Source organism: Pezoporus wallicus, unplaced genomic scaffold, assembly GCF_028554395.1.
Source record: "Pezoporus wallicus isolate ANWC-B61680 ecotype Strahan unplaced genomic scaffold, APGP_CSIRO_Pwel_v1 contig_4012, whole genome shotgun sequence".
Taxonomy (NCBI): Eukaryota; Metazoa; Chordata; class Aves; order Psittaciformes; family Psittacidae; genus Pezoporus; species Pezoporus wallicus.
The window spans coordinates 3,148,935-3,219,333 of NW_026637828.1; the positions used below are offsets into that span (position 1 = coordinate 3,148,935).

At 47.7% G+C, this 70,399-nt stretch overlaps 2 protein-coding genes across 7 annotated transcripts; both read left to right on the forward strand.

Moving 5' to 3' along the window:
- The first annotated feature begins 13,286 nt into the window (after positions 1–13,286).
- On the forward strand, positions 13,287–36,223 carry TBC1D24 (TBC1 domain family member 24). 6 transcript variants are annotated; one of them, XM_057408034.1, is made up of 9 exons: positions 13,287–13,406; positions 20,284–20,526; positions 21,246–21,419; positions 22,541–23,573; positions 30,194–30,352; positions 31,304–31,367; positions 33,444–33,539; positions 34,127–34,361; positions 35,350–36,223. In XM_057408034.1, the coding sequence occupies exons 4-9, from the start codon at positions 22,615–22,617 to the stop codon at positions 35,502–35,504; spliced, it is 1,668 nt and encodes a 555-aa protein (XP_057264017.1). In that variant the 5' UTR covers positions 13,287–13,406; positions 20,284–20,526; positions 21,246–21,419; positions 22,541–22,614; the 3' UTR covers positions 35,505–36,223. The 6 variants fall into 6 exon arrangements, with proteins under 6 accessions (XP_057264017.1, XP_057264015.1, XP_057264018.1 ...); XM_057408032.1 differs by lacking the exon at positions 21,246–21,419 and having other exon boundaries at positions 20,284–20,535; XM_057408035.1 differs by lacking the exon at positions 21,246–21,419.
- Positions 36,224–57,236: 21,013 nt separating this feature from the next.
- ATP6V0C (ATPase H+ transporting V0 subunit c) lies at positions 57,237–69,172 on the forward strand. Its single transcript, XM_057408038.1, has 3 exons — positions 57,237–57,445; positions 66,972–67,155; positions 68,342–69,172. The coding sequence occupies exons 1-3, from the start codon at positions 57,370–57,372 to the stop codon at positions 68,544–68,546; spliced, it is 465 nt and encodes a 154-aa protein (XP_057264021.1). The 5' UTR covers positions 57,237–57,369; the 3' UTR covers positions 68,547–69,172.
- The last annotated feature ends 1,227 nt before the right edge of the window (positions 69,173–70,399 follow it).

Sequence of the window (70,399 nt, forward strand, 5' to 3'; positions counted from 1 at the left end):
GTATATTTTCTAAGGACAAGGCTTTACGTCTGCCTGGGGCACTAGTCTCTCAACCTGGTCTGACATCCGTGGGCAGGGGCACTAAGCCTACCTGCACATAGCGCTGTTGTCAGAAGGCAGAGGAAGCTTTTGGGCTGTGCAGTATTTTACAAGGGTGGAACTGCCTTCCCCTTTGCAGCCTTCACCCTCCCCACCACCCTGCAGGACTCTAAGTGGGCCATAAATGTTTTCAGCATGTCACTTTATCAAGCATATGCCATAAATTACAGTCCTGTGCCGATAATAAGTCAGGTAATAGCACCACTTTTTTGTCCTGCCAACTGCACAAAAGGTGGCAGAGGGAAGGGAGGGAGGCGGGGGAAGACACCTATTAGCACGAGGCTGGATTTTACATGCAATGGAAAGTGTTTGTTCAGCTGGAAGTGAGACCGGTTCTTAACCCAAGAGCACACACTAATGAAAACAGTGTGCAGCGGTGTGAGGGGCAGCAGCACAGAGCAGTGATTCATGCTCTGGCACAGGTGCGAGGACCAGGCCTGGCTCAGAGCACCCACAGAGCCTGCTTTTGCTCTGGCTCCATCTCACACCTTTTGGAATCACTAGTTGCAGGTTCTGCTTTGCCCTAGGGGAGACACAGACAGGTCCGAGAGTGCCCAGTGCCATGGGTTTGGTGCAAAGCACTCGACAGGATGAGCAAGGGACCTGCCCTGGCCATTTGGCTGGCACAGGGTCAGACCCAGAGGCCCCCTGGGCATGACACCCTCTTCTAATCCTTCACCCAGGTGGGCTCAGCCTGTTCTCAAGTCTTCAGAAAGCAAATCCATCTGAACGCAACCTGGTTTTGTACTTGTAAGCTCTGCTGTGAACTCTGCAGGCCCCTCACCCACTCCATCCCACTGTGCTAATTGCACCCAAGACCCAGAGCCAGCTGCCCAGGCAGAGGCACAATGCTATGAAGGACATCAATGTCTGAAAAAAAACAGATCCTGCTTTGACTGGTGAAAAACAGTAAGTCCCCTAAGAAGATGCAGCACTGTGTTTGGGCTGCTGCAGAGGAAAATAGGGGAAAAGAAGGGACCAAGACAACATCAAAGACAGCACAGGGCATAAATCAAGCAGCATATTGTTATACATACATACATACATACATACATACGTCTGTAGTGTGTGACTCACCGATGGTCCCTGGAGTACACCTGCACTTGAGAATAAACCAAACTCTTCCAAGATCAGCCTCTCAGGAAAAGCCCTGGGAAAATAATCCATTCCCTAAGACCCTGCAGGTCACCAGACAGGACTCCATGGGTGGAGGCAAACTGCCATGTGCAAGATCCCTCTGCAATGAGCTCTTTCTTCACCCAGTGAGGAGCTGCCAAGAGTGCACCAAAGCTGCCCACCAGCCAGAAGGATCTCTGTGGACCTGACCCTACTGGGTATCTAATGTGACAGCAAAACCTGCAGCCAAAGCTGGGTGATAACTGGCATTCATCATACACTGGAGCACCTGATGCAACATACTGAGAGTGAACTACACTCTCAGCACACAGCTATGTCCTGGTCCCCTCATGGTGAAGGGAAATTAAAGTCATCCAGAAGGGAGGATGCTAATTCCCTCTTAACAAATCACTTGTCCATGCCAAGAGGGTCACACAGTCCTACAAGCCAACCCTTCCCACAGTGTTCATGGTACAACAAGATGACAGCCAGCCTCTAGAAGGCAGGAGATACCAGAGCTGGAGAGAGGAAAAGCTGGCTGCAACCTATCCAACCCAACAGATAACACAGGGTATGCAGAGCACTTCTTGGAGTCCCAGGGAAACACATGGCTGCCTTCACAGTAGTGTTCTTTTTAGTGTCATCCAGCGGCACTCTCCCAGTTTTGGCACTTTTGGCTTTAGCCTCACCCTCACTGCCAGAAGGAACACAAGCAGCTCATCCAGCAGGGCAGATGCAGGTCTGGCTGCTGCAGGTGGAAGAGAAGGTGATTCACAACACTGGGCAAACCTTCCATTAAGATACTGGCACGGGATAAGGAAACGATTTACTTAATTATCCCACGGTAATTCCCGGTTTTACCCACAGGAGGTCACACTTTGCCAGGCTTACCAGTTTCCCATATAAGCAACCCTGTACAAACAAGCACAAAAGTGGACCAGCAAAGCCAGAGTTTCACTAGCTCAGGTTTTGGCCTAAGTCCCTTGCATGCATCTGGCATTCTCTACCGGTCCTCCAGCCATACTCCTGCCCACCTTAGGAGTGCTATCCACCTTTCCAAGGATGTTGGACACCCATATGGACAGCTTTTCTCTGGGATAGCCCATTCCACCCACTCAGCCATTCCTCACTCTCTTTCCTTTTCTTGCTTTCATGTCCTTTCCCAATCCAGCTTTCCAGTTCCTCCACTGCCCCTGCCAAAAAGACTCCACTACATCCAGTGCCTGGACCATGACTCTGCCTGGTTCTGTAAGAAAATGAGGTACATAATTGCATGCACTGGAGAAATTTCTGTTGCAATACACTTTAGGGAAATGAATGGTTATGTGGAATAGCATCGCCACACAAAGAAATCAGTATGACTTCACTCGTTATTAGTCTTCAGAGAATAGAGAGAAGCCTAAAACACAAACCTATAGGAAACAGGCTTCACCAAACACTGTACTTGTGGACCTACCTACTTCATGTCACATGAAAGTTCTCCAAAACTCAGGGAAGTTGTTGATTTGCAGCCCTAAAAAGGGATATCTTTTATTTATCCCTAGAAAGCTCCTGCAGGCATATTGCCCTCAGTGCCCAGGGGGTCATGAGGTCTTCCTCTTTATTTGATCGGCTGCAGAGTTTAGTACTTAGAGCCTTGGAGCGACTTGGCTCATGTAAAGCAGCCAGCAATGAACACCCTTCTCAGGAACAAAACTAGAGGCATTCAGTCATGTTTCCCATCAGCCATCAACCAGCTAGTTAAACATGGTTTTCATGCCCTCTCTCACCTCACACACGTTGCAACAGCCTGAATCCAGGCTAGTGAAGATTATTCACAGAGCTGTCTCTCCAAAGTTTTAAAACAGCACACAACATCCACTCTGGCATCATCTTCCACTTTTTCAACCTCTGCTAGCTAACAGGCTCCTGTCTTCTTTTACCCTGCCATCACACAGGGTCCCCTCCTGCATTGATCATCCCTCTGTGCAAGGCTGTGCTTCCTTGAACTCTATCCCCTACAGCACCTGGGTTACAGAGTGGTAAAATCATCAGGTAGTACAGAGACTTGGGTGGCAAGAGTGTCACCATTATATACCTAAAATATCCCTTGATAGCACACTGCTGAGCATCAGTACAGAGGTTTGGAGAAAGCCTTCAATTATTTCTACTTTCTGAACACTGAGGACAGCTCTTTAGCTAAACAGTAATGTTCAGTTCAAATCATGGTTCACATTTCAGCAGAGAAATTCCTGAAGTCCAAACTCCCTGTGTGCGGTCTTGATTTCTGAAGCCTGCCAGTCCTCAGCTTTGTGAACACCTTCTCTTTGCTGCAGGCTCCCTGAAGAAACATGGGAATATCAGCACTGCTTTACCTCAGAGGGGCACCATGAGCCCAAATATACAGAGGACACACATACAACAGTGAAGAGATGCTATCAATACTGAAGGCAGATGGAAGCTTTTCATCCTCCTACAAAACCTTTTCAAATACTGCCCACACTTAACCCTGTTCCCACACCTCTTCATCTACTTTCATCCTCTTCTAAACATGCTTTTGTTGCTAGCTCAAGTTCAGTTAGCATACGGAACATAATCCTTCCCATGTGTCTATGTACTCTCTAGGACCCTACAGAACCAAACACAAGTGAAAGCAAAATAACGCATTACATCTCCAAATACATTTGGATAAACAAATTATTCCTCAGCACAGTTTCTGGAAATGGCTTTGTCCTGTGCATCTGCGACATGAGTTCATTGCTCTTCACGGAAGTACCAGCCAGTCACAGGGAAGCCTTGGAGAAAGCACATATTAATACAGGCTTCATAGAATCATAGACTGGTTTAGGCTGGAAGGGACCTTAAAGCTCATCCAGTTCCAGCCCCCTGCCATGCACAGGGACACCTTCCACTAGACCAGGTTGCTCCAAGCCCCATCCAACCTGGCCTTGAACACTGCCAGGGATGGGGCAGCCACAGCTTCTCTGGGCAACCTGTGCCAGCGCCTCAGCACTCTCACAGGGAAGAGCTTCTGCCTAAGAGCTCATCTCAGTCTTCCCTCTGTCAGGTTAAAGCCATTCCCCTTTGTCCTGTCTCTACAGGCCCTTGTCCAAAGCCCCTCTCCAGGTTTCTTGTAGCCCCTTTAGGCAATGGGAGCTGCTCTAAGGTCTCCCCTTAAGGAGCCTTCTCTTCTCCAGGCTGAACCAGCCCAGCTCTCTAAGCCTGGCTCCAGAGCAGAGCTGCTTCAGCCCTCACAGCATCTCCATGGCCTCCTCTGCTTAGCTCTTCTGAAACACCACGAGTGTAGCCAGTCTTTGGAACAGTGGACTGGCCCCCCTGCCTCCTGCAGCACCAGCCTTCATCAAGAGACAGGGTACCCAGCCCAGCCACACCAATGCCCACAACCCTGCTCACCATTTGTCCCTGGCACAATGGATGCCGTGTCTACCTTCCTTCTGGCCCCTGCCCAGTAACTGTAAGATAAATATGAAAAAAAACCTCAAGACCCTGTTTAAAATCCAGCTGCAATGGCTACAACTCCTCTTTGTGCTTTATGTTTTATGTTTCATTACCATGTCTTCTACTTTCCTTGTGGTCCTTTGTGGTTTCTTTTAGATTGTAAACCTTCCGGGAAAAGGATTTGTTATCTTGTTTGGCAAAAGTTTGCATTACCAAGCTGAGTACATTTACACCCCCATATAAAAGATTAGTACTTTATTGGACACTTAAGCATTCCTAGTTAATAATCTTTAATCTGGCAGTTATTTATCCAGCCATAAAGAGAAGGCCGCTGCCAAGTCAAGTCAAATAAACACTATGGAAGTCCTTCATCTTTGAAACGAACCCATTTGTCTCCTAGCCATTTCAAGCCTTCAAAAAAAAACAAAAAAAAAACAAACAAAAAAAACCAACAAAACCGCCACATTGTTACTATGCACAAAACTATTAGGATCTTAAAATATTCTTAAAGCAACAACTGCACAATGGATTTCATAGAATCATAGCATGGTTTGGGTTGGAAGGGACTTTAAAGCTCATCCAGTTGCAACCCCCTGCCATGCACAGGGACACCTTACACTAGACCAGGTTGCTCCAAGCCCTGTCCAACCTGGCCTTGAACACTGCCAGGGATGGGGCAGCCACAGCTTCTCTGGGCAACCTGTGCCAGCGCCTCAGCACTCTCACAGGGAAGAGCTTCTGCCTAAGAGCTCATCTCAATCTCCTTTCTGTCAGTTTTGTTCTCTTTTTCACTTTGATTTCCACCTGAAGCTCTGCAGGGTCAGTGAACAGTGCAGCCTCCAGCACAGACTCACAAGCCTGAGTCCTCCTCACCCAGCACAGATGCATCCCACAGCCCTGCTGCTCATAGCACAGCACCATCCATCCACTGCCTGTCACCTCCCACCCCCTCAACACAGTCCCATATCACCCCCCACAATCACCCTTCACAGCCCGTTACCTCTCACTGCTTCTAATCCCTTACTTCCCATCACCCCTCACCCTACTGACCCTTCAAAGCCCCCCATCATGATCACTCTTGAGAGCCACTCATCATTGTCTTTCACACTACACACTCCCCAATCCCTTACACCCCCTCACTATCCTCCCTCACCACTCAACCCGTTAAAGCACACCCGACATTCCTCACAATCCCCATCACCTTCCATAGCCACTCATGCCACCACTGACATCACTCCTCATGTCACTCCCCGTGTCACCCCTCATACCCTGTCACCACTCATGTTACCCGCATATCACCCCTCACAGCCCCCCCATGTGACCCCTGACCGCCGCACGCCCCCCCACCCGCTCTCCCTCAACATCGGGACACAGCACACGTGCCCGCACCACCCTGCAGAACGCATGCGCGCAGCCGTCCCGCCGCCGTGGCCTGTGCGCATGCGCGCAGCTCCCGCTCGCCCCCTCCCCGCTTCCCCTCTGCCAGCTCCTGACGGCGGCCGCGGTGCTGAGGTGGCCCTGGTAAGGGCGGGACGTGGCGGGTGGGCTTCCGCTGGCATCGGGACACGGTTAGGGAAGGGGAGAGAGGAATTGGTAACAGGGACCTCGGAGGCGCCTTGGGCAGGACCGGAGGGGGCCTTTCCCCGGCCCCTGCCATGGTCAGGCCACCTACGCGGGCGCCGCGCTCGGCCTCTCTTGGTGTAGGGCCGCGGGTCGCCGCCTGTTCTGCGAGGTGGGAGCTGTTGGGGAGGGGCGGGACGCGGGCCTGAGGCACTGTTCCGAGGGCAGCGGCGGCAGCCCTTGGCGCTGTCCACTCTCCTTGGGCCAGTGTCGCCCGGGCTCTCCACCTTGGGTTGTGCAGTTCGAGGAGATCCGGAGAAGCGTTTGATCAGCTCGTGGCGTGGCTGCAGCTCATGATGCTGCTGCTGCAAAATAGGTCAAGACCCGGGTGAGCCACCAGCGGGTCCTGCGGGTGCTGGTGAGGCTGCCGAGACGCACAGCTACGCTTTGTCAGATGGTCCCTGTTAAAGGAGCGTTTTTTTTTTCTTCACATAAGAGCTCTCGAAACGCAGCACCTGTGTTCTGCAGCTTCTTCCTCGAGAATGGTTTGGGTTGGAAGGGACCTTAAGGCTCATCCAGTTCCAGCCCCCTGCCAAGGGCAGGGACACCTTCCACTAGACCAGGTTGCTCCGACCCCCATCCAGCCTGGCCTTGAACACTGCCAAGGATGGGGCAGCCACAGCTTCTCTGGGCACCCTGTGCCAGTGCCTCAGCACCCTCACAGGGAAGAACTTCTGCCTAAGAGCTCATCTCAGTCTCCCCTCTGTCAGGTTAAAGCCGTTCCCCCTTATCCGATCTCTACAGGCCCTTGTCCAAAGCCCCTCTCCAGGTTTCCTGTAGCCCCTTTGGGCACTGGAAGCTGCTCTAAGGTCTCCCCTTAAGGAGCCTTCTCTTCTCCAGGCTGAACCAGCCCAGCTCTCTCAGCCTGGCTCCAGAGCAGAGCTGTTCCAGCCCTCGTGGCCTCTGGACTTGCTCCAACAGCTCCACGTCCTTCTTGTGTTGTTGCCGCAGAGCTGGATGCAGGACTGCCGGGGGGTCTCCCCAGAGTGCAGCAGAGGGGGAGAATCCCCTCCCTCAACCTGCTGCTCACGCTCTGGGGATGCATTCCAGCACAAAGGGAGGTTCACGGCTCAAGCACACACTGAAGCAGGGTCATGGGGAGCTTCTCCTCACCCAGCATCCGCAGGTCCTTCTCCTCAGGGCTGCTCCATCCAGTCTCCCCCAGCCTGTGTTTGTGATTGGGAGTGTACATGAATTGGAATATTTTGTAATCTTTTCTACAAACATAAAATTTTATTACAAGTTTAATCTTGTGTTGGTCTTTATCTAGGAACTACTTACTGAGATATATAGAATCATAGAATAGTTAGGGTTGGAAAGGACCTTAAGATCATATAGTTCCAACCCCCCTGCCATGGGCAGGGACACCTCACACTAAACCATATCACCCAAGGCTTTGTCCAGCCTGGCCTTGAACGCCACCAGGGATGAAGCATTCACGAGTTCCCAGGGCAATCCATTCCAGTGCCTCATCACCCTCACAGTAAAGAATTTCCTCCTTATATCCAATCTAAACTTCCCCTGTTTCAGTTTTAACCCGTTACCCCTTGTCTTATTACTACATTCCCTAATGAAGAGTCCCTACCCAGCATCCTTATAGGCTCGCTTCAGACACTGAAGGCTGCTATGAGGTCTCCACACAGCCTTCTCTTCTTCAGGCTGAACAGCCCCAGCTTTCTCAGCCTGTCTTCATACGGGAGGTGCTCCAGTCCCCTGATCACCCTCGTGGCCCTCCTCTGGACTTTTTCCAACAGTTCCATGTCCTTTTTATGTTGAGGACACCAGAACTGCCCACAATACTTCAGGTGAGGTCTCACGAGAGCAGAGTAGAGGGGCAGGATCACCTCCTTCAAACCTGCTGGTCATATTCCTTTTGATGCAGCCCAGGATACGGTTGGCTTCCTGGGTTGCGAGCGCACACTGAAGCCAGCTCATGTTCATTTTCTCATCACCCGACACTCCCAAGTCCTTCTCTGCAGGGCTGCTCTGAATCTCTTCTCTGCCCAACCTGTAGCTGTGCCTGGGATTGCTCCAACCCAGCTGTAGGACCTTGCACTTGGCATGGTTAAACTTAATCAGGTTGGCATCAGCCCACCTTGCAAGCGTGTCAAGGTCGCTCTGGATGGCATTCCTTCCCTCCAGCCTATCAGCTGAACCACACAGCTTGGTGCCATCGGCGAACTTGCTGAGGGCGCACTCAATCCCACTGTCCATGTCAGCGACAAAGATGTTGAACGAGACCGGTCCCAACTCCGATCCCTGAGGGACACCACTCGTTACTGGTCTCCAACCGGACATTGAGCCATTGACCACAACTCTTTGTGTGCGGCCAGTCAGCCAGCTCCTTATCCACCGAGTGGTCCATCTATCAAACCGATGTCTCTCCAATTTAGAGACAAGGATGTCATGTGGGTCAGTGTTGAACGTTTTGCACAAGTCCAAGTAGGTGATGTCAGCTGCTCTACTCCTGTCCATCAGTTCCGTAGCCCCATCATAGAAGGCCACCAAACTGGTCAGGCAGGATTTCCCCTTAGTGAAGCCATGCTGGCTGTCACCGAGCACCTTGTTGTTTTTCATGTGCCTTAGCATGCCTTCCAGGAAAATGTGCTCCAAGATTTTGCTAGGCACAGTGGTGAGACTGACTGGTCTGTAATTCCCCGGGTCATCCGTTTTCCCCTTCTTGAAAATGGGGGTTATATTGCCCTTCTTCCAGTCATCGGGAACTTCACCTGACTGCCATGATTTTTCAAATAGGATGGCCAGTGGCTTAGCAACTTCATTTGCCAGCTCCTTCAGGACCCGCGAATGGATTTCATCGGGTCCCATGGGCTTGTGCACATTCAGAGTTTTAAAATGGTCATGAACCAGATCCTTTCCTACAGTGGGCCCAAGGTCTTCATTCTCACAGTCCCTGCATCTGCCTTCCAAGACTTGGGTGGTATGTTAGGAGCATTTGCCAGTGAAGACTGAGGCAAAGAAGTCGTTAAGAACCTCAGCCTTCTCCAAATCCAGGGTAGCCAGTTCTCCTGATATCTTCCGGAGAGGGCCCATGTTGTCCCTAGTCTGTCTTTTATTTGCAGTGTACCTATAGAATCCCTTCACATCCCTAGCCAAGTTTAATTCTAACTGGGCCTTAGCTTTCCTTTCCTGGTACCTAGCTTCCCAGACAGCAGCTCTGTATTCTTCACAGGCTGCCTGTCCTTGCTTCCACTTTTTATAAGCCTCTTTTTTCCTTCGAATTTTCCTCAGCAGCATCTTATCCATCCAAGGAGGTCTCCTGACCCTCCTGCTGCACTTCCCTCTAGTTGGGATGCAACATTCCTGAGCTTGTAGTAGGTGATCCTTGAATACCAACCAGCAGTCTTGGGCCCCCCTTCCCTCTAGGGCTGTATCCCATGGAACCTTACTAAGCAGGTTCCTGAAGAGGCCAGAGTCTGCTCTCTTGAAGTCCAGGGCAGTGAGCTTGCTACAGACTCTTCTCACTGTCCTGAGGATCTCGAATTCGGCCATCTCATGATCGCTGCAACCAAGGCTGCCCTGGAGCGTCACATTTCCAACGAGCCCTTGCCTGTTGGTGAGCACGAGGTCAAGCATGGCACCTCTCCTTGTCGGCTCCTCTATTACTTGCAGAAGGAAGTTGTCTTCCACACAATTGAGGAACCTCTTGGATAGCTTGTGCCGGGGTGTACCGTCCCTCCAGCAGATAGTGGGGTGGTTGAAGTCCCCCATGAGAACAAGGGCCTGTGGGCATGAGGCTGTTCCTATCTGTCTATAGAGTGCTTCACCCACAGATTCCTCTTGATCAGGCGGTCTGTAACAGATCCCCACAGTAATGTCTCCCATCGCTGCTCTCCCTTTAACCCTCACCCACAAATTCTCTGTTGACTGATCAACTGTCCCCAGACAGAGTTCCGTGCTCTCCGGCCTATCCCTAACATAAATATGTATGTATGTACAGCACATCCTTAAGCAGGTTGCTGTTGGGATATGGGGCTGCTGAAATGTTTCTCAGCTGAACACAGTGTTTAGGGCTTAGCTAGAACTTGCTGAAATATTCCTTGGCCTTTCTGGGCCCATGAACTGGAGAGAAATAACTGCGAAGATGCTATGTGCATGGCTGAGTCTAGCCCCGTGGGTGGATGAAATCTTGCAGTGCTCTGGGCCTGTGACGAGAGGGAAGTGGGTGGTTCCATATTGCACTGTACCATCTAAAAACCTTGTGGTTTTATGTGCAATTCCTGCAGGAAGCTGAAGCATCTGAAAGCTTTTCTGGCTCACAGGAAATCCTAGTAGTGTGTCAGATTATCCAGGAATACCCAGAGCACAGAAATGACGTGGATCACATCCAGGGCTCTGAATTCCCAGAAAAGGGAATTCCCTCCCTGTTAGAATTTCTTTCTTTGTGCAGTCACTAGCAGTTAAGGCCATGTTGCAAAACACTTCTCTCAAAGATAGTTACTTTGTAGGAACAGCACTGATAGCTCTAATCCAAGGACATTTTATGTTGGCTCTTTGTTGCTCCCAAGCAATACATGACATGTCCTTTGTAATGTGCAAAATGGTTGTGGATAGTGTTGCACCATGATTAGGAATCTTTGTACTGAATGTCTTTTCTGTCATTAATATTTGAAAGTTTGCAGGTCTTCTTGCAGCTAGAATGTGAACACAAGGGAAAGCAGCTTTCTGCTTCTCTTTTGCTGTTAATAATTAAATAGTGCCAAGTAAATGTTTCTAGCAGGCTGTCTGTGGATCCATCATGTAGTTAAGCACCTGGGCTCTTCCCAGCTCTCTCATTTTACTGCAGCATTTGTTTTCTCCCCATGGCTGTCTTTGCTTCTTCATTCTGTTCATTTGAAATCTTGCAGAGCATCCTTCACTGGCCAGCCTTATAATCTAAGCTGTAAAGAAAAATGAAAACACCAGCTATTCCTGCACTATAACAACCCTGCAAGCAAGTAAAGCAGAACAGTCCACATTGCTCGCCATGTCTCACACCAAGATTATTGCGATCTGATGCTGCTACCCTGGCATTTGGTTAGATCCTGAGTGCCTTTGCTTCAGTGCTGAAGCTGAGTTAGTGACAAGCAAATTAATGCCTTTGCTTTAGTGCTGAAGCTGAGTTAGTGGGAAGCAAATTATTGGTAACAGACCACAAATTTAGTCCTTGCTGTTCTTCTGGCTCTTTAGGATATACCCTGCCCTGCCTGTTACGTTGGAGAAGCTGTTACAACAGTGGTGTTAGGTTGTCTTGAATGCATGCTGTATGGTAACACTCAAAATAGATAAACTGTGTTAATGATTTGAGAGAAAAATAGCTATTTCTAGGCCATCTATACATAACCTTGAATTGTGACTGAGAGCCAAAGAACCAGAGTTTCTTTTGAATGTCTTCTTGTTTGGGGATTCCTTTATTGTCAGGTTTAATTTGCAGTATCGTGACACATTTGCATGCGGTGTGTTGTGGCAGGGGTGCAGTGGTATTTGTCTGGTTGATGCTGATCTCCAGCCATTTGCACTTCTAGTGCTTGCCCAGTCAGTCACGTGCTCTTTCTGATATAAAAATAGATTTAATTGCACTGTATTAATGATTGACTTGCTTGAAGTCCATGTGTATTGGTGGAAGTATGTGCTGGAGATGTCCAGCTGTGGAATCAACTGTTTTAAATTAGATTAGCATATGAAAGTGCTCCTAGCTGTGGTGTTCATACTTTTAGACTTTACCATATCTCATTTATTCTCCTCTTGCATAACGTTTAAAGTTAGAAGATAATTACCTGAGCTTTTAGACACATCACAAAAGACCACGTTATTTATTCTCACTGACTCAGGAAAGAGGCTCAAATCTCATAGCTTGCCAGTGTCTGCATTAATGAACATGCTTAATTGTACTTGGAGTCTACATTATGTTAGCCCATAGGTGTAACTTCCATAGAATCATAGAATGGTTTGGGTTGGAAGGGACTTTAAGGTCATCCAGTTCCAACCCCACTGACACAGGCAGGGACACCTTCCACTAACCTTCCACTTGAGGAGCTTGCTCCAAGCCCCGTCCAACCTGGCCTTGAACACTGCCAGGGATGGGGCAGCCACAGCTTCTCTGGGCAACCTGTGATAGCGCTCACCACCCTCACAGAGAAGAGCTTCTGCCTTACATTAAACCTGAACTTCCCCTGTTTCAGTTTAAACCCATTATCTCTTGTCTTATCCCTACAGTCCCTGATGAAGAGTCCCTCTCTGGCACCTTCTAGGGCCCTTCAGATATTGGAAAGCTGCTGTGAGGTCTACGTACTTTGGTGTAGCTGCACCAACAGTGAATTATTTTGTTACGTTTTTCAGGGAAAAACAACTAAAGGGAGAATTAACACGAAGTTGTAATGACTGTATTTTGCAGGAAACTAAAATTGGGTTATTTGAAAATCTGCTGAACTGAGTATCATTCATTTGCAAAGAAAAATAATGTTCATCAAATTAGTTCAAACATTTGTACCTAACAGGACAAGGGCCTGTTTTACTAACCCTCAGCAAGTAAGCTGAGCTAAATCCACTCTCCACTGCAAATCTTCAGAATATAGTTGGGTTATGGATTTTTTTTTCATAACTGGGGATCTAAATAGTGAAAGCTGCAGAGCTGGGGTCTCAAATGCCCTCGCTGTGCAGCAGATACCCCTGTTAGTCTCAGGAGGAGAGACCTGCTCCAGAAGCTGCGTGTTTAATGAGTTGTTTACTTCACAGTAAAACTGAGGGGAACACAGCAGTAAGGTACAGTGAGATTAGCTGAAGTTATTTATGAGAAAGGTGCCACAAGCAGTAATTCTGCATGTGTTTTTAGAGACAGAAATTGTTTGTGTGTAAGCACTTTAATAATGTGGTTATTTATCTGCTCTTCTCTGTTGTGAGGATATTTGTCATCTTGTTCTCTATACCATGATTGCAAGTATGGAGGTTGGAAGCCATGCAGAAGTGCAGGCTGATACCTTCGGGCTTTTTAAAGGTGTGGAGGTCAGTGGTGCCTAATGCACATGGATATTGTCCCATGCACTATTTAAAAACAGTCTGATTTTTATGTTTTGCACCAACAGGCCCAGCAGAAGGGAGTAAGTCATGAGAAGATCTATACAAGGACTAGTCTTAAGGTAAGGATTAATAAAAGCATGCCAATGTGGGGGCTGTGGAGGACTGTTGGAGTTCTTTGTTTTGTTTGGATAGGTTTTGGTAATCTGGTTCTGTATGGAGACAAGATTCCTGCCCCTGCTTCACTTTTCAGTATGCCTGTGAGTCCTCTCCTCCAGTTGAGAGGCTTTGAATCCATCGGCCAGTGCAGTGACACTAGACAGAGGAGTAGGCATGTCAGATACATTAAGTCCTTTTAGATTTACTCAGAACAGGCATGTGGGTGAAAAACCCCATCAGCATATATATAAGCCCCCTCTTACATGTGCTCTGGGCTCTTAACTCTCTTACTGGCCTTCTAACAGAACTAGTTTTCCCAAAGTCTTTCCCCTCCAGTAAAACTAGAGATTAGCAATATACACTAAAAGTAAGATTATAACCTCAGCAGCACGTCTGTTATTATGAAGGCGTTTTGATTTTAAAGTTGTAGTCAAAATAATGGACAGCTAGTTTGGAATTCTACATTGATCATTTTTTCATTATGAAATGGTGTTTTTGTTCAGAGGGGGAGAAGATAGCAATTCTCCTCTTTAATTTTACTAGTTGATCCTTGGGGGTTTTAAGATATAGACAGGACAGAAAGCTCCAGATCTATGTCTTTGACAGTATTTACCACTCAATATCCTCTTACAATGCTCTGTTCTTTAGCCTTTTTGGCCCTTTGTAGAACCATTAACCATTTCTTTTCTCTTTTTTTTTTTTCAGTAAGCATTTCCGCAGACTTTATCTTATTTGGGGTCTGTGTGTGTATTTGGGACCTCTGTGGCATTTCAATGGTCAGTACAGCTCACGGGATCAGCATGAATGCTCCATCGCTGGTGGTGTTCAAGGCCAGGTTGGACAGAGCCCTGGGTGACATGGTTTAGTGGGAGGTGTCCCTGCCCATGGCAGGGGGATTGGAACTAGATGATCTTAAGGTCCTTTCCAACCCTAACTATTCTATGATTCTATGTTCAGAAGTGCTCATGTCATCCCAGGACAGGGGATGGGGAGGAGGGGGTGCTGCTTTCTACTGAAGTGCTTGCAGATGTAAGGGATACAGAGTCTCCTAAATATAAGCTACTGTTGTTTATGTGGCCTGCAGAGAAGAGCTCATTGTGTGTCTGAACTTTTGACTAGTAAAGTACATGGTAGATTAATCACAGGTGATTTAAAGACCATGCTTAAGAAGACAATAGTACTTTCCTAAGAATGAAAGCATGGGATTCTAGTACAGACCATCATATGCAGCAGTGACATCCCAAGATAAATCATCTAGATGCCTAAAATGGCTTGCCTTGTAGTGTACACTGATATCAGGCATTTACCAGTTACTCAGGAAAGGGAGAGGTTTCTCGACTTTATCCCGTAAGGATATTTAAAACACCCAGGAGGGAGCAGGAACTAGCCCCCCATTGTTATTGGTAAATTAGTATTAGAACATTATCCAGAATCGTATTCCTGGCACCCAGCTTGTGCTGCACACAGTGCCCAGGGCAAATCCTAGGGATCCAACTGCATTTAATGGCATTAAAAGCAATCCATGAACTCTGTGTGCTCTACCAAAAACGATTATCACTCGGGAATGCATCACTGTAGTCCAGATTGCTCTTCTACACCCGATGAGGTAGTTGTGTTCAGCGTTTTCTGGTGCTAAATGGGGTGCTTAACTTTGGCTCTGATGCACACATATTCCTCAGTGATACGTGGCATGGGAAGTAACTGGAGCTGTAAATGTGGCAAAACGCACTTCCAGTCAGGAGGTGTTTGGGAAAGGGAGGACAGCACCATGGTGTCCAGTTGTGTTTCCGTATCCATAGAGCAGAGATACCAAGGTGTGCTGCTGTAGGGCTGGAGTGAGGGAGAGCCGCAGAACGAACTGAAGTACTGGGGGGAAGGGAGGAACTGTAGGCTCATTGTCTTTTATTCTGCAGTTATTACTGTCTTGCTGTGTTGCTTTGTTCTTCTGTCAGATTCTTTGGTGTATGAAGCAAACATCTTGGACATGATTGAGTATTCCTCAAGGATGAGGAATCCTCTACTCAGGTTTGGGTTTCATTTTCCTTTGCAGCGATGAGGACTAATAGCTAGCAGGCTTGAGGAAGCAGCTCTCATTATCTATGTGGCTTCTGCAAGGATTAGTTTAATGAGGTTATGAAAGAGGAGGTGTGAGCCTTTTCCCTGGCTGCATCACTGCTTGACAGTATAAACAGCAAACAGTATCCTGCAGGTCTGGGATTTCAGCATTAGTCTTGATTTGTAGGGCAGGAAAAGAAGATACCTGCTTTCTGTTAGCACCTTTTAAAAATGCATACCAACCATTTGGTTGTCAGTCTCCATCTGTATCTGTCCAGTACGAATACCTGAATCCAAGGTAACTGTCCATGGGTAAGAGTAAATGGTATTTTCAAAGGTTTAGGGTTCTTGTTATAGAGCACCTACACTAGATTTGCATGAAGTTTCTTAATAAGATGTTAATCTCTAGTCAAACTTCCAGGACACAAAGTTTCAAGAGCACCTAAATGGAACAGGGGACAAAGTTTTCCTGATTAATTATAAGGTCTAGTGGAAGGTGTCCATGCCTGTGGCAGGGGGTTGGAACTGGGTGAGTTTTAAGGTCCCTTCCAAACCAAACCAGTCTGGGATTCTGTGATTTGTTTTTTTAGGAAACTCTCTTGTGTTTATTAAAAGCAGTATCAAATCTCAGGTTTTACCAAAGTTGGAATTTACATTTAAGATTAGGATGTAGATATTTCACTGCTGTGGAGTGCTGCAGGTACTCTGGATTTGAAAGCAACAATTGTGCTCTGAGTCGTTGTGCTTCAGGTATTTCAGTTGGCCAATTTCTGCATTTTGGAAAGCAAAGAAAAATTATCAAAGTTGTCCCTAGCCATGTTATCCTCAATAAAATTGTGGCTTTATCTTTCCCATAATGAAGGTAAGTTGCCATTCAAATCTTCTCTTTTCCTGCTGTTATATTTTTGGACACTTTGATAGAGTTTTTCATCTCAAGCAGTATCAGAATTTGACTTTCACCCTGGCTTCTGCTGCACATTCCCTACAAATTCAGTGCGTTTTTTGCCTGTCTCCTGAAAGTTGCCCGAATTACAATGGGGAGAAGTAAGGGAATGGAATGGAAAATGTGGCCATTCTAGCAAGCTAAATATTTCCTAACAGTTCAGTCACTGACTTGAAATCCTGCCAGTTCAGTTGCCATGGCCATTGCTTGGGTTTCAATTCTAGTGATTACTTGCTTTCCTTCATAGTTTAAACTTAACCTTGAGAAATCTTGCCTGCTTTGCAGCTGTTTCTGGCACATCTTTAATAGCATTTTTCTAGTTCTACTTCTCATTTGCATGGGTTAGTTTTTATGTTACACTGAAGAGCTCCATTATAGACCAGGAGACCTGACAATCTCAAAATGTTGTAGTGGTTCTTAAGAGAAAAGGCTTTTTCTCCTGGTTCTGTTATTGTGTGTTAATCCCTACTGTTCTGTTAAGTCTGATCAGAAAGGATAACTGCTTCCCCTTAAGCAAGGTATGCACAACTTTCAAGCTTTGTTGTTGTTATGAGTAATGTAAACTTTTTGATAATTTTTACAATCCTGTATAGTTGTATTCTAACAGGTACTTGAAAGCGTTTCAGTTCTGTGCAGTTCAGGTGCTGATCCATACTGTTGATCCTGTGTCCAGTTGAAAGGTACTTCCCACAGCATGATGCTAGCTTCTGTAAAGTTACTTTAGCCAGAGGGAGAGAGGGTTGTTGCAACATTGTATAAATGGGTCTCTGCTCATCTTTATACATGTCTTTATACAAACATTTTGTTCTGGAATATTTTTTTCTCTTCTGCCTGTGTCTTACCCATTCTTTATATGTGAAAGGTGAAGGCACTTAAGTGCAGCAAGAGGGCCAGGAGACCTCCTTGGATGGATACAGTGCTGCTGAGGAAGCTGCTGAGGAAACTTCAAGGGAAAAAAGAGGCTTATAAAAAGTGGGATTTCCTGTGAGCCAGAAAAGCTTTCAGATGCTTCAGCTTCCTGCAGGAATTGCACATAAAACCACAAGGTTTTTAGATGGTACAGTGCAATATGGAACCACCCACTTCCCTCTCGTCACAGGCCCAGAGCACTGCAAGATTTCATCCACCCACGGGGCTAGACTCAGCCATGCACATAGCATCTTCGCAGTTATTTCTCTCCAGTTCATGGGCCCAGAAAGGCCAAGGAATATTTCAGCAAGTTCTAGCTAAGCCCTAAACACTGTGTTCAGCTGAGAAACATTTCAGCAGCCCCATATCCCAACAGCAACCTGCTTAAGGATGTGCTGTACATACATACATATTTATGTTAGGGATAGGCCGGAGAGCACGGAACTCTGTCTGGGGACAGTTGATCAGTCAACAGAGAATTTGTGGGTGAGGGTTAAAGGGAGAGCAGCGATGGGAGACATTACTGTGGGGATCTGTTACAGACCGCCTGATCAAGAGGAATCTGTGGGTGAAGCACTCTATAGACAGATAGGAACAGCCTCATGCCCACAGGCCCTTGTTCTCATGGGGGACTTCAACCACCCCACTATCTGCTGGAGGGACGGTACACCCCGGCACAAGCTATCCAAGAGGTTCCTCGATTGTGTGGAAGACAACTTCCTTCTGCAAGTAATAGAGGAGCCGACAAGGAGAGGTGCCATGCTTGACCTCGTGCTCACCAACAGGCAAGGGCTCGTTGGAAATGTGACGCTCCAGGGCAGCCTTGGTTGCAGCGATCATGAGATGGCCGAATTCGAGATCCTCAGGACAGTGAGAAGAGTCCGTAGCAAGCTCACTGCCCTGGACTTCAAGAGAGCAGACTCTGGCCTCTTCAGGCACCAAGCTGTGTGGTTCAGCTGATATGCTGGAGGGAAGGAATGCCATCCAGAGGGACCTTGACACGCTTGCGAGGTGGGCTGATGCCAACCTGATTAAGTTTAACCATGCCAAGTGCAAGGTCCTACAGCTGGGTTGGAGCAATCCCAGGCACAGCTACAGGTTGGGCAGAGAAGAGATTCAGAGCAGCCCTGCAGAGAAGGACTTGGGAGTGTCGGGTGATGAGAAAATGAACATGAGCCGGCTTCAGTGTGCGCTCGCAACCCAGGAAGCCATCCGTATCCTGGGCTGCATCAAAAGGAATATGACCAGCAGGTTTGAAGGAGGTGATCCTGCCCCTCTACTCTGCTCTCGTGAGACCTCACCTGAAGTATTGTGGGCAGTTCTGGTGTCCTCAACATAAAAAGGACATGGAACTGTTGGAAAAAGTCCAGAGGAGGGCCACGAGGGTGATCAGGGGACTGGAGCACCTCCCGTATGAAGACAGGCTGAGAAAGCTGGGGCTGTTCAGCCTGAAGAAGAGAAGGCTGCGTGGAGACCTTCCAGTGTCTGAAGGGAGCCTATAAGGATGCTGGGTAGGGACTCTTCATTAGGGACTGTAGTGATAGGACAAGGTGTAACATGTTAAAACTGAAACAGGGGAAGTTTAGATTGGATATAAGGAGGAAGTTCTTTACTGTGAGGGTGGTGAGGCACTGGAGTGGGTTGCCCAGGGTGTTCAAGTCCAGGTTGGACAGAGCCCTCGGGTGATACGGTTTAGTGTGAGGTGTCCCTGCCCATGGCAGGGGGTTGGAACTAGATATCTTAAGGTCCTTTCCAACCCTAACTATTCTATGATTCTATGAAGGTGGGACTTTCTGACATGCGCTCTTATACAGCCGTTCTTGCCTATTTTCACACCTTAACTGACACTCCACCCTTCCATCCCTCCAAATAATAGCAGTTTGTACTGCCTGCTTGCTCCCCTGGGGTAGGAGAGATGGGTAGGAGACAGCCCTGACCAGCTACCCTTTTGCTACTGAACAGGAGGCAACTTTTGTCTCCTCTTCCCATCAGCTCCATATTAAACAATTGCTCTTTACATGGCTGCCAGAACAGAGAGAGCTTGTCCAGAGGGATGGATAGAGGAGGATTCCGGAGTGGGAGGAGGAGATGTAATCTGGCTGGAATCTTCCTGCAATTTCTTGGGCTCTTCTCCCCTAGCAAGTAAGTACTTCCCGTTTGAGGTCTGCTGGCTTACAGTAGCTATTGGCAGAGAGTCAGGAGCTATGCACCATTACACTGAAGCACAGTAATTCTGTTGGATTTGCAAGCACAGTTAAGGGCTTGTCATGCTCTGCCAACCTTGGCAATGCCCATTTGCTTTGCTGACATTTTTGTCTTGCAGCATTGAGAGCTTTGAAAAGCAGAAGCAGCCAGACCTACTTGCAGGCCCAGCAGCCTTACCCAGCTGTGGAAAACTGTAAGCTCAAATCAAAAGTTTTGGCAGTCTGACTTCCATCTTCTAGCTCACAGACTTCAGTGAGCTTGCCGAGGAGCACATACTCTTCAAATTCATTAGTTTCTGGAGAGGGCAGTAACTTCCAGAGGGAAAAATTACTCTAAATGCAAACTTCAGATATGCTTGTGACTCTGAATGGTAGAAAATAGGAAAGAGTAAGGAGGAGGGAGACAAAGGTTTACAGAAAAAAGCACAGTGGAGATGTAATTCTGAGGAGCTTAGAAGTTGTCTCGTATGATGGATATTTTTCTTAACCCTCCTTGTTATAAATATAAGCAGTTCCCAAGGTATGATGGCAGAAGGGGGAAACTGTTGCATAGTGGAGAGACTCCAGCAAGCCCAGGATAGAAACAGTTCCTATACGGAAGTAGCCATGAACAGAATGGTTCATCTCTCCATGCTTTGACCACTGCTAAATATGATTAAATTTCTCTTCCCACAAGGATCTTAATCTAGGATTCGAATTCAAAATCATGTGTTTCCCTATGATGCCCAGGTGGAGAATGACAGAAGAATGTTAACTTTCACGGAGCTGACACTGACTCTGCAAAGGACTGGTATCCTGCCGTTACTGTCTGCGTATCCAGAACACATGCTCTCAGCTCACACTGAGGGGCATCTTTCCTCAACATCCTAACATATCTTACTGCTAGAACTGAAGTCAGGACAATGTCTTGCCTCCTTTAATTGCAGTTTGAAAAGTAATTTCAGATATGGAGGAATACACCAAAAAGAAATGGTGAGCATGGTAAGCATGACTGTATTCCTCTTGACTGGTACAAAAATGAACTAAAAAAAAAAATCTTTTTTATTTAAAAAAAAACAAAAAAAAAGAAACAGTAGATATTTGGTAGAGAAGAGCCATTCAAAAGTTCACTGAAATGTGTGTTGTTGCCAGCCTTTTAAGTGATGAGTTATATTTTGGAGTTTCAGCGTGTGATTCCAGAGTACCCAGATTAATATTTAGTCAGAATCTTAAACTGTCCTGATTAAATACATAACCATCCAAGCTAATGCAAGTTGTATGTGTATGAACTCCTCTCTGCTTGAGACAAAATGTTTGGTTTAGTCTCCTGCAATGAAGTAGGGAGGATATCTACCTTATGAGTTTCAAATCATTCTAATGCACTTCTTGTATGAAAGACCAGTCTGATAAACGTCAAGGCCATGCATTCTGCAGTCTGTTGACACAAGAATAATTTAAAGTTCTTCAGAAGCATTTCAGCATGTGTTTTGTTGATTTAACCTTGCTATATAATGTCTTAATTTCACAAAACAGTTTTATAGGCCGGTTGTGGTTTATAGGGATTCTCTGCCTTTGCAGAGTGTGCAGCACCAGCTGCCTTGTGCTTCCCAGCTTTACTCTGGCTCTGAGGACACGTTGGCATGGATGTTCCAGCACTGGGTAAATGCATTGCTTGCTGTTATTCATTCACTTTTATTGAATCTCCCTTCTAGCTTTGCACTGACTTGGTTATAGCTCATTCATGGCCATTAGTGGTTGGAGTCCTTCTCTCTGCTGGGACACAGGTGTACTTTAAAGCTGGAGCCAACTAGGAGATCATGTAAACATGCAGTTTGAGGAACTGGAGGCCAGAACCTGATCTTTCAGCTGCTGGTGCTATTGCAGAGGCATGAATCTGTAAGATTTAATTGTGGTGGCAGCAGGCCCTCTAGAGGGTGGTTTGATCAGCGTGTGTGCAAGTGCAGAAGCAGTTTAATGAAACTGTTTTAAGCTGACGAGCCTGTAGGCAACTAGAAAAGGTGGTCTGCTTCATAGAACCACAGAGTGGTTTGGGTTGGAAGGGACCTTAAAGCTCATCCAGTTCCGAACCCCTGCCATGGGCAGGGATACCATCCACTAGACCAGGTTTCTCAAAGGCCTGTCCAACTTGGCTTGGAACAGTCACTTCTGTCATGTGTGGTTCATTTTTAACTCTTTACTAAAGTATTGTTCAGGTTTGAATATCTTTCGTTTCTGTATTGATATAAATAGTTCTAGGAGCCTTCCATTTGAAAGACTATGTACTTAATTCTTAACCCCTCAGTGCTATGATTTTCAGGGAAGATCTAACTGAGGGGTGTTTTCAGTCACATTTGTAAGCAGTCAGAAGGAAGATGCCATGATCTGGCTGACCAGACAGCTATGCATCTTATCCAATGGAAAAGAAAAACTGAACCAGGCTGACGATCTCAGTGACTGTGTGGCCACACAAATGCTAGCACCAGCACAAAGAAATGGCCAAGAATACACGGCTGTGGCTAGCAGGAGGTCTAGTGTTTCTTGGCACTGGCCACAGCATATTATGACAGTGAAAGCTGCTCGTGAGGCTGAGACTGCATCCTTGTACGACAAGTAACAGTTACTTCCCCAGAGAATTCGGAGGAGCAATTGCAAATTGATCAGACTTTACAGGTATTTTGGAAGTGGGAGTCTTCTGTTCTCAAAGTGAGAAGTTAACGTAAAGATCTATGTCTCAGCTTGGACCTTCAGTTACAGAATTCACTTCCTCAGGAGAGATGTCCTCACCATCAGCCTCTTAGGTTGCCACTGATAAATTACTTAAGTGTTACTGGAGGAATGGAAGTAAAACTTGACTTAAAAAATAAAAGGGCATGTATCTTTAACTTTCTTTGCTTTAGAAAACAGTTTTGGCATTGCAGGAACAAGTTAAATATATGTGTATACTCCTAAAGAAAATGGGAGATTACCAGTTAGTCAGACCTCTCTCTTTTTCTTTTTACTTTTGCAGCAAAAGCTGCAAGTCGTTTGACGACTAAATTGCATCTCCATTCTCATGAGTTCTGATTTGCTTCTCCTGGAGCCATGGATGAATACAGCCACTTTGTGGACTGGGACAAGATGGACAGTTCTTTGCAGAGCCACGATGTGAAGGAGCTGACCTGCCCCGAGCTCTCAGAGCTCAAGCAGCTGGCCCGCCAAGGCTACTGGGCCAAGAACCACTCCCTGAGAGCCAAAGTGTACCACAAGCTTCTCAGCAATATCCCATGCCGTACAGTCACCCCGGATGCGAACGTGTACCGAGACATTGTGGTGAAGATCATTGGGAAGCGCAGTGGTAGCTCCCTTCCGTTGCCAGAGTTCGTGGATGACACCCTGGTCCCCACATACTGCTTGAACGCAGAAGGTATCGGGGCGGTCAGGAAGATCATCCTGTGCATTGCGAATCAGTTCCCAGATATCTCATTTTGCCCAGCACTGCCTTCAGTGGTTGCTTTGCTCCTGCACTACAGCAAGGATGAGGCTGAGTGCTTTGAGCAGGTTTGTCGCATCCTTGCTTGCAATGACCCATCCAAGCGGCTCATTGACCAGACGTTCTTGGCTTTCGAGTCATCTTGCATGACCTTTGGAGACCTGGCAAACAAGTACTGTCAGGCAGCGCATAAGCTGATGGTGGCAGTGTCTGAGGACGTGCTGGAGGTATACTCGGACTGGCAGCGATGGCTCTTTGGAGAGCTACCCATGGTGTATATCGCTCGGGTCTTTGATGTGTTCCTGGTGGAAGGCTACAAAGTTCTCTATCGCGTGGCACTGGCTCTTCTAAAGATTTTTCGCAAAGTCAGAGCTGGGCAGCCCATGAAGTCTGACAGCATACAGCAGGACATCCGAGTATTTGTGAGGGACATTGCCAAGTCAGTGCCTCCAGAGAAGCTGCTGGAAAAGGCCTTTGCTGTCCGCCTTTTCTCACGGAAGGAGATCCAGCTGCTGCAGATGGCCAATGAGAAGGCTTTGCAGCAGAAGGGCATCACAGTCAAACAGAAGAGGTAGGGCTTTCACTGCAGACAGCCCAGGTGACCTCAGGAGACTGCCCAGCGTGGTGAGCAGTTGGTCAGTCAGCCCTGGGTGACTGCCGGGGACACAATTTGTGCTGGTGTATCTGCTGATCTTTGATCTCTGCAGGGGAATCTGCAGCCGCAAAATTAAGCATTACAATTAAGGATTGTAACAAGAAGTGTAACTGAAATGTTGTGATACAAGAGAAACAACACACTTTCTCATAGCTTAGTGATTAATTCATAATTGCTTCTTACAGCTACATGTTAATTGCAACTATTAGATCTCAGAAGTGTCTTTCACAGGCTGTTTTTAACCAAAAGATGTGTTAGCGAAGCTGGGGGAACACTGATAGTGTACTCAGAGGAAAAGTACCCCAAAAATGTGAAAAATAATTTTAAAATATGAGATTATTTATATAAAATATCAATTTCATTCTGCCGAGGACTGTGAATTCAGCAGCTTCTGCAGTGTAAGTAGGCAAACACTCTTGTCAGCTGGGAAAAGTTTGCTTAACTGGGGAGTTATTTTAATAGAGCAAGGAAGAAGTGAGTCTTACTTACAGGTTACTTTGAAAATTAGTTTGGCTGCAGGTCTGCTGAAAGTCCAGAGTATATTAATCGTAGGCAGGAGTTGTCCTATTTTGTGACAGGCTCATGTACCATTAGAAATAATGATTTTGAAGGAACTATGGAAGAGAAGAGTGAGGATAGTGATTCAAAAGGTGACTGCATGATCAGAATTTCTTTTCAGAAATGAGGGGAGGAAAAAACAGCTGTGAAGCTGGTAAATGAAATCCTGCTCCAGTGTGAAAGACATCTCCATGTAGATAGGAAAGTCATGAATGCATTAATCTAAACAAAATCAGCATCTTGCCAAGTGCGTATGTACTTGCTTGTAAATGCTGGTGCTGTAGAGATGTTCTGGTTCTCCCAGGGCCTTCTGTGACTGCAGAAGACTTCTCCCAGCTGTTTTTAAATCAGAGTTGAAGTGTTGAACAGTTTATCAACTGTTCTGACCTCTGAAGGGAGGATGACTTCTGGAAATCTGCTGGGATCAGTGGGTGTGATGTATGGAACTTGGTGTTCTAGAGGGACAGTTTCATTTTCTCCAAATCTTCAAAAATCAAAAGGTACCAGCCAGTAATATATCTTACAGCCAATTGTGTTGTTAGTTACAGTGGTTGCAAGCAGATACATATGTAGCAGACTTTAGCCTATAAAATAATGTAAATGCCAGCTGAACCTCTTCCATATGCCTAAATACATGTAAAGCTCCCTCAACTCTTTTCCAACAGTTTATATTAACTGTTTATATAAACTCACAGTTTGATTTACAATTAACTTGTGCTTTATTTTGCTCATCTCTTAGAAGAGACTCTGTTAGTCCCAAATATTACAAGGCCATTAGGCCCTGGGACATCACATTGGGTAGAGTTCAGATCATCACTGGTGTTTGATTAGACGTGAGTTCTCTTGTCCAGATGTGTTTGGCCTGTGCAAGGAGATGATGAATTGTTCATTCTACAAGCAGATAGCAAAAAAAAGGGGGGGGGGGAGGGGGGAAGAACCTAGAAATAGAAAATGTTTTAACCTGTTGCTTTTTCTCATGCCTGGTGATTCGAATCAAACCTCACTGTGTTAGTTTCTCTCCAGGCTCCTTCCCTTCACTTTGGCATGGATGTAGGAAATCACTGATCTTTTCTATCTTTTTTTTTTTTTTTTTGTCTTTCTCCTTACTCATTCTCCTTCTGTCAATTCCATACCCACTGCACCCCTCCTGTTTGCAGTATTGCATCTCCCAGAAGGTAGGTTCAACCATTTGAATCTTTGCACTTTGCTCATTTCTTGGTTTTTTTGGCTGGTTATTGTTTCCGAGGCTGTCCTTATGGCTGCTGCTGGGGCAGGAGAAGCAGCGCAGCAATCCCAGCATCTGATTGCTGTGTAACACCTCCTGAGTGCACTCCTGAAAAGTTAGTTCAAAGCACCTGCAAAGATGTAAGATAAGGGATCGTGGGTCCAGCCAGACAAGAGTGCTTCCATGCAACAAACTTGTGTTTTCCAGAGTGGAAAAGAGTAATGTTAGCAGTGGGATGTAAGTCCTTTCCACACTGGAAGAAAAAGTATTGCTTTAAAACATCTCAAGTGATATCTTCAGAAACACGTCCAAACACGGTTTGTGGTGTTGCAGTAGATGTGAGACATCCTCAGCTTTCTTTTTCCTCTTTGCAAGCTTTCTGCAGTTAATTGGAAAGATGTTGGACTGAACCCAACTTGGCACACTCCTACATGTTACTTGTCTCTAATCATACTAGATTATATTTATTTTTAAGTAGGTAGAGGTTTTAGAGGCAAGGAGACAAGATTGTTTTCCTGTGTCGAGAAGGTCAGAGTTACTCAGCCATGTAGCATTAGTGGTTAATGAAGTCATTCATCAAGTCTTGGCCTGAAAAGCAAATCTTAAAGAACAAAACCCAGTGGATTGTGATATCTGATAAGCAGAGAACTTGGAAAGAAGAAAGACTGCGCTGTGAGTCTGAAATACCACGGGTGTATGGCTTTAAATTAATGCCTTTGAGAATATCGTGGCCTTGTTGCAGGTGCCCTGAGTTAACTTCAGTGAGCGATGCACACTAACACTTGTACTAATCTATAAAATCAAAATTGGAATTAATTTACTCATGTTTTCATGTCTGAAATAACACCTTAACAGGCTTATCAGAGCACATTTTGTATCGTACTCTGTGTGTTGAGGATTTTACCTCTAAGAAATCAGCAGGCTGTTAATTCCAGCCAAGCAAATCTTCAGTGCCCATGTATTATTTTACTGCAGTTACAAGGTTCTGAAAGCAGAAAGCCTTGATTTCTGTGAGGAAGCACACAGTTTTGAGCAGGCTTAGGTACAGGGTGTCTGTTGACAGTGATCTCAACACAGGATTATGTTTCAGGCTTATGCACCATGTATGGCTTCTGTTGCCATGTGTGACTGACAAACAGCGTATCACTTGAACTCTGTATTTATGCTCTAACTGAAATTCTAATGGATTTTAAAGATAACGCTGACCATATCAGAGATGATCTTAAGGTCCTTTCCAACCCTAACTATTCTATGATTCTATGATTTAACCCAAAACAAAACAGAGCAGGAAGATGTAATTCAGTGAGTCAGACCTTGGAGTGTGGTATTTGTTGTCTTGGCATACCACAGAGATATCCACTGTGACAGCAGCTACCACACATCAGCAGCGTTGGCTTATCTTCAGGAACACTGAGGTCTGTGGATCTCAATTTATTTATGATATAGATGTAAAAAACAACATTCCTATGAAAATAGCAAATAAGCTGCTTTATAAAACTTCTAAATTGCGCTGCTTCTCTAAATTGAATTTCCTTTGGAATAATAAAGTTGCACGTCTTTCCAACATCAGCATTTGATAGCAAGTTGTCATGCCAATCCTAATAAGCCAACATGAAGAGCTGAAGAAAACACTAATGCAGGGTAAAAGATTAGTGACTTTGTTCAGTTCTAGAGGTGGACTTTTTGGTGCCAGTCCGAATTTAGTGTCATTTCCAACTGCTTTTTTTTTACTAGAGAACCCTTAAAGGCCTCTGGAGTGGTGAAGACTAAACTTAATTTTCATTAAGAAATACTTATCAGAACATTGGGGTTTTCTATTTGCCAAACTGTGCTGTCCATTTTCACTCATTTACTGCTCTAAACAGCAGCTACCCAACTGAAGCAGATGATTTTCAGTGTCATTAGAGAAATACTGTCCAAAATGCAAAGATGGATACAGGTTAGACACTTGTAACTCAGGTTGCAATTTTCTGACCCCTGTCCAAAAAAACCCTTCTATTTTTGCAAAGCAGCAGTTTGGTGTGATGTGTGTGCAGGCTGTACTGACACTGGTCTCGACACAGGTTTTAGTCATAAGCACCTGCAGCTGTGACTTATGCCTGGGCCAATAGCAGGTCATTTTATTTCATATCCTTTTGTCAAGCTATGGTTTGCATTTATTAACTGAATGGTGACATTCAAGGGATAGGAATAGTCTTAAATGGCCAACACCATGATAAATGCTTTCTAGTTGATTCAAAAGATCTGGTTGTAGATTTGATATAGCTGAAAAAGCTATAGCTGATAAAGCTGAAGTAGTGTGGCCAAGCAGGGCCAAGGCAGTGATCATCCCCCTATACTGGGCACTAGTGAGGCTGCACGTCAAATCCTGTGTTCAGTTCTGGGCCCCTCACTACAAGAGAGACACTGAGCTGCTGGAGCGGGTCCAGAGAAGGGCAACGGAGCTGGTGAAGGGTCTGGAGCACAAGTGTGATGAGGAATGACTGAGGGAACTGGGGAGTTTAGTCTGGAGAAGGTAAGGCTCAGGGGGGACCTTATCACTCTCTACAATTACCTGCGAGGTAGTTTTCTTCACAAAGAGGGTCGTCAGGCATTGGAACAGGCTGCTCAGGGCAGCTGTGGAGTCACTGTCTCTGGAAGTATTCATAAGACATGTAGATGAGGCCCTCAGTGACATGTTTTAGTGGTGGCCTTGGCAGTGCTGGTGGAACAGTTGGACTTGATGATCTTAAAGTTCTTTTCCAACCTGGTTGATTCTATGATTCTGTAATATTTTACCCACATGGAAAAGTTGTAGGAAGACACAGGGTACTGAAGGTGATGTGTTACTATGAATGCTGCTGAACACAGGCTTTGAGTGGGGTCTGAGTAGGGAAGTCCTTAAATCTAGTTCATAGTAGCCAGGAGAAGGAACAGAGGCAAAGGAAGAGGTACGCTGAGGTTGAGAGCCTTTTAGGAACAAGTACTTAAATGTGAAAATGCACAGAGCAAGCATATAAATAATAATGAGGTTTCCCTGTTTTATCATCATTACTTTTCCTCCAGAAAGCCACTGTAATAAACTAGTTGACTGCCCTGAATGTTTATTAATTCCTTGAATGTGAGAAAAATAGAATTCCTGATGAATGGAAAGCAAGGCATTGTTTCTCAGCTCTGTTCCTTAGTGCCACCAGCTTTTAACTGCAGACTAGACAGGACCAGGAGGGCTGAGACTTAAAGTAAGAGTCTGAACATGTGGGTTCAAGTCTTGGCTCTTTGGTTGGTTGATTTCTCCTTTAGCTTGCTGCAGAAGCTTATTTGCTTGCACAAATAATGTCCTAGGTAGTGATAATGCAAGTTTTAAAGTAGTTGAAGTATTTTGAAGTAGTTGCAGCTTGCTTAAATAGGTGTCCACATAAGTTCCTTGCTAATTAAACAACACAGGGTAGCAATGCAAGCAGTGGTTTGGTTCATTTTGCTAGAGCAAGCAGTCATTTTATTTCTTTTTTTTCCTAAGTGACCTAAGGGGGCACTTCACTAGCAGTGCTGACATTAAGGTAGCACCAGGCAAGAACCACAGTCAAGAGCAGTGCAAATGCTGCTGATTTCTTGGTACTACAGAAAAGAAAGATAATAAAACCCATATAGTTTGTGTGTTTTGGGGCGTAAGCTAAGCAATTCAGATACATGCAGATATGTAGCATTGAGATTCTCTTTATGCTCTGTGAAACTTAGAGGAAAGGTTTTCAAATATTGTCAAATATTGAAAGATTGTGTGATTGTCAAAAAAACTAAAAAAAAAAACAATAAATTGGAAGATACTTGCAACTGAACCCCTGCATGCAGAGCAAGCTTCCTAAAGCTTCTTGTAACTAACAGCTGCCTAGTAATTTAGTGTCTTGCATAAGTTCCTGTGTCACTTAAACTTTTATTTGGCTGTCACTCCTGCATTTTAAATGTCTTTAATGTCAGCCATGGCTGCAGTAACACTGGTGTAATACCCAGGCTCTGGGGTCTGTGCTTATTTAATCTGAGAAATGAAGGCTGGTTGAAATGATGATGGTGATTAGTAGTATTATTACCTTCAAGTAATAATGAAAGTTTAAAAGCCATGAAACAGTTCTTACAATTGTATTGGACCCCTCAGGGCAGGGCGGGGTTTACTTTTTTACCACTGTGAACATCTTATAAGGGCCTGTAGGGACAGGACAAGGGGGAATGGCTTTAGCCTGACAGAGGGGAGATTGTGATTAGATTTTAGGCAGAAGTTCTTCCCTGTGAGGGTGCCCATAGAAGCTGTGGCGGCCTCATCCCTGGCAGTGTTTAAGGCCAGCTTGGATGGGGCTTGGAGCAACCTGGTCTAATGAAAGGTGTCCCTGCCCATGGCAGGGGGTTGGAACTGGGTGAGCTTTAAGGTCCCTTCCAACCCAAACAAGTCTGGGATTCTATGTCCTCTATATAAAAGGTGCAAGCCACATCTGTCATACAGAGGAAATGCTCCATATATTTCATTACGGCCAAATCACTGTCACTTGAGGATTATGTTAAACTGCAGTACTTTATTATCTTCACTAGGTTATGGCCTTCTAATCCCATGGGCTGGAGCACTGAACAACAGCATATCTACTAGGGTCTTCCAGTGTTCATTGTAGTGAACATTTTAGTGTTTGTGTAGCATTCATTTAGTGTAACATGTCTTTTTGTGTTACTGGTCAGTAGTTTGACACTTGTTGATAAATCATTGCTTCTCAATGTTTTGTGTTGTATTTCTCAGGCAGAATGTGCATTTAGCAGTTCATGCTGAGAACTTCAAGTCTGGAATTGTCAGCGTGAAAGAGATGCGAGATATCTGGTCGTGGATCCCAGAGCGGTTTGCACTTTGCCAGCCCCTCTTGCTTTTCACCACTTCGGAACATGGCTGTAGTCTGAGCAGGTAAGGAAAACCCTTCCCTATTCTTCTCTCTGGAGGGCAAAAAAGAGCAACGGGAACTGTTCACCAAATTTACAAAAAGGCCATGCCTCATCAGAACTCAATCTAGTGAATATTATTTGAGATGGAAAGTAAATGTGACAAATTCCTCCTATTGGCTACAGCATTTGACCAGGGTACTTCATATGCCAGGCCATAGAAACTCATTTTAAACTGTCCAGGACCAATTGGAAGAGTTGAACCTCCATCGGTTCCCAGAATGTGCTGGTCTGAGACTGCTTCATTCTCCACTGGGTATGAATGGTTTAATTCAGTGGCTGCTCAGCAGGTTCTTTTGATAGATAACCACAACTGATCAGTGAATAAGGGAAATGGAAACTGGCAATTCCTCTGCCAATGAATCGGATTGTTGTTACTTTTGAGGTGGGATAAACTAGGTATGAGTTCTTGCACTTGACACAAAAGGCTATAATCCTATAGCTCCTTTGACGTTTGCAGCCGAGGTGCTGAGGTGGGGAGTGGTCTGCTGTGCCATCCCCATGTGCCCATGAGAAAAAGCAGAAGTAAGCAAAGAGAACACATCATAATTATTTTCTATGAAAGCCGAAAGCTCTTCAAACACAGCCATCAGTCCTCAGGACACAACTTCCTTTAGGTTATCTTCACTCAAAATGCTGTGAAATGCCCCTTGTGATAGATAGTCTTCAAGTTATTCTGCCAGAGGCATAAACAACTGTACAGAGAACAGAGTAGAGGAGAACTACTTGGTAATGCTTGTTTACACTCAACTCATATTTACACTGGACTGTAGAAAGCATTTGCAGGAACATGCTTAGTTTTCAGATGGCTTTCCTGCCATTTCATCAGCTGGAGGGGGAGGAAGTGCATGACATGAAGAGCAGAACTGCAGGTGGTGGTAGTTGAGTTCTCATGTTCATGAACTCTGCACTTCAGATTCTATTCTCACAGCGAGGGACATGAACCAACTCTTCTCCTCATCAAGACCACAGCAAAAGAGGTAAGTGAGGTAAAAGACAACTGGTTCATTTAGGGATTAGGCACTTATTTAATGCTGTATTGCAACACACCACTGTTAAAATGAAGAAGCAAGAGACCTGAAATTTCTCGGGGAAGGGAGGGGGTTGTTTTGGGGTATTTTTTAACAATACCTGTTTTAAATGGTTCCATTTATTGATTATGGGACTATGTTTTCGTGGGTAAATCTTGTAAAAAGGTCTTGGTCAGCTATTCATTTTCTTGTAAGCAGTGTGGGGTGAGGGACTAGAGTAACTCATTTTGCTCTTGGACAGACACTTAATTGCAGATTCAGAGGAAGAGGCTGAGGAATTGTGTTAATTCATGATTCATAGAAGATGTTTTCATTTTCTCTAGGATATGAGGAGAAAAAGTAGCCACATTTAAATAGTATAAATAATACTGGACTACATAATATGGAAACAAAAGCTTTAGCTTCATCTTGTTTGAAAAAAACAAAATAAACCACAAAAGCTCTGAGAACCTGAGAAGGAGTGCAGATAGGTGCTTTATCTAATGAGGGTTGGTTCTCTGCTCTGATGTGCATGACAGTGTTGGACAGCACAATGTAAAACATTAGCTTCATCTCATGCTTCTTTAGAAAACAAAAATGCATCAATCAAGAAAGCTTCCCAGAGCCTCCCAAGAGGTGCCCAGGGCTTCTTGTAATGAGCATTGGTTGTCTGCACTGCTGTGCATGAGTTCCACGTGTTCTGTGTATAAACTCAGGCTCTTATTGCAGCCTCTGGGCTTACATTTCTGCTTATGTTCCTGTGGGATCACTGCCCGTGAAACAAGCTCATTTCTAGTCTTACTTGCATCTACCTAATGCTAATGCTCCAGACTGTTTCTTAGGCCCATGCGTGGTTTCTGGTCATCCCAGGCCTGCACTGACATGCCAGTGGCTTACAAAGAGGGAAAATATTTATTTATGGTTTTGCTTCTTGTCCTGGAGCCTGTCAAAAGTCCAGCCTTGTAAGTGGTGCTGGGTTTTATAGTATGGTTCATTTCTTACCCCTAAAAAACCCAAAGATATTCCACACAAACAAACAAAAAAAAATGTAGAAGAAAAATACAGTGGGTTTGCATACAAGTTTTGTTTTTTTTGCAAAAGATTACATTCATCCTTTATTCATGTGCCTATAGTTACGTTTTTAGAAAGAATAAAATTTGCCGTCACATTTTCCAGCTCTCACATGCTCAGGCATATCGGATCAAATAGAGTTCTGGGCATCGTTTTTGTTTATGCACACTATTTTCCTCTATGAAAAACCTGCTCTTCAGTAATTCTGTCCTAGGAGCTCTGCTTGTAAAGCTGTTGGGGGCTAAACAGCAAATGTACTTGAGAACAATTCTGTTTAACCAGTGTTTCTCTAAAAGAATTCTGCTGCAGGGTTGCTTTCATCCCATTTTCAGAGCTTCCTTGTTTGGTCTGTGCCTACTTGACAATTATGCTTATTGCTGGTAGCAAGAAATCCTTGTAGTGCAAACAAAAGACTCCACAGAAAAACTCAGCCCTCCAAAGCTGTTTTTCTTTATTGGAAACTAGTGAGCCCCATGCTGTCTGAATAGGCTGCTTTAAATATCTGAGCTAGTTCAGCATTGGCTTAGCTAAGCTGGTTATAACCTGCAGTTTGGAGAAAGCCAGGACTGCTTTTTATGACCAGAAAATATTCAGGCAGAACAGCTCATACTGTAACTTGTGACAATACTGTTGCTTTGGATGGCAAACTGAGGAAGTAAAGTCAGGCCTTACAAGTTTGGAGTCATTTGTGGTTTGGTACCTGGCATTATGATAGGTCATTTCTCCTTTAAGGCCTCAGAGATATGAAATAATTTATAAAACTCATGGGATTTAAGGGTTAATCCACCAGTGGATTAAAGCAGTTTAAATCTATCTTGATATAAGTACTTGTGCTGCCTTAATCCACTAATATGAAGGGTTTGAAAATCAAGCTAAAATCAAACCTTCAGTTCTAGACTCTAAAATATTTGCATCAGTTGGTTTACCAGACTTTCTCCTTCAGTAAAAGCTTCATGACCAAGCTGTTTGTGCTAGGTCTGTGGTGCTTATCTGTCCACCGACTGGAACGAGCGCAGGCGAGGAGGAAGCACGCTGAGTTTCTTTGGAACTGGGGAATGCTTTGTGTTTAGGGTGAGTAAAATTTCATCGAATTACCCAGTAGCACAGCAGAGCTGCTGTAATAGTGTGAGTAACTCTTACTTCCCTTCCACTTGAAGAGGCTGAATTCTATGCCCTCCTAGTTTACAAAGTCTCCTGAACTCTTAACATGAAGTAGAAAATGCTCTCAGGTTTCTATAACCCATTTTCTTTCCTTGCACAGAATAGTTTCTTAAAAGATGTAATAAGGTAGCTCAGAAAACACTGCCTCAGGCCTTCAGTCACCTAAAAAGCAAAGGTATAAAGAAAGAAAAAAAATCTGCCCTAAAAGGCAGTTTCATGGAATCCCAGGCTGGTTTGGGTTGGAAGGGATGTTAGAGCTCCTCTAGTTCCAACCCCCTGCCACAGGCAGAGACAGCTTCCACTACACCAGCTTGCTCCAAGCTCCATCCAGCCTGGCCTTGAACGCTGCTAGGGATGATGGATCCCAGTTTGATCCAATCTTTACTACTAATTGTGTGAGTGGAGTCTGAGGGGCTTGAGTGTCCTTTGCTGTGCAGAGCTCTCTGTGTAGTGCATGTGCACTCACTAAAGTGTTGCTTTTCTCTGCCCCTATGCAGCTGAAGCCAGAAGTTGAACGTTACGAATGGGTGATCATAAAACACCCAGAACTGGCCAAGCCTGGGTCAGAAGCAGAAAATCACACCTCACCAAGTTCCAGCACCCTCTCTTCCAGCAGTGCCCCATCACACTCCTCAGATCACCTCTCTCCCTTCTTATCAGCTCGGCACTTCAAGTTGCCTTCCAAAACAGCCTCCATGTTCATGGCTGGCAGCAGCGAATGCATCATTATAGGTAAGTCAGTGTAAGAATTTGAGCATATGTCCTATCAGCTCTTCCCCTTAGATACAAGAGTTCACCTGTATTTGCCATATGGGTAATTCAGATCACTACAGTTAGAGATAAAAGTGGCCAAAACCTGGTATTATTACCCAACAGAAATTTTCTGTGGGAAAACTTGCATATCAGGAACTTTAGAGGAAGATAGTAAGTCATAGCTTTGGGCAGAGCCGTTCCTTCACACTGCCTAATTCATGATGAGAAAAAGTTTTTGAAGGGGGACTTACTTTGCCCTGAAGCTTTTGAAACATGGGGTAAACTATAGAACATGTTCATACTTCTGGAACTTTATTGGATCTGTGGTGCTGCTGACTTTGGCAAAAGCCTGCTTAGTAATGTGGTCACCTAAATGGGATTTACAAGGAATGGGTATAAAATCGTACTTGTCCTTTTCCCAAAAAACCTTTACTTGACACTTATTGATACAGCACCTAGCCTGCTTATCTCTAACATCAAGTGTTGGCTGATTTCGCATTCAGCAGCACGTGCTCTAATCAACTCTGACATAGTTTGCAGTAATTTATAAGACTAAGCCTGTGCTGTCACTTACTGATTTTGTTCTTCTCCCACCTTTGATTTTTGACTGCCAACACAATTTTCTTTTTTTTCTTTACTGGAGGGAAAATGCACACTTGGTAACTTCCAACATCCTCCAGCACTGAAAACCAAATCTGAAACACAGGCATTTGAGTCTTGTTCTTATTGACTTGCATTACTGGTGGGGTTTTTTATATTAAAAAAAAAAAAATCCAGTTCTAATAGTGTGCATTGCATAAAAGCTGTGCGTTGTATCATACCTGTCACAACTGAGATGGCAAGCAAACATCACTTAGGGCTTCCAGCTGTTCCCATGAGAAAAGCACTTAAGTCTTTTTTTGTTACAGCAGTTTTGCATGCTAAGAAGTGCAGAGACCCACTTAAACTTGTCTTTGTCTTCTTGCAGGAGGTGGTGATGGCCAGGCTCTCTACCTCGATGCAGATCTGAACCACGGAAGAACCAGCCACTGCAATACCTTCAATAATCAGCCACTGTGCTCTGAAAGCTTCCAGATCTCTCTCTTGGAGGTGTGGGGCTTCTTGGACACCATGAATGGTTGACTGTCATTAATCAACTAGATTTTCAGTTGATCTAGGATTCCCAAGGCAAATTCTAATGCAGGAGCCAAGTTAGAACACAATTGCTGCTGGGGTCAGTGGTTTTTAGCCATTACTAGGTGGTGCACTTGAGTGCAGGGCTTAGTTGTTTACTCTTATTTTGTTTAAGACAGGCCAAGGTGAAGTAATGTATCTGATTGATTAACTCCTTTGCTCTTTACCTCTAAAGATCTGGATTCAGGTCCTGTTAATAGATAAAATGAAAAAGTAATGATTTTAAGCCATCCTAAATGGATACAAGTCCTTATTAAAAGGGTGGGTTTGTAGTTTGATGCAACTCCTCAGAGGCCCAGAGATGGCTGAGGTGTACTGTAGAGCTGTGTGCCACTAGCACCAGTACCTGGCTTGAGCCAGTACTATCAAATACGTCTGCTCACAGGGAACATTGATGACCTCAGATTTGATGTAGAACCATAGCTCATGAAATCACTGCCCTGCTATAAGTAGGGATTGTGCAGACAAATCAGCAGCATTTTGTTAGTTCTGAAAGCCCTTAATTCCCACAAGAACTGTGATTGCTCATTGTCCTTCTCCTTGTAGCTGAAACCTTGACACATTCTAGTTGCATCTGTTTGAGAAATCTGCTTCTGAGAAAGGCATCCAGACTGGACAACCATATCTCTAAGGCTTGATTTTGTTTACATTCCTATTCCATATCAGTATAGTGACTTCAGACTGACTAATGTGCCAGGCAGCTGAAAGCCAGAGCAGTGCTCAGAAAGTTCCCTTTCTTCATTGTTCCTGGAAGCTGAGATGGAGCTTTAAATCTGATATCCCTACATGTTTGGGGAATTAGACATTGTGGTACGGAAGCTTAATGCTCTCCCCACAAGTAAATGAAGGGAGGTGGAAGGGAAATCCTCTGTATAATGTTTTTCTGGGAGTGGACAAGCTTCCCAGGAGAACTGTAGGTGACACTGTTTCTCTGCATCATGAGTCTTCCCAGTGATGGTATCCTGAAAAAGATAACACTTTTGGCAGAAATATTCTGTCAGGTTTTGTATGATGCAAAGAGGCTTTTTCTCATTCCTGAGACTTCATACAGCTCTCTCAAGCATGCCTTGGGCATGGGATGTCTGTAGGTAATAGCCCTGTGTCTTCATTTGAAACTTGTGGTATCTGCTGTAGAACAACTCCATGCAAAGCACAAGTCCGTAAACATTGATGGTAGTCCAGAGCATACAGCAGGATGCTCTCAAAGCTTCAGTGGGTAATGTGCTAGTACCTCCACAGGTAAAATGAAGGGAAGGAAGAATTTTTTTTTTTTTTCAGCAGTTCAGCCTAAAAAATTGTTTTAGAGTGGAGGAAATGTGATTACATGAAGTTCATTTATAGTGATAAAATCTCAGTGAGGCTGGACAGGGTCATGTCAGCATTGAAGGGTGGTGTGAGTCTTGTGTTGCCTTGTTTAGCTTTCCATCAGTGAAAACACCAAGTGTCGTGGTAAAGTGTTGCCTTTTGTGAAGCACTTGAACAAACTTGGGAAAAAAAATGTTATTTTCTTCTTCAGGTGCCATTTTAAACTTTTGGCAAAATAGCTCTTTGAAATATTAAACTGCACGTATAACAGTTTAAGATGTCTTTTGCACCACATATATTTGCAGTTAGATTATTTCACCCTGTTTGAGTCAGCACACAAGACTCTCTTTCTTTCCCACTGGGTGAGTTCTGTCCAGCTGTCTTTTCAGAGGTTTACCATAAGTTTAACTGATCTGCAAGGTATAATTCAGTTATATTTAATGTATTTTGATGGGGAAGAACTCAAACAGTCATATCTGGCTTTTTACAAATACTGGCTGATGTTGCCTTCTGTTATATTTTCAAAGCTAGTTGTATCACTTTGCACTTGCTAGGACCCCACAAGCTTCCTCAGACACAAGGAATCGAACAAAGAATGTAGCCCATTTAGTGGAGTCTCTTCCATGGAGGTGGGATTTCAGGTTTGTCTGTATCTGCTCTCTGTGGAGCTTGTCTGAGGTGCCCTTGAAAACCCCAAACACAATAGCATTAATTTTCAGCTTGTTAAATTGTCAGATTTCTTCAAGCTGTTGGCAGGACTTGTTGCACTCAGAATGAATAGGTTTTATATGGAATATCTCTCCTGCAGCTGGCAGTGATGATGGGGTTTTCTCTCCACACCTCTGTGGGATGCAGCTATGTCAATGAAACCTGAATGCTATACCATGCCTTAGGCCATATATGAGAAACACTGTTCCTTTCCCTGTGCACAGGAGTTTGAGTGTTTAAAATCAGAAATAACTCCTGGTTGCTCAGAAATTCAGTGAGGATCCAAGGAGCAGCACTGAAAATAAGTGAGGTTTGGGCAGCTTAGGCCTGGATGTCTTTCAAAAGTCAGTCACAGGCTTCAGCTCAGCTTCCCTTGTGCCAGATCAGTCTAACTTCTGACTCCCAAGCAGCAAAGGTCCACAAAAGAGCCCTTTTTGGCAGCTTATCTAGACAGCCAACCAGTCTTTCACATGGATCTTAAAGGTAAATCTTCATTCTAAAGACATTACGGCACTGTGTCTCTCTGTGTGCTTGGGGCACACACTGAGCCCAATGAGCAGTGACCTCTATGAGTCTGCAAATCCCAGCAGGGAGTAAAAGGTGATCCTCCTCCTGCTGCCTGTTGAGATTCATATCAGGATTCATATCAGTCGTGAGGCACACATCACAGGGATGGTTTAATTTGATACAGCGCTCCCCTGCTTCAGGCATCCTGCAGCACTAGTATGTGTGGTTTAATTCATTCCTTTAGCAAGAGGAATTGTAGCTGTGTCACCTTCACACAATCCTTCTGTTCAGTGAAAATAGATATTCCTTTTCTTGTGCAAATCCCCATTAAGGTTGTGAAACATCTTAGAGGAACAACGGTTTCTTTCCAGTTGTTTTCTGTCTGTAGTTAACAGTTGTCACTGACCAAGTCCATATCAAAGTTCAGGTAATTAAGCGAAGCATTTGTGTAACATGCAGAACTCTTGAAGTGGAGACCACAAACTGGTTTTTAAGAGAACGACTACAATGGGCACCTTGTCAGAAAGTTCATGTTATCTCAAGTACCCCAGTGAAGTGCTTTAGTCACCTTGTAACTGGGAACAACTGTTTGTAGGCCTTGTTTGTCATCCTGCTGGCAGCAGTGACAGCATCAGCTTCTGCAGTCCTGCAGGAGAGCATTTGCTTTCCTGATAAGCCATTTTTGCTTTGTAATGTTGTCTTGAAGGCAGAAAAGGCCAGAAATTCCTGACATCAGAAACTCTTATTTATTGTAAATGGCATCTGAACTGTTTCCAGGCCACAGAACTTTCCCCAGCTCTCAGCCAGGCTGGACAGACTTCATCACTGCACCCAAACTGTCATTCCTAGGATCATGCACTTTGACATGCTCCCTGTTCAGATGAAGCGTTAATCAGCCTCCTGTTAATAGAAGCCAGTTAACAAAGGCAAGGGGGAAACTCCCATCTCCTCTGTGTGGAGATAACTGAACACAAATTGGAGGGGCAGGAGCACCGCTCTTTAGAGTTCAACTTCATGTCAATGATATCTGTGTTTAGCCATGGCCGGGTGGCACTTGCAGATTGATCAACTGCTGAGGTGCATGTGCATTGAAATTGTGTACTTTGTCCTTGAAAATCCATCCTCATTTTTGATGGGGAGTGATCTTCTTTGTCCACCATAGACAGTGGTGCCATGTCCAGTGAGGACCAAGGGCTGGCTCCTGCAGTCCACATCCAGAGTGCAATTGTTGGGTAGATCAGAGGCCTGGGCACCTGGCTGTTAGTGGTGGAATGCCTTTCTGCCTGTGTTGAATTTCAGGCTTTTTATAGTTGAGATGAGTGTGTGCAGTATTTGGGATGATGTTTGTCTTCACATGAGTGGAGTTGTGCTGCTGAATTGGTTTTCCACCCTATCGTTAGAATCACTGCCATATATCAATGGTATTTTTGTCATTGTGCAGAATCTTGGATTGTATTAAAACATGTTTGACTGTGGAGGCTGCTGACTCTCCTTCATTCTGTTGTTTTGCTTCCTGTAGACCTCATAGCAAAAGGCATGTTGAGACTGAGACATAATCCTTGGGACATGTTCTCTCACATGAACTCCTCACTGCAGTGAAGCAATTACACAGTTTCTGACCATTTGAAGAGACCTCACAAGGATTCCACCAAGATGACATACCAAACTGACTGTAAAAAATCTTAGATTGGTAGATTCTGAAATAAGCTTTTATCCCTTTGGTAGAACCAGAGAGCATGTTTAGCCCCAGCCTAGCCTGAGCTGAAAATTCCCATCCCTAGCAGTGTTTAAGGTCAGATTGGACGGGGCTTGGAGCAACCTGGTCTAGTGGCAACCTGCCTGTGGCAGGGGTTTGAAACTGGATGAGCTTTAAGGTCCCTTCCAACCCAAACCAGTCTGGATTCTATGATTCTATTAAATGGAGCTTAGAGGTGTCTTCTGACCACCAGCACTGGTAAATTGTAGATCAAACCAGCAGTACCATTACATCCTCTGCATCTAAATGCTTTTGACTCACCTGCAGCCCCTGGCACTTGTGCCAGCACCCGTGGGGCTGTGGCTGCAGGAGGCAGCTCCGCCAGGGACCGGCTTGGTTTTAACCTGGATCTCTTCCTTGCCTGTGGCCCTGAGAACAGCATGAATGCTTTTTGCCATGGTTCAAATGAGTGTTTCTATTTAGCAGTGCAGGTTTCAACCGTTGTTTCTGTTACTTAAGCCAAGGCTTTGCCAATGCCTGAAACTTAAATGTAAGACTTGTGGGAACTACAGGAATGTATTGGTTGTAGGTGGAGGATATCAGGATATTCTGAGCCTTTGGAACATGCCCGCACACAATGATCAAGGAAATTAAAGGTGAAATTCTTGGGGTTTGAGTGAAACTCCTGCCAGGCAAAAGCAAAGTGAAGCCACCACAAATACCCCTGATAAACAACGCGGGGCCTGCTGTGGTCTTGTACATGGCTGTTCCGAAGAGCAAAGCTGTGCTCTAAGGCGATGCCATGTAGAAAAGGGGAATTGCTGAGCCTGTGGGAGTGATTCTCAGACTGGTTTCGAGCCAGCTCTGCGCTGCCGGGTTGCAGGTTCGCTGCGGAGCCCGTGGCCACTAGAGGTTCCCCTTGGCCCACTCCTCAGCTTCTGCCTCCCTCCACTACCCAACCAGCCCTTCCTCCAAGCCAAAAGTCCCACAAATTAAACATTACCAGGTTGAGTACTGGAAGAGATGGGAGATGAAAAGAGGGTATGAATAGGCTTTCTTCACTTAAATTCCAAAAGTGAGCTTAGCATAAAAGACCATAAACCACAATTTTACAACTGCCTTAAAGACCTTAAACTTAACAAACCAAGGCGCTCAGTAGCAGGAAAATGTGTCTGTGGGATCTGGAGGAGTTGAGAAGCAAGCACAGGCTGCTGGTTCTGAACGTGACAGCTACTTTAAAGTACTTGACTGGAAAAACGTGTAGACAAGGCCTTCAGTGACATGGTTTAGTGGTGGCCTTTGCAGTGCTGGGGAATAGTTGGACCTGATGATCCTAAAGGTCTTTTCCAACCTGTTTCATTCTATTTGATAATTGCAATGACTGCACCAAGTAGTGAGAACTCTTTATCATCCCTGTAGGGCTTGGTGATGAAAGAGTTAATGGGTGAAGTGCCACAGGTGGTTCATAATGAAGCTGGAGGAGCCTTAACTCCTGGAAGGTGAAGACTGTCCTCCATCCTGCCACTGTGCTCTGGCATGAAGAGAACAGGATGCTCACCAGCTGTGGGTTTTCTCTGCACAGTCTTGTCTGTAAACATGAAGAGAAGTGATTCAGAGCAGCCTTGCAGAGAAGGACTTGGGGGTGTCGGTTGATGAGAAAATGAACATGAGCCGGCTTCAGTGTGCGCTCACAGCTCAGAAACCAACCGTATCCTGGGCTGCATCAAAAGGAGCGTGACCAGCAGGTCGAAGGAGGTGATCCTGCCCCTCTGCTCTGCTCTCACGAGACCTCACCTGGAGTATTGTGTGCAGTTCTGGTGTCCTCAACATTAAAAGGACATGGAACTGTTGGAACAAGTCCAGAGGAGGGCCACGAGGGTGATCAGGGGACTGGAGCACCTCCCATATGAAGACAGGCTGAGAAAGTTGGGGCTGTTCAGCCTGGAGAAGAGAAGGCTGTGTGGAGACCTCATAGCAGCCTTCCAGTATCTGAAGGGGGCCTATAGGGATGCTGGGGGGGGACTCTTCTTTAGGGACTGTAGTGACAGGACAAGGGGTAACAGGTTAAAACTTAAACAGGGGAAGTTTAGATTGGATATAAGGAGGAAATTCTTTCCTGTTAGGGTGGTGAGGCACTGGAATGGGTTGCCCAGGGAGGTTGTGAATGCTCCATCCCTGGCAGTGTTTAAGACCAGGTTGGACAGAGCCTTGGGTGACGTGGTTTAGTGTGAGGTGTCCCTGCCCATGGCAGGGGAGTTGGAACTGGATGATCTTCAAGTCCTGTTCTGGGTTCAGCAGTATCAGTCATTTTTTCTCTTTCTTGGTAGCTGGTGCAGCACTGTGTTTTTGACTTTTGGCCTGGGAACGGTGCTGATAGCACTGATGTTTTTAGTTACTGCTCAAATGTTTGGTCTGGCCAAGGACTTTGTGAGCCTCATGATCTGCCAGGGAGGAGGGGAAGCTGTGAGGAAAGCAGAGCCAGGACACCTGACCCAAACTGACCAAAGAGGTATTCCATACCACAGCACGTCATGCCCAGGATGTAACTGGGAGTTAGCCGGAAGGGCTGGGGAACTGCAGGGTTGGGGGAAGTATCGGTCGGTGCTTGGTCGGGCTGGGGGGGGCGAGTTATCAGTCAGTTGGTGGTGAGGTGTTGCATTCTCTTCCCTTGTTATTTCCTTTATCATTGTTATTATTGGTGGTAGCAGTAGTGATTTGTGTTATATCTTAGTTACTGGACTGTTCTTACCTCAACCCAGGGGAGTTGCATTCTTTTGATTCTCCTTCCCATCCCTCCGGGAGCAGGGGGAGGGCAAAAAAGGCGGGGGGGGGGGGGGGGGGGGGGGGGGAGTGAGAGAGCGACTGCGTGATTTATCTTGACTTTGTTTAAACCACTACAGGTCCTTTCCAATCCTAACTATTCTATGATTCTATGATACAGATCCTTGCTTCGCTGGGAGAGGTTTTGTAACTAGCTGATGGTACAACACTGCTTCTGGCAGCAAACCTAGAGGAGTTCTTTTAAGTCCTTTTAAGGCACCCTGTTGGTGTCTCCAGACCTGCCTCACTCTCTATTTCCCGAAGCACTGCTGTGGGTGGCAGAGCCTCTGCCCCAGCAGCCCAGAGGGTTGTAGCTCAATTGATGCCTGAGTCAGCTTCTGACACTGTTTTCAAATCACATAAAGGGCTGCTCAGAGAAACTGGATCCAGACTGGAGCGGGGCAGAATTTGAGGATGTTCAGCTCCTGGCCTGCTGAGCTGGTGCTGGTTTCTCTTGTGCAAATGTAGATTAGGTGCTAGGACTGTCTATGCTGTCTCTGAACCTGAGTGCACACTACCCAGCTGCCAACACAGCTTCAGTTCATTGCTTGCTTGGTGAGACACCTCCCTTGTTGTGGTTAAATTGTCCTCCAAAATGAAGAGCTGTACCCTGCACATGCCTTTCACTGGCAGGGTTTCTAACTAGTTTCTGACTGGACTTGTCATCCACCAGGTAAGTGGGGCTGCATCCCTACAGTGTGAGCAGCAGGTTGAGGGAGGGGATTCTCCCCCTCTGCTGCACTCTGGGGAGACCGCCCCCTGCAGTTCTGCATCCAGCTCTGGGGCAACAACACAAGAGGGACGTGGAGCTGTTGGAGAGAGTCCAGAGGAGGCCATGGAGATGCTGCGAGGGCTGGAGCAGCTCTGCTCTGGAGCCAGGCTGAGAGAGCTGGGCTGGTTCAGCCTGGAGAAGAGAAGGCTCCTTAAGGGGAGACCTTAGAGCAGCTCCAGTGCCTAAAGGGGCTACAAGAAACCTGGAGAGGGGCTTTGGACAAGGGCCTGTAGGGACAGGACAAGGGAGAATGGCTTTAACCTGACAGAGGGGAGACTGAGATGAGCTCTTAGGCAGAAGCTCTTCCCTGTGAGGGTGCTGAGGCACTGGCACAGGGCGCCCAGAGAAGCTGTGGCTGCCCCATCCCTGGCAGTGTTCAAGGCTAGGTTTGATGGGGCTTGGATCAATCTGGCCTAGTGGAAGGTGTCCCTGCCCATGGCAGGGGGTTGGAACTGGATGAGCTTTAGGGTCCCTTCCAATCCAAACCAGTCTGAGATCTCTTGCAGCTGCAAGGTGAAAGAGGCAGCTTTGGAAACCCATAGACTGCAAGTCCAGCAAGCCAGTGATCAGTGCCTCATCATCCCAGCCTATGTGATGCTGGATCCTTTGTATGATGAATGTCTGGAAGTCCACATTTTTGACCTGGAAGTGTTGCAGACAGAGCAGCACTTGTGTTGGCTCCACGAGCTCAGCAGGACCCGCTGGCTGCAACCAGCATTGTCCTGCTCATGGTGACTAAGGCACAGTCTATTTCTCTTCCTCAAATGTTGCACATTGTGCTGTGTAATCCTGCTTCCTTAAAGCCTCCAGTGCTAGGTTGTATGGGGCTTGGAGCAACCTGGTCCAGTGGAAGGTATCCCTGGCCATGGCAGGGGGTTGGAACTGGATAAGGATTAAACTTTGAGCCCAGACCTTTCTGTGACAATGTGAAGACCCACTTTTGCCCCCTTGCGCTGTGAAGCTCTGTACTGTGCTGCAGGGATTGCCTCAGGCAGATGGCCCCTTTTGAGAACCATTGGATATGGGCTTCTGAGTCATATAGCTTCTGCAGGGGTCTAAGCATGCCATGCCTTGGTAGGCTCAGCTTGTTGAGGCTCTGAATTCAAGCACAACAAAGACCACAGATAGGAGGAAGTTGGTTGCTCTCTGTGAATCCTGCAGAGCAACAACTTGTCCAGATTTTCCCAAGGGAGGTTTAGGACTGAAACGTCAGGAGCTGTCCCAGTTTGCCAAGCTGGGCAGAGGCACACATCCCATCTGGTGTTTTGTCCCTTGACCTCTTGCATGATGGGTCTTGTATGCTTGATGGAGATGAGCCCCTCGCAGTGAGCAGGCAGCTCCTGCTGCTTCAGCAGCACGGGGCCAGTGGCTGTGGGGGTCATGCTGGTGGGACTGGAGCATCTGCACCAGTCCTTCCTGTCACCTCAGCACCTACATAAATGGTGCAGCATGGTGAAGCCACCCACTGCCCTCACCTGGGGGGCAGTGCAGAGATAACCCTCAGGGATGGTGGAACAGGAGAGTCCAGGCGACCTCCACAGCCAAAGTGCTGCAGGACCTTCCTCGTGACCACACTCACACAAATTTAATGGGGGGAACCATAGAACCCCAGACTGGTTTGGGTTGGAAGGGATCTTAAAGCTCATCCAGTTCCAACCCCCTGCCACAGGCAGGGACACCTTCCACCAGACCAGGTTGCTCCAAGCCCCATCCAACCTGGCCTTGAACACTGCCAAGGATGGAGCAGCCACAGCTTCTCTGGGCACCCTGTGCCAGCACCTCAGCACCCTCACATCGAAGGATGTCTGCCTAAGAGCTCATCTCAATCTCCCCTCTGTCAGGTTAAAGCCATTCCCCCTCGGCCCTTGTTCAAAGCCCCTCTCCAGATCTCTTGTAGAAAAAGAGGAAGAGGCAGCAAAGTCTCAGAGATGCTGAGTTTCTCAATGTTTGGCTCTTGTTCCACAGAAGCAGGAAGCCAGCCTCTGCCACTGCCTTCCAGAGGGAAGGGCTGAGCAGGGATAATTCTTGTTGGGCATCAGAATCCCCCCAGTTCCCCATCCTTAACACAAAGCCAGAGGAAAACTGGTTTCAGCAGTTTCACAGCTCACAGAAATTCTTGTTGTTGCTCTTTCCCCTAAGGATTTGCCTGATCTTTAACAATTGCCATAACCTCTATCATGGAGCTCCATAGGGTTTCTCTTAGTCTAGAAGAACATTATGCACAGCTCCTGTGTTGCCATGTGATCTTCTTCTGTTTGGGCAGGTAAAGGCATTTCTCTCTTAGAGCTTCACTTGCCCCATACCAGGGCTGTGACCTGGGTTTGTTTTGCAATGGTGAGCTCTTGACCCTGGAGGGAGCAGCTCAGCTCCAGGGACTGCGGGGATGTGCTCCACCATGGCTCCTGGCATCCTGTGGCTGTGGGTACTTGTGGGGCAGCTCCTTCCCCAGTGAACAATAGCATGATTATGTACAAAAAATGCAGAAGTGAAAACCACAGGGGAATAACTGACAAGTGGAGGAAACCTGATTAACCTGTGTTTGACACAGCCTTGGCTGAGGGAAGTAGAGGGGCAAGTGCAGAGGTTTCCAAGGAAGACCCAGGGCACATCTCTCTACTGCCTATCTTGTGCTCAACACTCTGACAGTTTTGGAGCTACCTCCACCTCCCACTGACATCTTGGAGAGAATTCCTAGCCTGTGTTTGGAGGGGATATATGCTGCTCCTCTGGCTGCCGGGAGCACCCTCATGCCCCTTCCCTGGGTGAGAGCACCCTCAGCAGGTGCCTGCTGCAGCCCCTGGGCTGCACTAAGAGCTGTTTGCAGAGAGGAGGGTCCAGGGCTGCCCAGAGGAGAAGGGCAGGGCAGGATCTTGGCCCATAAACCAGCATAAACAAGCCCCAAGCTGAAGCCTTTGGCCTGAATTGCCTCATGACCTCTGCTGTGATCCATCCCTCACGCAGCCAGAACCTGCTTGCAGGGGCTGGATCTGTGTTTCCTTCTACACACAAGGGCTCTCGTGCTCCCATTACCATCTGCACTAACCAGTCCCTGCCCTGCATTTATTGATGTTTTTTTGAGGCAAAGGATGTTTTTAAGGGTTTAATGTTTAATCTGCACCAGCTAACCAATCCTTGCAGAGGTTAAATGAGACTGGAGGTGGCTGTACAAGGTACTCTTCCTTCCCAGCATCCATGTGGTTTTGTGGTCGTGAAAACCTGGAAGGTTTTTAGAAGCACAGGGATGTGAAATCCAGCCACTTGCCTGGGCTGGTGCAAGGCATGTTATGAACTACACCCAGAGCAAAGGAGCTGCACTGAGAGCATGGGAGAGAGGGACAATGAGAAAGGTTTTAGCTTCTGGGCAGTGTATGTGCAGAAACATGCCACTCTTGGCACTGCAGGAGCAGACATGTTTGGCAGCAAACCCTCTGTCCCGTAGCAATGCCTTTCCCTGGGCCATGCAGAGATGGTGGGACCAGCTCTGTCCTTCCTGTCCTCAGGCATGGAGTCTGGTGTCTCCCAGGGCAGTGTGACTGGGGATTGCCCAGCAGGTCCCACTTGAAACCTGGAGGCAGCCAGTGTCCTGAGTGACAGCCTCAAACAACCCCCAGTGTTTTCTCTGAATGGTCTCTCTCCAACTAATCTTCCCTGCTGCTGGTCACTCACAGTCACTGGAACAACCACAGGAGAAATCATAGAATGATAGAATCCCAGACAGGTTTGGGTTGGAAGGGACCTTAAAGCTCATCCAGTTCCAACACCCTGCCATGGGCAGGGACACCTTCCACTAGACCAGGTTGCTCCAAGCCCCATCCAGCCTGGGCCCTGAACACTGCCAGGGATGGGGCAGCCACAGCTTCTCTGGGCACCCTGTGCCAGCGCCTCAGCACCCTCACAGGGAAGAGCTTCTGCCTAAGAGCTCATCTCAATCTCCTCTCTGTCAGGTTAAAGCCATTCCCCCTTGTCCTGTCCCTACAGGCCCTTGTCCAAAGCCCCTCTCCAGGTTTCTTGTAGCCCCTTTAGGCACTGGAGCTGCTCTAAGGTCTCCCCTTAAGGAGCCTTCTCTTCTCCAGGCTGAACCAGCCCAGCTCTCTCAGCCTGGCTCCAGAGCAGAGCTGCTCCAGCCCTCGCAGCATCTCCATGACCTCCTCTGGACTCACTCCATGTCCCTCTTGTGTTGTTGTCCCAGAGCTGAATCAGGACTAAGGGACAATCTCCTCCCTTGACCTGCTGCTTACATGCTGGGGATGCAGCCCAGCACACAGGGGTTTCTGGGCTTAAGTGCTCTATGAAGCCAGGTCACAGAAACTTCTCAGCAACCAAGACCCCCAAATCCTGAAAGCCCCTGGGGGCCGAAGTTTCTCTGCTTCAATCCCAAATGTTTCCTGTTACCATTCCTGCACAGGGAAATGCAGCTATGTTTAGGCCATGCTGCACTCGCCTTGAGGACCTAAACTCCGTGAGTTTGGGAGTTCCTCAGTGAGGTCCAGAGCTGCTGCCCCCATCCAGCCACCCTGCGGGAGCTCTCATCCACTTCATCCCCTGATAATGAATGGTGCTGAGCAAAGAGCCAGGGCTCTGCTGAGGCTGCTTCTGCATGCGGGAGCTCTTCTATGAGCATGGATAAAGTGGAAGGTTGGGCCACGAAGATAAGAAGGAAGAAGCAGTAGTTCGCATAAGTGTGGGGCCTGTGTATCAGCCAGTATTACTAATAAATGTGCAGCCAGACAGGCATCCTTCAATAGTGAGCTGCTAATCCTGTGCTCCAGCTGCCTCATGTGATCCTGGCTGTGTCAGCTGACAGGGAAAAAAGCCTCTATGGAAGAAATGGCATGTTCCTGGGGGAGGCCCAGGGATCTGTGTGTCACTACTCCCCTCTGTGCCCCAACAGCTCAGATACAGAGTGATGCAGTGAGGATGGAGCAGGGACTAAAATTTGGGTTTGGCTTCAGATGTTTGGCTTGATGGAAATCTCCACCCTGACCTTAGTTAAGGGGCTGGAATATAATCACAGCCCCCCTGTTTCAGGGAGGTGTCCTCCCTTCCCCAGCACACACCAGGGGTGTCTCTCCACTTTCTGACTCTGGGAACAAGAGGTGGTTGGGTTGGAGAGTCCAGTGGGGGCCAGGCTGTGGGGGCACCAGGGGGACTGTGCTCATCCCTGGCTGTCCTCAGTTTCCATCGGGGACTGAAGGTGACAGTGTTTCCCCTCTCTCAAAACCAGAAGAGTCACAAAGATGGGTTTATTCCCACTGTAAAACCCCATGGTTTTGTAAAACCCTCAAAATGGTGCTGGGAAACACAATGCTGTGTTGTCACTAGTGTTGTCATATGGGCTTTGTATCATGGCATTCCTTACCTCCGGCTGTCTGAACCATGCCAGCATATTTCAAAACCTGACAGGAAGTAAAATACATAAAATCAGCTTTGTTTCATCTCTTCCACATCTGCTGCCCCTTTAATTTCTGTACTGCACTTACGGGATATGGCACAAAGAGGAACTGATTGTTTTCATATGTCCCTCCGCAGATTTCCACTTAGTGTCCTTTACCTCTTCCCCTTTTCTAAGCAATAACCTTGTGTGATCTTTGTCATCTGCAAATGCTCTTGCCCTTTTCATCCGCATCCTCTGAACTTTGCTGTCCTGCCTATGTCTTCTTCAAACCCCAGTGGTTAATGCAGTCAGTTGGTTCTCTCTGCCTGCAGCAAAGAGCCCGAGCTCAAGAACTCCTTGCAGCCCTGCAGTAAGCAATGCCTGCTGAGCCTGTGATGGGTGGCCTGAAAAGTACTAAAAAGCAGAGGACTGGGCTTTGGAACCCCTGGGGTCATGGTCCAGATCCAGATCTGCTGCTCTGGTGGCATTGAGGTGAGCAGGTCTATGGTACAGTCGTCATTTCTCCTACCAAGTATCATCTTTATTGGGCACTTTGCCCTTGAGGGCAGCACATCTCCTGCCACCTGTGGTGACACAGCTGGACCTTGCCTTTGGCTCTGGCTTGGGGTGTGTTTTTAACACAAATATAAAGGGATGGTTAGAAATAACCCACTCCCTACTCTGCTTTATACTCGCACTGGAGCCTTTGAAGGTGCCTGAATTTCCTTGTAGTCTCTGCCAGAATAGCTAAGCAGCCTGATTGAGACCACCTTTGATCAGGGGTGACGAAACTTCCCTCAGAGGTGTTGTTTGATGCAATGCCTAGCATGGCCGAGGATGGGCAGAGGAAATCCCAGCCCACCTCAGGAGGTGAACTGTGCACAGAGGGGGTTGTGATTTTTCCAAGAGTAACACAAACTCTTCCCTCCACCAGTAGAGCCTCTCTTGCATCACTGTGGTCCTGCTCATTCCCGATGCGATGCTTGTTCCCTATGAAGTGCCCAGGCTATTGGAAAACCAGCTGGGGAAGCCCAGATAAGCAAATGTGTGCTTCATCCCCATGGGGAGGACTTGCCATCCCCTCACTAGTGGTGCAATGTTCCGCGTAGGGTGTTGTAGGAGGGGAACTGCCTGTAAGAGAGATGTGAAACCCAGCAAGCAGAAAAATGACTCTTAAAACAAAAGGCCTTGTGCCCTGCCAGGCAGCTCCAAACCCCCAGCAAGCTGAGCAGGGAACTAACAGCCTGGGAGAGAAATAAGCAAAGGAAACCATGTTCCTTCTCCCTTTTTGTTTGCCTTTGCTATAACAAAGAGTAGTGTGAGTGCTGCTTAATTTGGCTCACTCACAGCGTTTTGGTTTGGGTGCTTCCAGGCAGAAAGGACATGGCTGGGAAAGCTGCTGGGCAGGGAGGGAATGCTGCAGGAATGTCACCATGAGTGAATGGAGGCACCCGTTGACCCCCAGCCAGGCAGGGTGACATTAGGATGCTGCCAGCACCCGCACCCAGAAACACATCTGCGGGAAACCGGTCACCCCAGCATGCGCACATACATTGTTGCTAGGGACAATCTAACCCTGTTCTGGCAAATGTCTTCACCAGTCAAACCCATCTTTTCCAGTGTGCATTAGCAGAGGTCTGTGTGTGCAGCAGGAGGATGGAAGGCCAGGCTGTGCTGCAGCCCAGGAGCCCCACAGGAGAGGAACTTCAGGGACTGCCACTGAGCTGCCACTGGCACTGGCACCAGTTCAGTCTCAGCTCTAGGAGTTGAGGGGTCCACAGGCATGAGAAGCACAGAGGAGAGGCTGGTGTGGCACAGAACGGCATGGCATAGCATTGCACTGCACAGAACAGCATGGTGCAGCACAGCACAGCACAGCATGGTACGGCACAGCACGGCACGGCATGGCACAGCATAGCATAGTACGGCTCAGCATGGCACAGCAGCTGGCCAAAGGCAGCATGCTGGAGGTGATGCTCCATGTGAGTGCAGGTGCAGAGCTGCAGTTCAGGAATACCTGGGAGGTGCCAGGGATTGAATTAAATCAGCCCATCAGTGGCATGGCAAGCGTGGGGCCAGGTGAGAGCAGAGGCAGAAGGCTCCTGCCTGGACACAGCTCAGAGCAGGTCAACGGTGCAGGGCAGCAGCAGCATCCTGCTAGCCCAGGTTTGATTCCCTTGGTGCCGGCTCCACAGGTTCAGAGAGAGGGGCAGCACAGAGCAAGAGCAGGTTTGTGGAGCAGGACAGAGCCATGGCACCAGCCCAGCCTGGTGATGAAGGACAGATTCGGGGCAGCCTGGCACATGGCTCCAGAGCACCTCCTGTCCAGACAGCAGAAAGCCTCTGCCCCTGCTTTTGCTAGAAGCCCATGTTTTCTCTCCAAAACTGAATGTGGCACTGAGCAATAACCCCATATCTGGTTCATCTTCCTTGGTGCTCTGTGGCTGCCTGTTCTTGGCATCCATCAGCAGTTCTATCCCCAAAAAGAGGTGGCCATGCACCAGAGCCCAGTACCCAGGGTTTCACCTCATCCTGTCCCCAGTGTGCACCTCACCCACAGTGCCCACAGTCCCCTGGGCAGCTGCTGCTCACCAGGGAAATGTCTCAGGCTCATCCTGGGCTGGCTCCAGGGTCTTTGTGGAGGCAGTGTTCTCACAGGAGAATGGATAATTGGTACATAAACTGAATAATCCTGAAAGATACAGCAAGGCCATGAGAGGCCCGAGGAAGCTTAAGCAAGCAAGATAAGAAGAATCTGGAATTCACTGAGTTAATGAGAACTGTGGACTGTTGGCAAGCTTTCGAGGTCAAGTTCTCACACCTGTGCTTAACCACTTATATGTTAGTCACTAAGGGTCTTCAAGACATGTATCCAATCATAATATGCCAAATCACTGTAAGTGCATGTAAGAAACAGTATATAAGGAATTAAGGCTTTGTAATAAATTTGGCAGTCTCTTGATCACATTGATCGTCTCTGTGTTGTCCATGATTCCCGTGTCAACAGGTCTTCTGCACAGCTCCGGAAGAGTCTGTATTGCTGCAGGGAAGGTGACAAATTTCACCTGCTCCCGCAAGGGTCTGACAGGAAAATCCCCAGGTTTGGAGACTCCAGTGCTGGACCAACCTGTGCTTTGGGTTTATGTTGCCCTGGGTGTCCCCACAGTGGAGCACAGTCCTATATGTGCTCCCAGCCACAAAGCATCCAACTCTGCAGAGCTCACTCCTGCCTTGTTGCACTCCATGAGCTTCACATGGCCCCACCTCTCCAGCCTGTCCAGGTCCCTCTGGATCCCATCCCTTCCATCCACTGCATCGACCACGCCATAAAGGAGGTGCAGCACAACTACAGGCTCAGTACTGGGAAAACCACGTCAGCTCCTTCCAGCAACAGACACCAGGTTATAGAGGGCCGGCCAAAAATCTGTGCTGGTCCTGGAGGTGCATCCAACGCTTTGCCCCATGAGAGGGAGCATGGGGACCCCACACAATGCTCACCCAACATCTCTGGAATTCCTGCCATGTTGATGCATCCATTGGGCAATAAAACCATCCCACTGTGCTGTGTTGGAGACAATCACCCATCCAAGCAGCAGAAGCGGTGCTGTGAGACTTCCAAGAGTAACTATGGTAACCAGAGAAAATAAAATGCTATTTTCAAACTCTGGGCAGAAACTCTTTGTGGGAAGCCCTGGCTGATCCCAGCTGCCGGCTGAGCACTGAGCTCCAGGCACAGATGCCCCATGGAGGGAAGGATGGAGATCGGCCAACATGCAGCATGTGGTCCTGGACAGGACATGTCAGGGGAAGCTTTTTTCTGCACTGTCTCCTGGAGCTGAAGAAACTGTAGAAACAAGGATGATCTCCCAGTTGCATCCCCCCATGAGCATGGCTTGGAAAAGGGGAAGATCACAGGATTTATATAGGCCAGGACAGGAAAGTGAGAAGGCAATGGAATTGGATTAGGTTAGATGAGAATAGAATGGAAAAGAATGGGATAGGATAGAATTAAATATAATGAACTAGAATAGAACAGAATAGAACGGAACGGAAAGCTCCTAATTTGCCTCATCAAGAAGTCTAGTGTTAAGTAAGTGTCCCAGATGAGGAGTTAACAGCTCAGAGTGGACATCAGCTCATTGAGACCTAAGTAGAGCAAGAGGAACCTTGCTTGCAAACCACTGGAGATCCTGACCTCCTGGAGGTGGTGTCACCCCAGGGACGTGGGGAGCAGGGAGGAGCCAGGAAGCAGCACTCCCAGCCCTGCTGGCTCCAGCCATGTGATATTGGTGAGACAACCTAAAGTCACCCTTGGGCTGCACTGCGTGCTGTGGCACGCGATGCCACCAAGCACACACATGGAGCAGGGTTAGTCCAGCCCTAAATGAAAGGCAGAGTTGGAGATGACAAACCTGCAGTGACTGGTGGAAGCCTGGGAAGCACCTGCCTGGTGTGTGGAGGGCGGTGAGGGGGGAGAGCGCGAGTTGCTGTGGGAACAGTAATTTGGGTTCTTCTGCATATGGGTTTCTGGCTCTTTGCCTATGATGCTGCCTTCACCTCCCAGTTCACCGCTGGATTTTTTTCTCTCCTTTTATTCCTTCCCTGAAGAAGAAAGCATCCCTTCACCTCAGCCAGCAGAAGCAGCTCTGCCAGGAGAGCCTGGGGTGACCCTGCTGTGGAGTGGCACTGGGGCCATCCTGGGGGTTTGGATGGGGAGTAGCACACATGGGGGCAGAGCAACCTGGCTTTGGGGAGCAGGATGAGAGAGACCCCAGCAGAGTGGTGCCCATCACACCAGTGGCTGCACAGGTCAGGAGATCAGCTGCAGGAGCTGTTACTGATGGAAATACCAGGGGTTTAAACAGTGGGAGTGCAAAAGAGATTTAATAGCATGAAAATTATCAGAAGCCATGAAAATGATTTGAGGGTTCTGGAGCCAGGCTGAGAGAGCTGGGCTTTTTCAGCCTGGAGAAGAGAAGGCTCCTTAAGTGGAAACCTTAGAGCAGCTTCCAGTGCCTAAAGGGGCCACAAGAAACCTGGAGAGGGGCTTTGGACAAGGGCCTGTAGGGACAGGACAAGGGGGAATGGCTTTAATCTGACAGAGAGGAGATTGAGATGAGCTCTTAGGCAGAAGTTCTTCCCTGTGAGGGTGCTGAGGCGCTGGCACAGGGTGCCCAGAGAAGCTGTGGCTGTCCCATCCCTGGCAGTGTTCAAGGCCAGGTTGGATGGGGCTTAGAGCAACCTGGTCTAGTGGAAGGTGTCCCCACCCATGGCAGGTCGTTCGAACTGGTCTTGAGCTTTAAGGTCCCATCCAACCCAACCACTCCATGTTTCCATGACTATGAAATTACTCCTGTGGAACCCCTCAGCTCACCTGGCAGCTGGGCACCACAGGGATCCAGACAGGGTTGACACATGCTGTCACCAACATCCAAACGGTCCTTCCCCTCTGGTCCACCTGGGCTTCATGCACCCTCATGTCCACCCACTCCCCTGTTACCTGGGACAACCAGCACGGCTCATCGGGCTCCACAGGAGGATGCTTTGGCACACTGTCCCTCTGTCAGTCACAGTCATAGAATCACAGAATCCCAGACTGGTTTGCACTGGAAGGGACCTTGAAGTTCATCCAGTTCCAACCCCCTGCCATGGGCAAGGACACCTTCCACTAAACTAGGTTGTTCCAAGTAGTCACTCCAGAGTGGTGGCAAGACCCTCAGGGTTTCAGCTTGCAGCCGCAGCGCTGGAGCAGGCTCCTGGCATCCCAGCTCCAAAGGATGAAAGACGGAAGCTGGGCCCTGAGGGATCCCTGCTGCAGACACCACCGCTGCCACAACTCGTGAGCCCACAGCTACAGAAGGCTCTTTATTTGCTGGGGATGGCTGCCCAGCAGGACAGGGAGTTGACCCATTCCACAGCCGCCCTTAGGGCTTTGAAGCCCTCACCCAGTAGCATGTCAGCACCCATCACACAGCGGCTTCATGAATAAATCCTATGGGAGCAAATGACTGGGCTCATCCCTGCTGGCAGCCAGGATGCCCCTGTCACCCTCTGCCAGGTCCATGCAGGGACCCTTCACCACAGCCAGGTTGGACACAGTGTTTGGGGAGATCCTCTTGGTGAGGGCTGGCAGTGATGCAGCGGGGCAAAGCCTCAGCAGGCAGTGGCCTCACAGACCTTGATGTGACGGGTGGGATGAGGCACTGCCGGTCCCCGCACCCTCACCAGCCCAAACGTGGACAACTGCCAATGCCACCAACACTGAGGGATGGGAAATTCACCCAACTAGCAATTGTTCCAGACCCCTGGGGCAGGGATGGTCCCCACCCTGGTGAAAGGCTTCCTGACATTGGCTGGGGCTGCTGGAATCACTTATCAGCAGTAACAGCCACCTTTATAGCAACAATGACAGTTGCATGCTGACAAACTACCCTCCCCAGGGTGCAACACTGCAGGAAAAGCAGCATGGTGGTGGTGGAGATGGTAGTGGTGGCAATGATGGTGACAGTGGCAGTGATGCTGGTGCTGGTGATGCTGGTGGCAGTGGTGATGAGAGTGGCAGTGGTCACAGTGGCAGTGATGATGGTGACAGTTTAGCGATGGTGTGCTCCACACGTGGGGCCCACAGCCAATGCCCACCTCTGCCAGGACACATGACAGGGCCCTCCTCTGAGGCTGACCCCCAGCACTGCCCCACAGCTCTCTCCTCTCCACCCTCACCCTAACAACTCTGTGCTCACAGCCAGTCCCTGCCACAGGCCATGTGCCTGTACAGAACCTGCCCCGAGCCCATCTCCTCCATGGAGCCACGGTGTCCTGGTGCTGATGCCCAGTGAATTCACCACCGCTGCCTTTACAGCACTGGGGCTGCTTGTGCTCCCCTGGCAGGCAGGGGATCTGACAAGCAGGATTTAAACCCTGTTCTCCCCTTCCCTGTGAGCCTGGACAGAGCTGAGATGCCCAGAAGAGTCACAGCAGTGGGAAGGAGGCAGGTAGGAGATCTGATATTTCAGTTAATGAAGATGTCAGAAGATGGGCAGCATTTGTGGCATCAGCCAAAGCAGGCGCTGATAACTGCCCATGAGCATCCCAAATCCAGAATTAATACGAGTTTGTTCCTAGAGTACCCTGGGTCACTGAAATGGCACCAGTCATCCTTCTAGGACAGGCTGTAGTAGGATCTCTGGGAGGTTTCAGGCTGGGGTGGGCTCAGAGGGGGGTTGCCTGCATCCTTCCTGCAGCTGGGGGTGGGTGGCAGTGACCATGGTGGTGTGACTCTAGTTCAGACCCAGCCCAACCCTTCCCCTCGATACCTGGGGAAAGACAGACCAGAAGTACTGGCTGACACCTCGGGGTGCGGGAGACACACTGGGGTGAGGAGTGGGGAGACAGAGAGCACCTGGAGCAGACTCAGAAAGGAGATGGGGTGCAGAGGGCAAAGCCCCCAGAGGGGACCCCACGGAAGCCAGGCTCACGTGCACAGCTACACCCCTTCGGGTGCCCACGGCATCAGCACAGCACAGGGGACGGGGTACGTGGGGCACAACACAGACAGGGCACAGGGGATGTGGTATATGGCACACACCAAAGGGTCGTGGCACCTGGGCACAGGACAAGGCAACGGGACACAGCTCGTAGGAGGGAAGACACACAGTGGGGGTATGTCTGCAGGGGCGGGGGACACGGGCCGGGACCTGCCCGGGGAGGGTGGCTGGCGGGACTGAACCACCAGAGCGGAGAGGAGCGGAGGGCGAGCGGAGAGGAACAGACCGGAAAAGGCCGGGGCAGCCAACCGCCCCTGTCGCAACACGGGGCGCTGAGGGAGGAGCGGGTCCCACTCGTTCCCCGGGCCGAGGCCCACCATGGAAGCAGGGATTCGAGCTCATGCCATAGCAGAGTTACCGGACACTGCTTGGGACGAGCCCGGGAACCGTGGCTTACGGCTTATGGCACCGCAGTGCCCGGACACAGCCTAATCCCGGCTCGGAAGCACTCGCCGCCGCGGGGGCGTTGCTGCAACATGGACACGCCCCTTATGCTAATAAGCGCTGAATCACGCTCCGCATGCTGCGGCCGCTTGGCGGGACTGAACCACCCGGGCGGAGAGGAGAGGAGGGGAGGGGAGGGGAGAGGAGAGGAGCCGAGCCGAGCCGAGCCGAGCCGGGGGGAGCCGGAGCGGCCAAGAGCCCCTGTCGCGACATGGGGCGCTGAGGGAGGAGCGGGTCCCGCTCGTTCCCGGGGCCGAGGCCCGCCGCGGGATTTGGGCACGGCGGGAGGGAAAAGGACATGGTGGGGAAGTCCCCCTCAGCCGCTCGCTCGTGGTGGCAGCCGAGGGCTGGACAGGCGGGGCGCTGGGGGAGGATCACGTGACGGGCGGGCCGCCGCCATTTTGTCCTGCGGAGGCAGTACTTAGGGTGCAGCGCCCGCGCCATAGCTGCTGTATCGGCACCAAGCTTCGACCACCTATCCGCCCCAGCTCCTCCTTCCTTCCTTCCTTCCCCGCCTCCGCCATTTCGTGACTGAGCTCTGCCCGCGGAGGACCGGCGCCGCGGCGGAGCCTCCCGCCTTTCCCCCCTCTTGCGCTCCTGCTACCAGCGGCGCCTCGCCTTGGTCCAGCCCGGCTCGCGCAGCCATGTCGTCCGGCTCCAGCCCCGAGTACGCTTCCTTCTTCGCCGTGATGGGCGCCTCGGCCGCCATGGTCTTTAGCGGTGAGCACCCGTCCGAACTCAGGGAAGAGGGTGTCGGGGTCTAGAGTGGAGTGGCGAAAGCGATGGGGTCTTGCGGGGAGGGACACCGCTTTCCCTTTCCTCCCGGCCCCCCGGCGGGGTGAGATCGCCGGTGCTGGGCCCGGAGCCCTGGCCTCGGGGCGGAGGCGTCCACGAGGATCGCCCCCTCCGGCTCTCCATCCGGGCTACCGGGGCGCGGGTCTGCCCGGGTGACGTCATCGCGGCGCGTACCGCTGGCGGAGCCACCCCTCCGCCCCGTGACTGCGGCGGCGCCGCCCGGACCGGCCCCTCGGGAGCTGCCGTGACCACCCCCGCACCCCCATTCGTGCCCCCCGCCCGCGCTCATCCGCCGTACGGGGAGCCGGGGGCCGGCGTGGGGCGCAGCGGCGGCAGCCCTGCCGTGGTCGTCCGTGGGGGCAGCCGCTGCACCTTCCCGGGCAGGCAAAGTCCGGTCTGGCTCCCGCTGTACAGTCGCTTTGTGAAGTATTCCTCGGGTAATGCGAGACTGGTTTCTAATGGCATTGAAACCGGAATGTGCAGGTGTTTTAAGAATGAAGTCAATGTTAGAAATGGTAATGGTGTTACAATGAACAGGTAGGCTCCTGGCCTTCCCTTTATGACGGGAAACTTTGAAATGCTGGAGAGGGGAAGCTCCTCTCTAGTGGCCATCGTCTGCATCTGAAGTCACTGAGCTTTGTCGCAGAGTAAACTGGGTCATCCTGCAGTATCCTGCTCACCCTGTTGAGGATCACTTATGCCATTTTACAGCAGAAAGACCATTATATGGTGCCTCGTCTCCCTCTTGCAGCCTGTGCAAGCCTTCTGCAGAAAACCCCTGCTGTTCCTGACTCACTGTGGCCCCATAGGTGCAGAGCTACTGTTCTGTTTAGGATGTAACATGGGAAGGCTTCAGCTAGTTTTTTTTTCCCCAATGCAAGTCTTGCAGTAACTATGAATAGCAGAACAGGGAATCATGGAATCACAGATGGTTTGGGTTGGAAGGGACCTTAAAGCTCATCCAGTTCTAACCCCCTGCTACCTTCTGCTAGACCAGGTTGCCCCAAGCCCCATCCAGCTTGGAATTGATCTGGTTATCTCTTCTGAAGATTTATCCAGTGTTTCTGTGCATAAGCACACTGACTTGGCTTCATCTGATATATAATTTGGCTTCCAGTTGAGGATTCAGAGCATGCAAGTGTTGAATTGGCTGTGGCTCAAGTTGCATATGGCTGTTGGTGTGCCTGGAGTCTCATTAGGTTGAAGTAGCCTCCGAGATGGTAGCTAAGAATGCAAGGGAAGTTTGTGGAAGCTGCTCTTGATTGATCAGTGTGGTAAATTAAATTGTGTAAATGGCTGAGTAGACAGTGGATTAAAACTGGTGTTTTGGAGGAAGCAGTCTAGCTCTGCTGGGGTTGGCACCACTCACTGGTTTCACACCAGCTGCGTTCATGGCTTTAATATTTAAAATGAAAGCATAAAACCAACCCCGATTGGCTGTGTTTAGTCTTGCTCAGGTTCTACCTAGTGGTGGGATACAGATGTCCTGTGCTGGGGGCAGTTAGTGGCCTGCCATCTCAGAGTTCAAACACTGCACTTGCAGTCCCTTGACAGCTAGGGACTCCCCTGAAAACAGGATGGCTGGGATGCTGCAGGAACCAGTGTTGGGGCTACAGGCCTGCCTGTCTCTTGGCTAATGAAGATAGTGGAGGACTAGACTAAGGCCTAGTTGCTTCTTCCAAAGAAACAGTCAGCAGATAACTACCTCTTGCAAAATAGCAGTGATTAAGGTCCTAAATACTGAGCTTCCTTCCTGAGGAGGAAGCCACTAGATTCCTTTAGCAAAGCTGAGCTCAGAAGCAAAAGAACATGGCTGCATGGCCTTTCAGATGCTGGTTCTGTGATTTGCAGGCTTGCTTCAGTCCGTCAATGAGGGATGCAAACTTGAGTCAGCATTTTAATAGAAGAGTGTTGCTTGGCATGGCTCAACTTGAAGCAAGGTGTTTCCTGAGAGCTTAGCATGGTTTTTAGCACGATGAATGGGTTTGATAGCACAGTACCGTGAGGCTGCAAGTTAAAGGGAAAGGGTTTGGGTGAGTGCTTAAGTTGTATTGGTGAAGGGTTTGGTAACTCTTCTGTCACAGCTGATAAATGACTGGTCCTTGATGTGGAATCATAGAATCACGGAACAGTTAGGGTTGGAAAGGACCTCTAAGATCATTTAGTTCCAAAGCCATGCCATGGGCAGGGGTATTGCAGACCAGACCATGTCATCAAAGACTGTCCAATCTGTGGCAGGTGGTTTAACACCAGCAGGTTTGAGCCATAAAATTAGTCTCCTGCTAGGGCCTAAGTGCATCTGATGGGTTCAGTCACTGGGCAACAGGTTATAGATACTGCTGATGCAGAATTATGTGAACATACTGAACTGCTTAAATGAAGCAGCTTGGGTTTTTAAGGCAATATGGCAGATGTATCAGTGTAACATAAACTAAAACTTGCAGTGTCATGTAGCTCCCCTAATAGTGGTGTGACACTATGGAGTGTTCTAATGCTAATTTAACATTTTGTGTTAAAAAACCCACCCTGATTTAGAATAAGGAGCAAAGTCTGGCCAACGAGTGTGACAGTGTCTAAAATTGTTCGAGATCAGTGTTAGTGCACTGATATGCCTGACTCATGCTGTATCTAAAGATCAGGTTCTGATGGAGCTTGTAGTTCTGAGTGCTGTTTCTAGTAAACATGTTTAAGTTCAATACTGTCCGGGCTAGTTTGATGTGAAAACAAGTGACTTTATGCAGTACTGTTCAATGTTTGAACATTAACTGCTGATGGTAAATAGATACTGGAACTTGTTCCAGTCAGCTAGTACTGATGACAGCTAGAAGGACTGAAGCAGGCTGCTGTGACCTTGGCTGTCTCTGTGTCCGCTTATTTATTTGCGGATATAGCCTGTTCTGATAGCTAAAGTTCCTGTATTTCCTATGTGTAAAACATGTGGCTGGCTCAGTGTCAAGTGCTGTTGAGTGATCAAATTGTTGCAGCTTTTCCATGCGACTGCAGTGTGCCAAATGGAGAAGTGTGGTGCTGGGCGGAGCTGCCTGACAGCTCTGCTGCAGAGCTGTGCCAGGCAAACCCCACTGTGGCCTGTGGTGGGGTGAGGAGTTTACTTAGACCTGTGCTCTGGATGGGCATTCAGTGCCTTCTGTACTGTTTCACTGTCAAGCATCTGGAAGACCGCTAAGGAAGAGAACTCTAGCCAGCAGTGCTGAGATTAGTCCTCTCTCTTTTTTGATGCAGATCTAATGAAATAATACTTTTTTCTTTTAGACTAGGGCTGCAGATACTGTAGCAGCTGTTTAGCTAATAAAGGACCTCCATGGTGAAACTGCTGGCTCAGAACATTTAGCTTGATGCAGCCAGCAGCCTTGTGCAGTCTGATTCTAGAAGGCATCGTGATGGTAAACAACTTGCAGCCTTAAAGGCAAATGACATGTGCTTCCTGAAATACTGTCTCTTGAGGGGTGAGGAGGAGGTAGAGAGGAGAGCTGCTTGTTTTACATCCTTATAGGATGTAGACCACATCTGAAAAAGTCTGCAGCTTCCTTAACTGTAACTTGCAAGTGGAAATGTTGGCAGAATGGTGTAGCTCAAGGTAGTATTCTGATCCAAATCATTGAGTGCTTCAAAGACACTGTTGTGTGGGCAGGAAAACTCAGTGGGTCAGATGTTTTTGCTACCAGACTGGCTGGAGAACTGTTAGAGGCAATATCCAAGTCGAGTGCAGTCATTTACTGTAGTGACAGGACAAGGGGTAATGTGTTAAAACTTAAACAGGGAAAGTTTAGATTGGATATAAGGAGGAAATTCTTTCCTGTTAGGGTGGTGAGGCACTGGAATGGGCTGCTCAGGGAGGTTGTGAATGCTCCATCCCTGGCAGTGTTCAAGGCCAGGTTGGACGAAGCCTTGGGTGAGATGGTTTAGTGTGAGGTGCCCCTGCCCATGGCAGGGGGGTTGGAACTAGATGATCTTAAAGTCCTTTCCAACCCTAACTATTCTATGATTCTATTCTATGACTGCTTTGCTATGCCAGAAATCTGAGCATTTTTCAAGAAACGGGCTGCTCCCCACTGGTGTTCTAAGGTCTCGCCAACTGCACCAAACACAAACGCAGCTCTGCCTCAGATGACGGTAATGGGTATGCCACAGCTGCCTTGGAAGAACCCTGCTGCTATGCCCAGTTGCACCTCCACAGGAGAGAGACAACCACATCAGTGGAACTGTATACGGAGCCTATGCAAATTCAGACCACGCTGACTGAAGTCCCACAGTGAGGAGGGGGTAAAGCAGATAAGCTGCCTTTCAGGAAGCTGGAAATCTTTGAGACACCTGTGCCAGGCCACAGGACAGCATGCTTTTGGCTCTTCCCTCATGTTATGAGGGTGTGAGGGGTTCAAACAAGCCCTGCACTCCATTTCGGTGAACTGGAGAACAAAGCCTGCTAGCTCTTCAGGAAGCTGCTGCAACAGCAGCAATCCAAAGTGTTACCAGTCAAGTGTTCAAGCAGCTGGGGCTACTGCAACTGGTGCAACATAGCACATGAAGTCACTTATTTTTAAAAGCATGTTAAGGCTGCACTTTACAAGTGGCAAGTACAAGTGAACAGGGGTGAACAGGTGCTGAGGTGAGTTGATGCCTGCTGTGCAGGGATCAGTCCATTTGATAACGGATTAATTACAAAATAGTCCAGGTGTAAGTACTTGTCAAGAATGTACTTTCTGTGATGGTAACCCATGGTATCTTAACTGAAACTTTGGCTTGTTACCAACTCACTTCCTGATGCTGGGAGATTCAGCATATTAGTACCCTGGAAGTCTTTCACTCATTGCAGTGTGAAAACCTCCTCTTCCTCCATGATGGGGCACAGGAGGAATCACTGGCTCTGAATGGACCAAATGCTGTCAGAGTGTATGTGACTAGTTCTGAACCTCTGTGTTCCTGGGCTGAAAATGTCTGAATGGATTGAAACTGCATCTGTGCATATAGCTCCCTGGCCCCTGATGTGGTCACTATCTGGAGGTGCACATCTGCCTGTAGAGCTTTTTGTAGTGTGGATGCAAGGCTTTGGTAACAGCCTCTCTGTACTGGGGAAGTGACACGTGAGTGACTTGCAGTGAACTTAGCTGCAAGATTAAAGTTCTCGGTGCATGACTTTACCGGGGACTAGCTACAGCCATGAAAGATTGGTCCTAATGCTAGCACTTGATATAAACAGTAGACTGCTCAAGTGCTGAAATTATCAGAGGCAAAGCTCTACTGAAAGTCCTGGCAGTGGCAAGACTACAAGTAGTCTTCAGTCCTTACTGAAGCCTACATGGCAAATTACTTTCTAGTTCATATTGGAGCTGTACAGCTATACTACCTCTGCTGCCACTTGTGACTAACAGAGGGTAACTGCCATGAGAGGCACCAGTCAGCCCATCCACAGCCCAGAGGGAGTGTGTTTTGCTCCCAGGAGCAGTACTAAAGCAACTCCGCCTTCTGAGCTCAAAGTTACTCTGCAGCGGTATTTCAGACCTTTGAAACAGGCTTACTGAGAGTAGGTGGTCTTGAATGATGTGTGAAGCAACTTCTCTGTACTGTAACACCACTGAACTGCTAAATGGCACAGTTCCTGGCCATAGACTGAGACAGCTTCCCTCTGTGATACAGCAAAATAGGCAACATGCTTTTCCAGATGCCAGGTGGATGTTTTGATGGCTCTGTGTGCTTTAAATGTTGCAGCTATATTTGTCTGTATGTTTGAAGTGGAGCTGTATGATACATGTAGTCTTGGTACAGCTCTTATTCCATTCTTGCTGTCTTCTGCATAGATCTCTTCAAACCCTGTTCACTGAGAAGATTTTGGAAAACATGCCTTTCCATCTGATTTTGGGTCTTTAGATGTAGCACATGTGCTTCAAATGTTCACAGCTGCGAAGAGGTATGAGTTGGGATGTGCAGGAGGATTGACCCAGGTGCTTGACAACTGTGACATTAGATGCTTGGGTCATGATGGGAAGGGGACATTGTAGCACTGGGGTGGAAGGAGAACTTCTCAGGCTAGTGAAGTGCAGTAAGACATGCTGCCTTGTAAGATGGTGAGATGCGGCTGCAGGCGACCCAGGATAAGCGTGTTGGTCAGGATGCTGATAAAGAGTTCATGGGAGCAGATGTGCCAAGCTCTGGAGCTGCTTGTGTAGCACTTGTGACTGTCAGCTGAACAGTGGGAGTGTAATAGGTCTTCAGTGCCATCTGAAACTGTCTTGTGAAAACTAGCTGCCACAAACTCTATGTAGACTTGATCTGTTCATGTTTCCAGACCAAGTTTGAGGCATAAGCTCTTCCCTGGTCCCTAGAATTGGGACTTAACAATGGGGAATTGACAAACTTGTGCTGCTCCACCCCTCCCAAAACCTTGAGCAGGCTGGCCTTCCATACATGGGGTTACAAAATCGGCTTCTGTAATCCATCAGGGTTAATTGCAACACCTTTAACTGCAGACCAGGAGGAAGTAATGACTGATCTAATTTTAAATAGTGAACTTCCTCATGAGCCTCTGTTCCTGGAGAGGTTTATGGAAGGTGAGAAGTGGATTCTGCTAGATGCTACAGCCAGTCTAGGAGTCCAGATTGCCTGAATCTTGATTCTACCTAATTCCAGTCCTTGGAAGATGCTTCCAAGAAGAAAAGGTTCCTAATTCAAGTTAGTCATTTCTTTCTAGTTTTCCTAGGGCTGGACCCTTAAGCGGGACCATCACTGGTAATTGCTGGCTAAGTCTGTGTGCTGGTTTCCAGGCTCAGCTTGCATTTGCAGGTAAAACCTCTCCTCTGCTCTTGGCTCAGGCTTCCTGCCAAACTGGATTCTGGTTCTGAATGGCACTGAACAGCCCTTTACACCTGGCTCAGTGACAGGGTTCAAGAGCTTTTCTAGAACAGAACCAGTTTGTAGCTAATAATGAGGCTTCCCTTTCAAGCTCTTACAACTAAAACTGAGCTTTGGATGGTGAGTCTTGTGTTAGTGCAGAGGTGATACCTTTGTTAATCTTCTGCAGTTTCTTGGTGGAAAGCCAGGAGGATTACCCCCACTCTTGACTGCTCAAAGACAGGCTTTATGTAAATGCTGAGCAGGAAACAGGAAACCCTTATCCAAAACCCTCTGAATGCCTCCCAGCAACCTTTTGGTCAAGGTGCCCCATCACACATTTGGATGCTGCTGTAAGGCAGCCACAGATCTTTGTGGAACAAGCAGCTCTCCTTTGTAGGAACCATAGTTAAGTGGGGTGGAACAAACTCAAATAGTAGGTCTCTGAGCAGTAAAAATATGTGAAATGCATGTAGTCTTAATAATCTCCAGTAGCCTTTTAGAGCAGGCCAAGAGCATTTTCATGCTAAATAGGACTATCAGCATGGTGGTGTGCGAAAAGAAGATGAGCCCTCCCCAGACGTTGCAGTGCTACTAGTCCTGGATGGTGCGGACCTGCGTAGCATCTCCTGGGTGATGGTGGGTGCAGTCCAAAGTTAAGGAGTTCCTTGAGTAATCCAGAACAGGTTGGAAGGAAAGGGGTCTTTTCAAGTACTTCAGAATCAAAGAATGATTTATTTGTGGAAGTTCTTAATACAAAGCTTTCAAGACATAAGTTACTTTTTGTGGTAGTGCTTTGGGACTTCTGGCAGGTCTCAAGGAGGTGCTAAGCCCATATTCTGCTTTGGAAACCAAGCTTTGGATTCCTATGTTGGTCTTGCCATGCTCAAGTGTTTACACAGGTGATAAGCAAACCTTAGGGGGAGGGTGGTTGTGGTCCACTATAACTTACGAGCCATACTCTGTGGTTCCAGTGGTGGGGTTAGCAAGTGGTTGGACTTGAATGCTCCACAGATGAGGCTATGAACACATGGAGAAGGTATAGGTTGTCCAAGGAATGAAGTGCAGCAGTAATATATGACTGTTGGGTTTGCTTGGCAAGGTTTTGGTAGCGGCAGAGCTACAGGCCTGGCTTCTGTGGCAAGCTACTAGAAGCTTCCCCTGTGTCTCATGGAGCCAAGGCTAGCTGGCTCCAAAACAGACCCACTGCTGGCCAAGGCTGAGCCCATCAGCAGTGGTGGCAGCTTCTCTGGGATAAGGTATTTAAGAAGGGGGGACATGCAACAGCAATTTCAGCCAGAGAGGAGTGAGAAAGAGAGAAACGACTCTGCAGACACCCAGGACAATCAAGGAAGGGAGGAGGTACTCTAGGCACCAGGGCAGGGATCCCCCTGCAGCCTGTGGTGAGGCAGGCTGTTCCCCTGCAGCCCATGGAGGTCCCCATGCCAGAGCAGGGAAATGCCCAAGGAGGCTATGACTCCAAGAGAAACCCACACTGGAGCCATCTGTTCCTGAAGGTCTGCAGCCTGTGGGAGGGACCCCAGCTGGAGTAGTTCACAGAGAACTGCAGCCCATGCAAAGGACTCAGGCTGGAGCACTTCATGGAGAACTGTCTTCTGTGGAGCAGTGGGGGTTGAAGATCCTTCCCACTGAGGAGGAAGTAGCAGAAGAAACACTGTGTGATGAACTGACCACAGCCCTCCATTCCCTATACCCCTGTGCTGCTGGCAGGGAGGAAGTAGAGAAACTGGGAGTGGTGTTAAGCCTGGGAAAGAGGGATGGGGGAAGATGTTTTAAGATCTAGTTTTATTTCTCATTAGCCTATTCTGATTTGATAATTTTCCCTGAGTCTTGTTTGCCTCTGGTAGTTGGTGAGTGAGCTCTCCTTCATTCTCCTGGCCTTTCACATTTTCTCTCCCCTGTCCTGCTGAGAAGGAGGTGTGACAGAGCAGCTTTTAGGGGCACCTTGTGTCCAGCCAGGGTCAACCTACCCATGGTGAGTTTGTAGCTATCTTTGTATGTCTGCTAAACCTAACATTGTGTGTTTAACCCCAGGCTGAAGCATAGGCAGAGAGCTTTGTGGGGAGTGCCCATGAAGTTGACTTGTTAAATTATTGAGTGCATCTGAGAACTCAGCCCAAGTGGCTCAAAGTTCAGTGACTCTAAACCTGCTTTCAGCTGGGTTATGTTCTGCTCTGCTGTGTTGCTCTGGGTCCATGGGTAGAGCTTTGGTGGTGTTGGCTCTGTAAGGGCACAAACCCTTAAGAAATGAGTTTGGATTTGGACCATGGGGTTTTGTCTCCCAAAGCAGGGAGTGGAGATCTGCTGTGGGGTGTACCCTGCAGCAGACCTGGCTTGAAGAATGTATCCCTTTAGATATATTCTCTAAGTAGTGTTTGAACCGCGCCTTTTATTGGCCTGGCCTTGCTCTGAGACTCTGGACTCTCACTTCTTCATCCTGTGGGGGAATGTTCCTGGCTGATAACTGAATCATGTGGCTGCACTAGTTTTGCACAGTTCCTCCTTGTGCTGACCTGATTGTTGTGATGCTGCAGCCTAATGAGGGATGTAATAGTTGAGGATGTCTAACACACTTTTTCTCTTCCAGCCTTGGGAGCTGCATATGGGACAGCAAAGAGCGGCACAGGTATCGCAGCCATGTCTGTCATGAGGCCTGAGCTCATCATGAAGTCCATCATCCCTGTAGTCATGGCGGGTATTATAGCGATCTATGGCCTCGTTGTGGCTGTACTCATCGCCAATGCACTCTCACCTTCCATCACGCTATTCAAGTAAGTTGCTGCGTCTTGTCAGTTCTGCTTTGGTGGTTCTGTCAGTAGTTTGTTTCTGCTGAATGGGTGGGTTTTGCTCGACCCTTGGAACGGGTCAGTGCTAAATGCTCCTAACCTGGGCTGAGGAATATGGACTCTATCAGCTGTCCTGCTTGATGCCTTAGCCTCAGTAGTAGTGTTGCAGTGTTAGCTGGCAGGTCAGACATCCCACAGCAGGAGACCATGCAGTGATTTGTAGCTTGAAAGAGCCTGTGTACAGGTAGAACTGGGATAGGCTACACTTGTTTCATGGTGCCAGATCCTAGACCTGGAAAACACGGGTCTTTCTAGGACTGTCTAATCAGACTAAGTAGTTCTGTTGCCTGGGAGATGCAGTTGAAGAATTAATACTGCTTGCTACTTTATGTGGTGGTAAGTCAATCCTCAAGCCATACATCAGGCCTCTATACTAGGTACAGTCTGAAACTTAATCCTGGCTTGGCTTCTGAGAACAGCTGGAACTGGCTTGATTGAGACCTCTCAGAATAAAACAATGCTTCTGAGGCCTAACTGTAGACATCTGGCTGTGTTACTACATGTTGTAGTTGATAAGCAGTGTGGTTGGCCTAATAAGCCATGTTCTAAAAAACAAGGGGCAAGTGCTCCTTTTGCAGTTACCAGGAGGTCAGATACTGATAGGGATTGCTCTTCAGGTACTCCTGCCTGGAAAACCAGACCATGCCTGTCTATGCAGTGCAAGAGCCCTAATGATCACCTGGATGTGCTGTATAATAAGGTTGCTAAAGGTGGGAGACACCCAGCTATTAACAGGCTGCACCACCTTGTAGGACAGGCATTACCGCATATGAAGCCTGCAACTGACCAGAGTGGCTACAGATGAGCTGGAGGGCCACGGGAGCTGCGGGTGCAGTAGCTGAGCTTGATGTATGAGCCACAGCTGAGTATCAGTTGAAGATCTCGCATAGCTGCCTAGGGTTTCTTAAGCATCAGAGGTAGGAGTCTCTGCTTTGTGAGACATACTGTGCTTGCTTCAAGAGTGGAGAGCCTCTTTCCTGTGGAAAGAGCTTCTAGTTAAATATTAAACCTTAATTCTTTTGGGGAAAGCAAAAAAAACAAAGGCTGGTCTGAAGCTAAAGGGTTGGGTGTCCTGTTGCTTACCACTGAAACTCTTCATCTTGTCCCATAGGAGCTTTCTTCAGCTGGGTGCTGGCTTGAGTGTGGGCCTCAGTGGCCTGGCTGCTGGCTTTGCCATCGGCATTGTGGGTGACGCAGGCGTCCGGGGGACAGCACAGCAGCCCAGGTTATTTGTGGGCATGATCCTCATCCTGATCTTCGCTGAAGTCTTGGGGCTCTATGGCCTCATTGTTGCCCTTATCCTCTCCACAAAGTAAATGTTGCAGTATGATGTAAAGAGATGTAACAAATCCGCATTTCAAACAAAAAGCTCCAGAATGAAAATGGTCTCTCCAATGTGTACAGTTGTCCCAATTTGGTAGTTGATCTCTTGTAAATGCGCAATGTACGTTAGTGACTTGTCTGTCCTCTGTGTACTTCAATATTAAATTGAATGGGCTGCCCCAAGCCTGCTGTGTGGCTTGGGGTGGCCTGTGTGCAATTTTCCACCCACTGCTGTTAGTACTTTATGTATAAATATGAACTAGAAATGTAATTTTTCTCTTCACTGGATGTTTATTTATAAAAGACTTGACATGTTCATACATCTATGGAGCAAGTGTTTTCAATTTCCCATGCTATATATATTAATCTTATATATAGGTAGATTACACTGTGGGGTCAATTGTAAGTGCAGAGAATTCCTTTGGATGTAACTTTTGATTCTAAAGATTGCTGTAGTGTCCTGATATTGGAGTATGAGAATCTCGTGTTTTATTACAGCAGTTGTCTGAAACACTCCTGTGTTTCAGTAGTAACAGCGTATGCTCCAGCATCACAGTTGTGCACCCAGTGTTGGGTTACGAACTTAAACCATGTTTCCAAATAAAACTTCCTCACTACACTGCTGTAATTAGTCCTGCCTCTGATTTTGGTTGTTTTTTTTTCTGCTCCTCTAGGAAGAGGAGGGAAGGGCTCCCTTAGGGGGAGGCAGGTTCTTGCGGTGACGGGGCACCAGCAGAAGTGATGCTTTCATTGCTGCTAACCTAGCCCCTCTTTCTCTGCTGTTCCCAGCTGCTGCCCATGGGCAGTGCTGTGGGAAGCAGGAATGCCAGGGACTGGGCTCACTGTGATTAAGTGGTGAGTTGTGGTAATGCCCTGTTAATGGGCTGTGCAGCATGGCCTGAGCAGACTGGTGCAGGCTTCAGCAAGTGACAAGGCACAGGAGCTGCTGAAGAGCCATCAGGCACTTGTCTTTGTGATGGCTCTGCAGAAAATTGGCTGGCTTGGAAAGCTGCTCTGTTGACAGCAACTGCCTGTGAAGTACCTGATCAATACATTCATCAACAAAATGGGTGCATTCAAGAACTCCTATTTTTAACTTGTAAATCAGGAGCATTTGAGCTGGTTTCTTTAGCAGCTACTGAATGCTGTGGCAACTCCCCTTGTCCTGAGATCCATGAGTGGTGCAAAGCAATGCAATGCTGAAGCTCATAGAGGAAGAGCACTAGACCTTGTTGCAGTAAACCTGGCTTTGGGGTGGGCTGTACTGCTGGTTTTATGTTCCAAAGGGGCTTTTCCTGGCAGTCAGCAGTGGTGGTGCCTGGGCTGTATAGAGGTGTAAGCTGATTTAAGGAAAATTCCAGATATCTGCTGAAGCCTTGCATGGGGAATGGGGGGGCTGGGGATGTAACATTCCTGATCTGAATTATCTTGGTCATTCCAATTCAGAAGCTGAATCTGCTACTTTTGCTAAAGGAAAGGTTTTACCCAAGGGTTATAAACATTTAGGAAAACTACAACATAATTCTCTCAGCACTGATTACAGTGAGTGCTTTTTCAGGGCTGCTGTGTGGAGCTGATGGAGCTTGCAGCTGGGAGGGTGTGAATCGGTATGTGCCACAGGCGTCCTGCAGTTGTGAAAGGAATTCTATGGTGTTTGTGTAGCAGGACAGAAGGTCCTGGCTGAGGCTGTAAATATGTTTAAGGTCTGGCTGTACCTTCTTTAAAAGGAGAGCCTACTGCCAGCCTTGTTTCTTGCCAATTTACAAGAATGTGAGCAAACTACATTTAAGAGAGCAACTAAATGCTGGTAGTAGCTCTCATCTCTAAGAGAAATAAGCAACCTGAC

Coding starts and splice junctions, on each gene's coding strand:
- TBC1D24 (XM_057408032.1), top strand. CDS start 22,615: ATGGATGAATACAGCCACTTTGTGGACTGGGACAAGATGGACAGTTCT. Junction 31,368..33,443: donor TCAAGACCACAGCAAAAGAG/GTAAGTGAGGTA, acceptor TGTTTGTGCTAG/GTCTGTGGTGCTTATCTGTC. Junction 34,362..35,349: donor CAGCGAATGCATCATTATAG/GTAAGTCAGTGT, acceptor GTCTTCTTGCAG/GAGGTGGTGATGGCCAGGCT.
- ATP6V0C (XM_057408038.1), top strand. CDS start 57,370: ATGTCGTCCGGCTCCAGCCCCGAGTACGCTTCCTTCTTCGCCGTGATG. Junction 57,446..66,971: donor GGCCGCCATGGTCTTTAGCG/GTGAGCACCCGT, acceptor TTTCTCTTCCAG/CCTTGGGAGCTGCATATGGG. Junction 67,156..68,341: donor CCTTCCATCACGCTATTCAA/GTAAGTTGCTGC, acceptor CTTGTCCCATAG/GAGCTTTCTTCAGCTGGGTG.